The following is a 72,089-nucleotide window of genomic DNA, read 5'->3' on the forward strand; positions in this document are numbered from 1 at the left end:
TATATTTCCAAAAAATAGACCTCTTATCGGTTCTAATGGTATGCGTAACATTTTTCTACTATTAACACAAGCCGCGCAATTTGAATTTTAAAAATCTACGCATTTTTTTGCTCACCCTTTAATTGATTTGGGTGCTAGATCTATTCCTAGTTTTTCAAGTTTTCATGGTTTTTTTCAACCCCTGTTCAAGATAAACAGCTTGAATTATTAGGGATTTATTAAGCCAACATTCTACATATTCTCAACAAGTTTAATACAGACTTGCTATTGGTTGAGATGCTAGATCGATTACTAGATTTTACGTTTTTCTTCTTAGCTTAATGATTCAAAAGACTTTCGTGAATTATTCCATTCCTGTCTTTTTAACACACTCAAAAGATTATTTTTTTTCCAGATGTCTATCAATAAATTTTGAGCTTCGCTACTTATGGATGTTGTCATCCTTGTTTTAATATCATTTCTTTATATACTTATACCTATTAAATAGAATTGCTTAGTTTTTAAAAGTTTTAAGTTTCAATGACATTGTAGATATTTGTCCTTGTTTCTATTCATGCATTATTTCTCCTTTCCTCAGTGTAAAACCTGCAATCAATCAAAGCCATTCATCCAGGAAAACAGCACATTTTTTCAGGTAGGATGCTGTACAGTACAGCTTAGTTTTTAGTTTATGCAGGGGAGGTTGGGGACATTGGACTGTAAATTATACTGGACCCCAAAGTTTTGTAAAGATGTTCTCTTAATCTTTAGCTACATAACTTTTAGGAATTTTATCAAATCTTGATTAGTTGGTACAAAGTAATAGTGTTTAATCTTCTCCAATGATTTTTTGAATATAATGAAGGTGCAATTTTTTCTATTATACTTGGGATTCAAGGGTGTACATCAATTAGTTTTGACATTCCTAGTTTGTAATAAATAAATATTATTTAATAGAAGTACCTAATGTTTTAAAGCAAACAAATGAGAGACATATTTTATGAAGCTTTTTGGGTACCAGTATACTTTAACATTTTAATATCCACTCTATCTTACAACTAATACACTAAGAAAAGTTTTTAGGATCTAGGAGCTTATATGTCCTAACTTTACTAGATAACAGAGATTTTTACTGTTAATGAGTCAAGACTTTTCTTGGATCTACTGCAGTTCACGGTAAAATATTGCTGGTAACACAATTTTCCAAAAATCTATGAATTTTAAAGGCTGCTAGCTGCCAAACGGCTGAACGTACAGATCATACACGCACACCATTTTAAGCGGCGTAAGAAGGCCTACAAATTATCTGAAATAGCCAAGATCCAATGATGCACAGGGAAAGCTTCACCGAAGAAAAAACGTGTAAAATAGGTCTGCACTGCAAGATAATTATGCATTATTGATTTATGGCTATTCCAGATTATTTGTAGGCCTTCTTATGCCGCTTAAAACAGTGTGCGGGCATGATCTGTACGTTCAGCCGTTAGCCGTTTGGCAGCTAGCAGCCTTTAAAATTCATAGATTTTTGGAAAATTGCCTTACCAGCAATATTTTACCGTGAACTGCAGTTGATCCCTTTTCTTTACTAAAACCTAAATCATTCATCTTAGTAATACCTCTTCTAAATTTATATCAAATCAACAACATTTATCATTTTCTCACTGTAATAATTATTGACATTAATAATCAATTTGATTCTTTATGCCAACTAAATAGCTTTTATTTTGTCTATGTTCTCCTTTTATCTAATAAAGCTTACATGAAAAGTAAAACCAGTTAGAGCCAGCATTTCCAAGATCTTTAGCTTCAGACAAAACAACTTACTCCCTTTTAAAAGCGAATCTTTTCTATGATTCAACCTGACTTTATTTTCTGTAATTCTATGTGCAAATTAATTATGACTAAACAATCTAAATATTAGTTGCTATTAAGCTATCCATCTGCTACCAAGATATCTAAATGAAATCTACCTGACTTTCTATCTATTTGACTATCAAGTTATTTAATATATATCTGCTGACTAGCTATCCATCTGCAATCTATTTATATATCAGTTGTCTGTTTGCTATCTAGCTATTTATCTGCTATCTTCCTGCGATCTAATATACTATATATCTATTTTTAGCTATCCATCTGTTTTTAAGCCATTCATCTGTCTTATAGCTAGCTTCCTTACTATACCTCACTTATCAGATATTTATCTATGAAGCTATATAAATTTATCTAGCTGACTATCTGTATCTGCTTCTATCCTTTCTTTATCTATCTAACCACTATCTATCTGTCTATTTACTCTATGTTGCTGTATATGCAAATGCAAACACATTTTTGAGATGAAATTTAAGACTTTGTAAAATTGTGAAACTTCATCTCAAGATATTAACTTTGAAATATTAACCTTTTTGGTGGTGGTCAAACTTTTTAGCCAAATAAACTGGTGTTCTCATTTAAAACACGAGGGCGTTGGTTTCATTAAATCTCCTGTATGTTCTCAAACCATCTCCCTCCGAAAAATGCCTCTACATGAAGTAAACGCAAAAAATACATATAAAAACGTTCAATTCAATTTAAAATCTATGTTTTAAGATTAACAATAATCAGGGCCAAAAAGTCATAAATTATTTTTAAAAAAATTTTAAAGCTTCAAATTGATTGAATTTTCTTATTTTTAATTGAACAAATAATGCATTTTCTTATAATCCATAAATATTTTAGACATTTTATTGAAGCACTTTGTTTTAATCTGATTAAAACTGTTCTTTTTTCTTAAAGTGGCTGTGAATTTGCAAATAACATTATAAATATAGGTAGATAACTGACAATTGAAGATAAATCTTTAAAAATATTGCCTAAAAAAATGATAAATATTTAATTAGATGAAAAAGAATTTTCAAATTTTCTAAACAGAACGATACCGCGCCTATCATTATTATGAAAACTGAATAATAAATGCATTAAATACAAACAATCCCAGTGATTTATAGGGAATTGTATTCAAAATAGATAAAGCATTGTGTATTTTTTAAAATGTCATTTAAAAGTAACACAACATGATTATCATTTTAATGATAAAAAATGCAAAAAAAAAAAATAGTCGAAGTTCGAAAAATAAAATGTTTTTTACCGGCACGACATTTTATTACCTCTCTCTCTCTCTCTCTCTCTCTCTCTCTCTCTCCTCTCTCTCTCTCTCTCTCTCTCTCTCTCTCTCCTTCTCTCTCTCTCTCTCTCTCTCTCTCTCTCTCTCTCTCTCTCCCTCTCTCTCTCCCTCTCTCTTTCTCTCTGTTTCTCTTCTTTCACTTTGCTATTTCTACCTCTAGGTTAGTTGTTAATTAAATATTATTTAAAGTGTAAAAAGATTAAACCATTCAAATCTATAAAAAGTCATTCTAATCTAAATTTATATTTTCTAATTTCTATTTAATCCACAAGCAACTGTGTCTCTAGTATCTAAGGATATTCAAAGGGATATAAAAGGGCAGAAAAATAGCTTAAAACCAACAAACGACTTTTTTAATAAAAATAAAATAGCCTAAGACCTTTCCCAAAAACTATAAGAAGCTTCATTGTAAAAGTGAACCATATCGTTTCAGCGGTTAGCGAGATCCTTCTCTACAGATAAAAAAAGCTTACAACTTTATAAAATCTTTTCATTTAAAACTCACCCTTCAGTAAGTAATTGTATGCAGGGAGGAAATGGATATTTGGATTTTTATTACATTAGTTCCCAAAGTTAATGACATTTTGTTAGTTGGCTTTGGGGACTTTCATAGAATTTTATTTGGTTGGTTTATTACTTTGAGTGTCCAAATGTTTAAACCACTAAATATTGTTTACAAAATGGGTAATTTTGTGTATATTTTCATTGTGAATATCCATTAATTTATAGGCCATTGTCTTATGCCTCTAGTTCCCTGGTTAATTAGGTAGCAATGGGTGTGCAGGTGGATGCGTTAAGTGTGTGTGTGTGTTTTAGTGTTATACTACGATAGTGTGTGTGTGTGTGTGTGTGTGACGAATTACAATAACTATTCATTTTGGAATAAAAAAAACAATGTTTATTTTTATGGTAAAACTTTAATAAAATGATTGAATTTTTTGCTGAAGTATATAGCAAATATAATAAATTTTTACTTTTTAAACAATTTAATTCTTAAATATCATTCTTTCTATAGATTTAAACAATTTTTCTATTGTCTTTATACCGGCTCAAATATACCAAAATTTAGTTAATGATTTTATAAAATAAACCAAACTTTTTCATTACATTTTAAAGAAAGTTCGAAGACAAATATTAATAGACATGTACTACAAAAATATTTCCTAAGTATTGATTTTTTTGTTTTTGTCTGTAAGCGAAGAAATGGCTTATTTTCTTATAGTTTAATTGTTGCACAGATTTTAATCTGAACTTTAGGTGGAAATAAGCTCAGCATTTTTTTTCTAACTTAATTGAACTTTTAAGGCATTATTCTATGGAAATTACTTAAAAACTAAGAAAAGATAAACGAAAATGCATTTTGAAAAAATAAATTCTTGATCACTTTAACTCGCCATTTTAGCCCAACCTTTGTATTTGCATTTATTTTAGGGATTCCAAGCAATGATGATAATCAATGAAATTAAATAATATGACACATCATTTGAGCTGTAGTTACCAAGTGTCTGGCATCTGTTAAATATATCTAATTAAGTTTGGGACCTTTTATTCTTTAATCTTTTGGATTACATACTTTAATCCTTAACCTTGTGAGTTTTATTGTTACCTCATCCTTGCAGGCACATGATGCCAACAGGGATACTTTTAAATCTTTACTAATGGATTTCGTCTAAAAAGGCTTGATGTGAATTTTGTAGGACAGCCTAATATCTATTGTAAATTTTGTAAAGTAAATCTTTAAAAAAAAATGTAAGTATGATTTATTTATAAAAGATAAAACATTTAGAAATGTTAAATTTTGTAGAACATTTCATAAAATCAAAAAACAAATAGAACATTGTAATCAAAATGTACAAGTTTCTGTTTCATCTTGATTCACTTTCCACCTCTACATAACCTTGCCACCAGATACCTAAAGAGTTCCACAACCAAATCAAAGATACCAATGAAAGAAAGGTTGAGCCACAGACTAAGACTGCCTCCAAGTGTGCTGACAAAGTCAAGGAACATGTATTTAATAGTTTGAATTCCATGGTGTACCTCTTTGTTAAAGTAAATCCTTAATTAACTTAATGTATATCTATGATTACATTTATCTATTTGTTAACTTTCATATTTATAACTACTTTTTTTATAGTCCAGTTTCAAATAATCTCAAACTGTGTCTGATACTTATCTTAAAATGGTACTGCTCCATTAATTCAGATGCAAGAATGTTATTAAGAATGGGGATAGATATTTGATAAGCAATGTCATTAACAAGGTAGTATATATAAATGTTAGTATTCCTGATTTTCAGACTTGTTTATAAAATTCAACTCATAAGGAAGCTATGCTCCGTTTTGTGTATTTAAAAAGCGCGGCGTCACTATAAGCGTCTGTGTTTGCAACAACATATGTATATGAAATAAATTTAAATTGATGGGAAGGGTATAAACTCGAATCCATGTCACATCAAAATTATTTTAGATGGTATAAATAGACATGTGACATAAAAAAAAGTTTGAGTAGGGGGAATGCATTGGCTCTAAACAGGCGCAACTCATTACTCTGCACATTATAAGGATCTCAATACAAAGATCGTGCAATCAAAGGGTTGCTATGTACTGTTCCATGGGTATGAGGTGAAGGACCAAGAGTTTAGCCTTGAGTTGACAAGTTGACTGTTAAGTCCTGGTACAACACACCCATATGATATCATCCTCATACTATGTCTTCACTATAATTTACTTACACTATTTGTGACTTAAGGGATTGACTATGTGAAATTCTATTTTTCATTTAGATGAAAAGTCATTTCTAAAAGTAGATGAGAGCCTCTTTAGTATTGTTAGGGTTTGATATAAAGATCATCCTTTTTTTCCTTCTCAGTCCCTTTAATGCTAATTTTTAGTAGCGAAGCTACTCTATAATTCACTTTGTCCGTCCGTCCGTCCGTCAGTCAGTCAGTCAGTAGCGCTATTAGAGATAGGCAGCTAAAAGTTTTAGAGAAGATTACTATGACATATACGCATCTAATCTATACATTGTTTTGTCCGTCTGTCTATCAATTAGGGTGCTAGATCGATTCCTAGATTTTTAGGTTTTCATGATTTTTTCGATCCCTATACAAGATAGACAGCTGAAATTACTTTATATAACGTATAACGTAAAAAATTATTTTATACTAAATTAGATATAATTTAGTTTGTTACATAACACTTTTCATTAGTAATATACTTGGTTTTTAAGAGTTATGTAATAATTTTAATGCTGAATTTGATATGTGTGTATATTTGTATGTTTAATTTATTTTCAGTTTGTCATCTTCACTATAAGTGTTTGACTATCTATAATACAAAGTAGCTTTATGTCTGTCCATCTGTCAGTCTGTCCCTTGATTTCTTGGTAACCACTGAACCGTTTGGATTCTACACTTCAGAAAATATACCTACTGTTCCTTTGGTGGGTTTAAGCTATTTTCTTGGGGGTGGGACACGCCCAACCTACCCCCCCCCAAAAAAAAAAAAATAACAATGCTTATACATAAAATTAATTTAACTCCCTATTATTTAAAATGTTGCAGTTTCAAAAAATTTTAAAGAATTTAAATATATCTTTCTTTTACACACATTCCATACTTCAACATGAAACATAAACATAAGGGCATAAAAATCTCTATGCCTCCTTTTTTATTTTGTCCACTTTTCATTTTAGTCTTAAAAGAAAAAGTAACCGAACCTATGACCTTCACTATAAAGACAAAGCATATTGGTCGAGTGGTTACCAAGATCTTAAGCTACTCCACATCAAAATCATGTTACTTTCATATAATGATTTTAAAGGTATACTGATACTATCACGGGTCAATCTAGTGTCTTTTATTAATTACCATATCTTAAGAAATAAAGTTGGATTAAATTTATTCTGAAAAGATAAACATTTAGAAAATTTAAATTTTTAGTGATATTTAAATCAAAACAATAACAAAATTATTAAAATCTACAGAGAATTGTTCAACCACGATTCACTTTTCCACCTCTACATAACCTTGCCACCAGATACCTACAGAGTTCCACAACCAAATCAAAGATACCAATGAAAGAAAGGTTGAGCCACAGACTAAGACTGCCTCCCAGTGTGCTGACAAAGTCAAGAGATGTGTATTTTAGGGTCTCAATTTCATGTTGTACTTCTTTGTCAAAATAAATCCTTAATCAATTAATTACATACTTTATATTTTCAACAAGGATGACAACATCCATAAAAGCAAAGCTCTGAAACGTTAGTACAATCGAACATTAACGCTTGTATAGTGTCAGAACTGAATGATCAAAATATAAATGTATAAAAGTCGAACGAAACAAAATTGTTAGTAAATCTGATGAAAAACTGCTTAAATACAGGATATTGTTTAAGGACATACTTACATTTGTAGGACTTGACAAAAGAGATGATTCTCTTATAACAATGTACTTTGTTTTCCTAGGAATCAGTTTTCCAAAAATCAGACCAATCGGATAATTGTATCACATAAAAAATTGGGGGGAGGGTACCACCACCATCTCAACAGAAATAGCCCCAAGAAAAAATTAATTAAATTTTTTTAAAAACTAAAATTAAAAATGGAGTTAGGAAAGGCGTTCCACCCCCCCCCCCCCAAAAAAAAAATTCACTTTTAAAAAAATCTAAATTAAAAAAATGTGTATTGGGATTCAATTCCCACCCTCCTTAAGTGCTCCTAGAGGCCTCTATGGGCGTAGCCGCTAGTATTAACAAAAGTATTAATTTCCTGATCCAATGATAGTCTTGGTAGGCTGCAAAATCTCCGAGTAAGTTGACACTATACTGATTCGTTAGACAGGGATGCTTGCAGGTTGTAAAATCAAATCTTTAAAAATTGCACAGAATTTAATTTTCTATCATTTTTTCTTTAAAGATTTAAATGTAAGATGAAAAATTATTTCTAACTTGAAAGAAGGTGTCCTGACTTTTTTATTTTTATTTAAAATAGCTAGTCGGTGTTTTAGTCAGTAGTAGATTTAAAATGGTTCATAGAATTTAGATATGCAATCATTTTTTTGTAGACCTCTTATTTTTGAAGTAATTTAAGTATTCTGAAAAAAGAATTAAGTTGGTTTTAAGATACTGAAACACAACAGAAAAAAAGAAGAAAATTGCCATTATGAACAAAAATAGTAAGATCTTTAATTTGACACCTTACTTTTTGAATTCTGTTGGGTTATTATTAAAAAAATCGATTTTTTCGAACCTTGTTTTAATTAAAACTTTGCACTTAAATATACCCTAACACAGGCATAAAAAATATGTGTTTATATATACCTTTAGAAAGAGAAAAATATTACAATCAATTTTAAGCAAAATTGAAAAAGTTTTACAAAACTATAATAAGAAATATAAGTTAATTTAAAATTGTAACTAAAGGTAATTATAAACACATATTTTTTATGCCTATGTTAGGATATATTTAAGTTGAAAGTTTTAATTAAACCGAGGTTAAAAGAAATTGATTTTTTCAATAATTACCCAACAGAATTCAAAAAGTAAGTTGTCAAATTAAAGATCTTACTATTTTTGTTCATAATGTCATCTTAATCTTTATTTTTTGATGTGTTTTAGTACCTTAAAACCGACTTAATTGTTTTCAAAAAACCTAAATTACTTCAAAAATAAGAGGTATATGAAAAAAAACGATTGCATATCTAAATTCTATGGACCATTTTACAACTAACTACTTCTAAAAACACCGACTAGCTATTTTAAATAAAAATCAAAAAAGTTAGGACACCTTCTTTAAAGAAATAATTATATAAGATTTACATACTTGTTGTTAGTATACTCTCTAAATATGTTAAACAAACTCTCAAATCCGATTCTTGAGACATTTTCCATTCTTACTGGACACTTTTTAGTGCTATTATCAAATTGATAAACCCAAGGAAAAACACAATCAAGTTTGTTCATCATTATATCTAAAAAGAATATTATGTTTAAAATTCTAGAAAAAATAAATCATCAATTTAAATGGAGTGTAAGGTAATTTTTGGGTTTTTTTTAATATCTTCGAAATACTTTTTTTTAATAGAAAAACTGTTGTACCTCAAACTGCTAAAAGGCAAAATAAAATAAAAATTAGATTTTCTTATTTATCAAATCTTATTGTTTCCAAATTTTATAAAAATTTTATAAATACAGGTTTTAAACTTTGGTATATCATATCCATAGTTTTTTTTACAAACCACCATGACCTCCAAACACTGATCAAAATAAGTACTTTTACAAACCTTTGAAATCATTCAAAATGCAATGGTCATGTGTTGTTGTTTCATATTCCATACATGTTTCCTTTTTCAGAATTTGTTTTTCAGTTATTGTAACCTGATAAGATCTAAACAAAATATGAATTAATTGTACAGTTGTACGTCTTAATGTGGCTCTGACTCATTACATAACATACAGAAAAGGTAACCTAATCTTACATGATAAGTGTCTAGAAAAATTAAAAAATATCTTTTAAACACATCACCTGGATGTAAATTCTCCTTTGCCATATATTTGGTCACCAGTTTGAATCATCAAGCTGATTTTTCCCACTACAGGATCCACTACATACACTCTGAAGTCAATATTAATGTTGATAGTTATTTCTTTTGTACAATTAGTAATGATAGCACATGTTCCAGTACTTAATTGAAACTCCTCCATAAAGTTACTTTTATCAACAGGTTTGCCACAAGAATCTATTTTCAGAACAGTAGAGTTATCCTGTAATCTGTGTAAGAAGTGCCTAACTAATGTCAATTGTCTTTGTTAAAAAACTTCCTTTGAATGATAAATTTTTTTTTCTCATAAGAATAATGTTTTTTTAACCTGATTGAAGTATTTACAATACAAATAAATCTTTAAATGCTAGAATAACATATTGCTATTGCATTTGACATGTGAAATTAATAAAAAAATGAAAATATTTGGTATGTAAGTCAAAAGGAAACTTCTGCTTTGTCTTCTAAGTTAAAACTTTAAATGGTAGAGATAAACATGATTAAAATATCAAAAAGTATTGAACACATGGAAACATCTGTTCAAGCTAATGTAAATAGTATTGAAACAACCTGTGGCATTAGCATAATTGGTAATGTGTTGGCTACATTCTGCTGCTCATGACATCAAAAGTAAGAGTAGGAGGAATGTCTTTGCCCATTACCTTGTACAGTTAGGACTTACAGACAAAGGTTGTGAAATCAAAGGTTTGGTAGTCTATCAAATGGACGCTTTACACCGCAATTATAAGATGTGGAGCATCTTTTAAGGAGCATAGAGAGGTTTAGAACCCAAAGGGACACCATGCCCCCCAGAGATCAACTAGCATTGAAAATATGTATTAGTTTAGCATAATATTCCTGTTTATGTAGAGTTGTTCAAGAGTTTCTTCCCATGTAAGTGAATCATTTAGTTGCCAGGAAAATTCACTCTGCATGTCATTTTTCCACCCCATCATCAAGTTTGAAATGCCACTAAATCCACATTCAAGTGCCTTTGTGTAGTTGAACTGGTTATAAGGGCAGATGAATATCTAGAAATTTGAATTTCTTGAGCAAATATTATTACTAAAAGAAAAAGGACATTTTCATTAGAACTATTTGGACACTTAGAATCATTAAATCTACTTGTTTGAAAGATAAGGTTACAACATTTTCTGACTATTCAAATTGCACAAATATGAAAGTTTTTTTAATTTTTAAAATATTAATCCTGGCTGTCATAGAAGCCATCCAAAATCCAGGTTTATTTTTAAAGGTGCTTAATCAATACTAAATCACATTCTTTATGCCATTTTTCGCCGCACCTAACACATTGATAATACGCTTACTATAGCCTTTTTACCTCAGAAAGTCATATGACAGGTATACCTGGAACAATAAGTACCCGCTAACTTTAAATGGCCATAAAATCCACAATTGTAAATGAAATTAATAAAACTTTAAAGAAATGATCACTTCTATATATTTACCACATATTTTTTATGTTAATCTTGATCTTAAACCATTTTGAAAAATGACCATTTTTTACCACCAAATTTCCTCTATTGACGCAGACAAACTACCGTTTTTATTATGAATTGTTTGCCCCCTGCCCCCCGAAAGAGAGATTGTATATTGGGCCTCCGGATTAGGTTTAAGAAAATTAATGTTACCATGGGTTGTCTTTTGACATCTTCTAGCTGTTTCGTTTCTTTAACAACAATAATACTGTTCTGAAAGAGGCCTTTTAAATTCTCATGGATATTGTAGGCAAACATAATTGTACAGAAAAGCATCAAAGACCATTTTGTAAACTTGACAATGTTATTCATAATTGAAAAACTTTGAATAACTGATATATAATGGGTTGGCTTAAAGGTACATTTCTTTATTTTTCTTATAATGCAAAATTCTTTTTTTATAAAATGTAAAAAATGAATTTTAAAGATATAAGAAAATACTGTGTCATCAGTACAAAACAATCATTAGAAAAGTAATATTAGTTATTAATTATGCACATTTCTTAACCCTCAACACTAGTAATTATCCGGCCGTGGGCTCAATCTTTTAGGATTAAGCAGGCTGATAAATTAATGTGCATTCCAAATTATGATAAACAAAATTTTCCCTTTTCTAGATTTGCGGTTAAAACTGATTAAACACTGAACTCATCAACCAACCAATCAAAACTCAATAAAAGTACTCAAAGTTTTTAAGCTAATGATTAACAGAACGTTAATATAAAACTTTGGTATCTAATGTAATAAACAGCCCACTGTCCTATCCTACCATTGGATTCAGTAAACACTGGACATAAAAAAGACTACTTAATAAAGAGCGAAATAACAAAATGTAATTGAAATTTTTTTTTTAATAGGAAGTTCAAAGAAAACCTTTTACAACAACAAATAAATCAGACTGTCCTATAAACCAATGGACATAGAATAATAAGTGTGACAGAAAATTTGTTCCGTCAATTTAGGTTGCCTAAATAGTTCTCAATTAGTTTTTCCATGGTCTGGGGAGAGGATGGGATGTAGACTCCGCTGTAGAGGCTAGAGAGAAACATTTTATTAATGTATGCCTGAAACTCTCACAATATCCAAGTATTATATATCAATTTATATACCATGTTTACCATTTTTGTAAATTTATATCATTTTTGTTTGTAATTCATATCATTATTATCATTAAAACTTTTTAGCAAATATAATTAAATGCAAAAAAATGTAATTTAGTTCATTAGAGCAATTTTAGATTTGATAATTCGTTTATTAAAAATCATGTAAAATAAGTGAATATCCTTATAATAAAGTAACAGGATGGCTGTTTACTTTATTCTTAAAATGCTATTCCTAGGACAAAAAGGTATAATACATGTAAAACAAGTATTACACTTAATTTATATTTTAGTTTTAAAATTCAATTAACATATTTTATAGAAGATTTAATCAAAATCTTTTCTACACTTTTTATATTTTTTCTCAATCTGTCTTGGGTGAGACCTTTTCTTCGTTTCATATAATTGAAATGATTAATTCAAAAGAAAAATTACCTTCCTGTCTTATGAGATATCATACATAAGGTTGAGTTTTATATAAGTTGAAGATTTTTTATGATTATACATTGTAATATCTATTAATGGCTTAATTAATTTGGTCATTTTTTTTTTGGGTAGGGGGAAATCGGATTTTCTCGGTTGTTATTTAAGATCGACTGCTGGATTTTTATAAAGATTTTTCTGACCAATCTAAATTATAAAACTTTATCAAAAGTTTTTATTATCTTTTATGTAAATGAACCCTGAAAATCTTTATAAATTTTAATTGAAGCTAGAAGAACACGGATGAAAAATCTCTTTTTTTCTATTTGTAGTGTCCATTCTCAACAAGTATGTTATGTTGGTAGGTCTTGTTTTTGGCGAGATATTTTATGGATCTTCTATGGGCACCTAAACGTTAAGCCCAACTGAGGTCAAATCTTAGGGAGGTAATTTCTGCCCCTCTCTTGAAAACAAACTATTCTCTTTACACGATTCCATTTTTTTCTGAGTTGGGGTTGTCAGTTGATTTAGGTTCTGATTTTAAACATATGAGATTTTTAATAAAATATCAAATATAATTTTGAAAATAAACCTTATTTTTTAGGCCTAAGATTTCATAAAATATAGACACTTTCCTAGAACCAACCTCAATAAATTAAACTATCATACTATATTAAAATAATACTATCATATCAAAATTGTATGTTAAAAAGGCCAAAGAGATGAATGTTATACCTAAATTGTTGCAGGAATACTCATAAATGATTTAAAGCAAAGGGACGATTCTTTGGGTATTACTAACCTTGTTTGAAATTAGTCTTTTCATTCAGATTTTTAAATCAAATTTAATTTAAACCAAGAGGAAATTTCTTAAATTAGGTCTTTTCTGTCAAAAGATAATCTTTTTACTTTGTTGTTAGAAACGTGACAAAGAGTGTCATTTTTTTGTGTATTTTCCATAAAGTTTTGTGTTAGCGTTCATGTCAAACTGTTCCTATTTGTGACCAAACGCATAGTATAATTAAGCGCATAATTAAGAACAATTTGATCTATTAAGCGCATTTGACTAAACGCTAACACACAACTTTACGGAAAATACGCAAAAAAATTACCTTCTTTGTACTCTTTTAATATGTTTTGTGATTATAGAGACCACGTAGACCAAACGTACACAATTCTAAAATTAAAATAGTCTGTATACCGATGCTATACATGATTTCTTTTGCTGTGGATATTAATCGGTTTCGAAGCCATACTGGAAAAGTAATTAACAGTAAAATGTTACTTCTATTAGAGGAATTATATTTAGCTTTAAAAATATCTTTTAATCTAATTAATATAGTAAATGGGATTTCTATCATTAATTTGTAATGCTAATTCTATAATACTTTTCATTAATCATTTATTGTATAGTAATCGAGGACATAATTTGTTTTGATTAACCTTTAAAAACATAATTTATATTTTAGAAACTTTAATAAATCCCATCCTTGTTTTATCTCCGTAAACTACTGTTTGAATAAATTTTTTCCCTACGGCTTAGCTTTGTTTTAGGGCAGGTTTTAGGCTGTATTTCCTGTTTTGTCCCATCCCTGTATCTCTGGTTCTAAATGCAACGTTGCAGGTAGTTATAGTTGAAAGATGAAATTACAAGGGTTCGTTCACCTCCGCTCAATACAAGGATAACAACATAAAAAAAATCTGCAAAAACCTAACAGGAAAAATAAGCAACGGAAAGAATAAACAGCCGACAATACCAAGTTCTCTGACCGTCTGAAGCTTAAGATCTTGGCAACACATGAACCGGTTGGGCGCTACTCTTTAGGGAATATAGCCAGTGGTCCTGCGGTGGTTTTAAGCTATTTTTTGAGTGATGGTACAGTCCATTTTAAAAAAATTAAGAACGATTCTATGCAGGAGGGGGGACTCTAAGGACGAACCCACTAGTGCGTTTATAAAGATTTATTAATGTAAAACATGTAGGGAAATGCGTGCATAACGAAATTGTATACTTAATTCCATACTTATGCTCCATGCTGCATATTTGGGATGTTTATTTATAGCAACGCAAATACATATTTTAGTCTTTTGTTAACTTTTTGGAACCTAGATACAAAGGCTTTACAATCAAATGAATTATATTCTGTTAGTTATTACCTTGATTAAGAAAAGAAGATAGATTCTAGGGTTTCTTGAGTTCTGTGTTCGCTAGTCACTTTTCGAGAAGGCCCAATTCATGTTTTTTTCCTCAAAATTATATTTAAAATTCGTCATATATTTCATATATGACGTCATAAAAGTATGTCTAGAAACGAAGGATGAAAGGAAAAGAAGGGAAGAAAACCCATAAAAAATAGATGGATAATAGTCCTTTTTATGACGTCACACATGACACGTTCCAGCGTTTCATTCGACGTTACCTAAGAAAAAATTTGTTGCATAATAAGAACTTCTATTTTGTACATATCTAATGGACAATTAAACCTAAAGTTTAGTCATATCAAACATTAGGAGCAGGAAAAGGAATAAAGGTGTGCACAATATCATATTGTTCAGATAGATAGATAGATAGATCAATAGATAGCTAGCTAGATAGATAAATATAGAGAATAGATAATAATATTTTTTTTATACCCTAAAAAATTACAATACGTAATACAGATAATTTAAAAATGGATGGAGAGATGAATAGGTAGACAATTAGATAAATAGATAGATAGAAAGTTAGATGGTGGATGATTAGATTTAGAAATAGAGAATTAGATAGATGAATAGATAAATGGGTTGATACATAGATTAATAGGTAACTGGAGAAAGAGATAAACAATATTTATCTTTTTATCTAACCTTAATTTTGTTTTTAAATCCTCTAAAAAATCAAAACATGCAATTGATAAATAAATCCTTATACTAAAGTAACAGGATGTTTGTATGTGTGTCTGTGTGTGTATCTGTGTGTCTGTACCGAAGGATCTCGGTAACCGCTGAACCGATTGGGTTCTCCTTAACAGGGTAGATTCTCATTTGTCCCGGGAAGGTTTTTAACTATTTTGGGGGAGGGTACCACCACCCTCCCACACCGTGTTCCAGAAAAGCCAAAAAATCACAAAAAAATCATAGAGAGTGTATATTTTAAAATTTTGATAAAATTTTATTTAAATAGCAATAAGTATCTAAATATCTTTCAATATAATGGCGAAATTTTAAATATCTCCATCCTGGCTGGCACAGGATGCCAGCAAACCTGGCAGGGTCATACAGGTAAAGAGCAGAAATATTTTGTTCGCTTTAAACTAAGCATTTTAAGTTACCAAATACTAAAATATACTATACCAGTACATACCAATATCAAATTTAAGTGTTTAAGTCAATTTCAGGGTCCAGGTATGATCCTGCAGGTCCTGATCCCTCAGAAATCTTTAAACAGCTCTTGAGACCGCAATTTTTGACCTATAGACTTCAAATTTTAAACATAAGCTTTTCTAACAAGTATGTATGACCTACTGAAATCATATGAAAATCTGCCACCGTTTTCCCGCCGACCACCGCCGCCGAAATTTATATTTTGAGAATTCTAATCTAAAGTTGACATACAGATGAGCCTATTTCTTATTTATTTTCTGTGTGTATATGTAGGGAGGGAGGAGACAATGGGCTGTTTATCAAAATAGTCACCAAATTCACCAAATAGCGTTTTCTTATTTGTAGGCATAACAATTTGCTGGACTTTTATTGAATTTTGATTAGTTGGTTTATTAGTTGAGTGTCCAAACGTTTCAATTACTAATTTATAGAATGGGCAATTTTGTGTATTAGCATTGGGAATGTACATTAATTTCTCGGCCATTGTCTAATCCCTATAAATCTCTGATATGTAAGACTTTTCATTTTATTTTCAATTTACTTGAAAGGAAGCATCTTCTATCTAGCATTTTCTATCTTCTAACAATACAAATTCTACTTGTCTTTTTTTAGTAAGTATGAAAGCACCTTCGGAAAAAGGTTGCTTAATAAAAGGGTGAAGGGAGTAAATAATGCTAACGAATTAAATAAGAATATATATTTGAACTAGGAAACGACATAAAATTTTTTAAACTTCTAGCTTTAATGGGTTCAGATGTGGATATAAGTAGGGCATTCCTCCCCCCCCCCCCCCCCCCCCCAATAAAAAGGTAAAATGGTTCAGATAAGAGCCTAGACATTTAGGGATAATCTTTATTTAAAACTTTTCTTTACTTTTAGTTTAAATGAATATGTGTTTAAAATAAGTAGAAAATAAATTACTTTTATATCTTAAAAAATTGTTATTTTTTGATAGACCCAGTATCTTTAGGGCTTAAAAAAACAAACTTCGCATAGCTTCGCATACACAGGGTAAAGTTCTCTGATATTATACATACATCTAATATCACCATGTAAGAGGATTTGCTTGGACTTTTTTGGTCTTAAAAGATCTTGAACTAAACGTAAAATTTTCATTAGAAGAAAATTGTCTATTTTACAGAAATCGGGTATGCTAAGAAAACCATCTACAATTACAACAAAAAATGGAGATTTGACTTCTTTTAAAGGCTAAACGTATAAATTATTACATACTGATTCCAAAAATATATAATACTTAAAAATAGCTTTAGAAATAAAGGGCCCACGATGATTTGAAATGTAGTTTAGTTGACCTTAAAAATAGTTGTTTACAATGATGAAAAGGAACTTAATTCCATACCTCTGGTATAATTACACATAAAATTCTTATTTTTCATAGTAAAGAGCTAATTCTTTCGGCTTTATTTCCAAAAACTTGTGTATATTACTAAACAATTGTTTAAAAGTGTATTTTCCAAAATATAAAAAAACGGTTTTTTGTCACCCGTGGAACATAGTGTCCCGAGAGAAATCACAATAAAATCAAAAATACTAAATATTTCCGCCGCATAGTGTCGCTAGCATAGTCGCCCTACGTAGTCGCGCTGCGTAGACGCATGAATTTAACAATTAATGATAACATAGACAAGTTATTTCTCAAATTAGATATTTAGAATAAAAAAAACATTTAAAGGCCACTAGAGGCCTCTAGGGGCGTAGTCGCTAGTGTAGATATATGGACAGATAAAAGTATATAAAGATGGATAAATCCAATGCAACCCTAATCTTATTTGTTTGTTAATCCCTAAAAATAGGTTAATGTTTGAAAAGTGTTACCCTAGTCGCCAAGATAATCTTAATTGGTTGTTGCAAGATGTGCATACCACTAACAAGGATAACAATGACCATAACTAGCGCTGCGAAGCTTTTCATAGTGCCTATCAAAATAACAACATACTGCCCTACTTACGTTCAATTAAAATGTAAACAGGTAATTTATTCCATGTATTGGCCTTCAATTAGTATTTAGTATTGTAAGATGATTTTTTATAGGCACTATAGAGAACCTTTAGCGCAATAACTAAGCTAAAAAACAAACTAAATTAAAGAAAGCTTGTTATGTAGTTAGAAAAAGTAATACTTAAAAAAGAACATGACAAAAAGTCAAATATTTAAAATAAAAAAACTCTTTCTTTGATTGCACGACCTTTGTCTGGAAGTCATAATTGTTCATAGTAATCAGTTGCACTTGTATATATCCATCTACTCTTACTTTTGATATCACGCGTTTGACAAAACAGCAGTAGATACCATTTAGAGCGTGACTATCTCAGTTGGTTGTGGATTAGCTTTGCTTCTGTGAGGACAAGAGAAATGATAATGTTGAAAAAGTAAGGGTAAAATTGCATCCAAAAAGAGATTCACATTTTCAAACTTACTGTAGGAAAAACTTGATACAAAATCAATAAAAGCCAAGCTTAGCAAATCAACTATTCCCAGGGAGTTGGGGGATATTTGGCTGTTATTGCACTGGTCCTCAAGATATTATAAATTATAATCCCGTTTTCTTATTCGTTAACTCAACAACTTTGGGGACTTTTATTATAGAATTTTGATTGGTTGGTTCATAAAGTTAATTGTTTAACCAGTAATTGTAATCTACAGAAGAGGTAATTTTGTGTAACTCATCGGGGATGTACATCTAATTATCAGCCATTGTCTTATCCCTTTAAATCCTTGCACTCTTACAAACACAAAAACATATTGTATATGGAGACGATAAATCTGATTGGTTGGTTCAAACTAGCAGTGTCCAAACATCCTTGGGGGAGTAAATGATTTTAAAAGTTTATTGTCTTATCCCTTAAGATCCCTGTTCATTTCATTTTAAGATATTGTAAAAAATACTGAAATACTGTCCATTTAAGATAAGTAACCGAGATTTTGTAGGATATTATTTTTATCAAACAAAGGAGGGTTTTGTAAGAGCAGGCATATTGCACCCTAAAAAACTATGCATAGGACTAACACAGAAAAATATTTTGCCTACAAATTTTATTGATGGTTTTTCTCATGTTGTACTTGGAAGCCAAACGAACTTTGTTTATTTAAAGTTAGGTGAAGTAAAAGTTAGAATAGTCCCGCTAGAAAAGTACTCATTATGATAAGAACAATCACCAATGCACTATGCACTAAATTATATTTTATATTTAGTTTTTACAATGTCAAGTATTCCTATTCCTATTGTTAGTATTAAATAGTTTTGATTTATGTAAAAATATTTGAATCTGGTTCAGTTCACGGCAAATGTTCCTGGGATTGATTATATAAAAAAATCTATAAACATTAAACGCCGCTAGCTGCCAAAAGTCTGTACGAGCATGTTATGTGCGCATATTGATATAAGAATGCCTATTGATAATCATGAATTCTGAAGACCTATTATCAGTTACAATGATTAAATATTTATATTAAATGCTCTGCTAAATTCAAAGTGCTATAAATAAGAATATAATACACAGTGATCTTCAGGGAAAAGACACAGTATATCTTGTCTAGAAAGTCCAACTGACCATATTTTTGTTAAAATTTAAAATAGAATTTTTGCAGACAGAACTGTTATTTACATTTTTTTTAATACTAGATATATACTTGCGAAGAAATTTGAGACAAATTTATACGACGATATAATTTTTAGAAAGCTAACTTTATTATAGAATTTAGTAACTAACTTAATATATGTTTTGCCGTATGTTTCACATTATATGAGGGAATAATTTTTTAAACAAATTGATTTACACAGAAAAAGCTTAATTTTAGAATATGCTACAATTTATAGATGACTCATAATACAAATGAAATGAAAAAAAAATTGGGTGTAGTCACTTTCGTGGCAACGCACCTTAAGGGGCAATTCTTCGTATTTTTCACAGTAGCTTTTCTCCTATTTCTAGCCCCTGCGGGGGGCTCTAACCCTGCGGGGCCAATTGCCTAACCCCTACTTTGGAGGTGCCGTAGGCACCCCCAACCATTTAGGACGGGGTACTTACCCCCCCAAAACAATTTGGGGGGGTAAATACCCCCCCCAAAACAATTTTGGGGGGGTAAATACCCCCCCCAAAATAAAAAATCTCTAATAAAAAAAATTTTGCGCGCATCGCGCGCATTTTTAATACTGTATATTTAATAAAATTTAAATTACCCCCCCCCAAAAATTTTACCCCGGGGGTAAATTTTGGGGGGGGTAAACTAAATTTACCCCTGCCAACAGATTTCAGGGGGGTAATTACCCCCCCCCCCCCCCAAGCAAATTTTACCCCTGGGGTAAAAATTTTGGGGGGGGGAAAAAAATTTTACCCCCCCAAACACGAATTACCCCCCCCTAAAAAATGTTTACCCCCCCCCCCCAAAATAAAAAGCTTGGACGCCCCTGAACCAATGAGATCTCTTGTATGTTAATTCGTATTCTCCTATTGGTGGAATCAGACAGTATGTCTCTTTAGTAACTCTATTCTTAAGGGATAAGACAATGAATATAATAAGTGAATTTCTTTTTATCAAATAGAAGACTTGGTTTATTTCGTTGTCAAAATTTAAATAAGGTATATCTAAAAAGCAATAAAAGTGGTAAATTTGAAGTGATTGAAAAAGAATTGCAAAAGGTGTTTTGAGTTTTATTCTTGTAAAATATTTGATTCTATCTTTATTTGTGTGTGTGTGTGTGTGTGTGTGTGTGTGTGTAGCCATTGTTTCTTGGTGTTTGCACCTAAGTAGTAAAAATATTTTTGCTCTTTACCTGGATGACCCTGCCAGGTTTGCTGGCATCCTTTGCCCGCCAGGATGGAGATATTCAAAAAATTCCAACTCTCATTTATGTGTCAAACCTATACTTAAAAAGTCCAGCTGTTTGGGCTCTTTATCTTTCACACACAGAAAATGAGATAGAAAAAACCGGATGAAGTGGGGGGGGGGGCGTTCAACGCCCCCCCCCCCCCGACCGTTAAGGGTTAAGTCACTGTAATGAATAACGCTCTCCGAATGGGAAATTGAACTCGAACTCTCACCACCGTAACTCAGTGCGTTACCACTGAGCTACGACGACCCTTTATATCATAAGCTTTGAACTTTTATTTTGTATGAATGTTAGACAGAACGAAACATTTAATTTAGTGCAATGGTTTATATAACTAAATAAATTTAACCTGACATCATATCTAAGTAAAATATTATCTTTTCCTTGTATAAAATGTTAAAATAACATTTCATTTTTTATAAAAACATAGAATTTTTTCATTTTATTACTTTTAAAAGCAAATATTTTCTTTCATTAGTTTATGTCTGTACGTTTGACCGCCCATAAAGGATCAAATTGAGGGATGTTGGAATTAAAAAAACCGTGTAGATATTCGTATTTTTTCAAACCCGTAAATAAAATACATGTTAAGTAAGTTGTTTTAGAACTTACCAACGGAAACGTAAAAATCCCAGGCTTTTATTCTTTTCTTTATGTTCTGCCAAAATGATTAATTTTACATTGTTTACGACGTACCTGTGGTCAACTTTAAATTCTTATTTAAAAGTAACAGGATGTGTATCTGTTCGGTAGGATATCGCTAAAAGCTGAACCGATACGTCTATGTAGATTCAAAAGTGTTTTGGGAATGTTTATTTCTATTTTGCTGAAGGTTATTCATATTAGATTTTTTTAGGCTAAGGATCAAAAGATACTTCTAATGTTTTTACTATCCATAAAAAATTAATTAGATTATCAAATAAGTTCCGGTATTTTTACAATGTCACAGAAATAAATGAAACAGTGCATGTTTTTTTTAAGCAGCAAGTGTCTCCCCTTCAGAAAGCTTGGACTTGTGTTTTGACGAGTAAGTGCTGAAAAGCTAAACTAAGATTAATCTATCGGTTACCAAGATATAAAAATTTAGAGTGATAGACGGACTTACATAATTCTACATTGTATGATACATATCTTTACCACCCTATTATTTTGGCTTGTTATTGCTGCGCTATTTATTACCATAACTGTCTTTGTATGTATAGTACACATATTTTACCACTCTCTTACATCTTATCATATAGGCATAAAAATAAAACTTTTCTAAGAGCAAAAACAAGGTTGTCCTACATAACAGCATAAAAATATCTACAAATTATATTTCATTTTGATCACCATTTAAGGTATTAGAATTTATTTGAAGATGATTAAAGTCCCTCCACAGATAATGACATCATACGATAGAATAGCCAATGAGAGGCCAGTATAAACTGTAACAGACCAATAGTAAAATTTATGCTGGCCTCTTATTGGTTATTCTATCGTATGATGTCATTACTCTGGAGGGACTTTAATCTTCAATTTATTTTATAGATAATCACACATAAGAGGAGAGGGAAGTGTTATGAACACATTCTTTCATTTGTTGACTTGCAAACTTAGAAGACTTTTATTAATGTTAATTCGTTGATAGTTACACCAATTATTTTTATCTACAAAAGCGTCATTTTGTATATCATTAATTTGTATTGTACATCAATCTATCGTCACTTGTCTTATCCATTAAGATCTTATCTAAATGTTATAAAATTTTGTCTACTGATCTAAATAAAATCTAAAAAAAATTGGATTTACTAAGATCCATAGATCTACATAATATTTAAGTTTGCGTGCTTATCCTATTCCTAAACTTGATATTGTACAAAAATAAATATGGAGTACCTGAGAGCCATAAATCTGCCCTAAACCAATACTAAACTTCCCGGATAATTGTAGAGAAATTGGTCGAACCGTTCACGAGATATTTGGGTACCTATAGACAAGTAGCTTCCAAAAAAGGGATCTAGTGCAGTTCATGGTGAAATGTTTCTGGCAACGATTATCTCCAAAAATATATTTAGTTGTTTTAAAAGAAATCCATCTAAAAACAATCCTTTTTTGCTCAAAACTTTGATTCAAAAGTTTTCATAACTTAGATTGTTTGTTGGTTATGGTAATGTTCACACACTACACACTTAAAAACAATATTCAGACGACCGTCTGGTAATTGTCAGGGATATAAAGGGAAAAGACAATGGTCGATAAATTGATGTACATCCCCAATGATGATACACAAAATTACCCCTTCTCTAGATTACAATTAGTAGTTGATACGTTTGGCAACTCAACCTAATGAGCCAACTAATTAAATTCAGTCAAAGTCCCCAATGTTTCAAGCTAACGAATAAGAAAATGTCATTATAGTACTTTGAGGACTAGTGAAATAAATAACCTAATGTCCCCTACCCTTAGTAATTGCTCTTTAAACAGGATTGATAACGTCCAAAAGAAGCGAAAATTTTTAAACTACAATTTAAATATCAGAATAAATAATTAATCAGAAACCTTATGGGATAGGGCAATGGATGATAAAATTGTTACCATCCAATTCCTTTCTACCAATAATGAAAAGCAAAGTTACCCCTGTTTATTGTAGATGAATGTAATTGGTGGAAAAGCATGAACCCCTTAATTTGTACAACCAACCAGAAACAGTAATACTTTGGGTACAGGTACAATTTACAATAAATTGTCCCCGCTCTATAACTAATATACTTCATTGAATGAACACTGCGTTTATCAGATTTGTAAAATTGTCTAGCCACATACTTTAAGACTTTTTTTTAGTAGCGAGGCAACTATACAATTCTTAGATGTTCAACAATTTGTCGTAAAAACGTCTTTGTTAGAAACAAAGATGACAACATCCATAACAGTGTGACTCTGAAACGGTAGGAAAAACGAACATTAACACTTTTAGAGTGTCAGAACTGAAAAAACAGAATATAAATGTATAAAAGTCGAAATGAAATTGTAAGTAGATTTGTAGAAAAAATGCTTTAATACAGTATAATGTTTAAGGAAATACTTACATTTTTAGGACTTGACTATAGAGATGCTTCGCTTATAACATTGTACTTTGAATCCTAGGAATCAGTATTCAAAAAATCAGATCCATCGGATAGTTATATCACATAAAAATTTGTTGTTAAAGAAGTTAAAAGTCCACATGCTTAAAAGGGACGTAAGACACTCTGGTAACGTTTATAGAGATACAATTTAAATCATACCTAACTACCTGATCGTACCTAACTCCTACAGGAATCACCTTGCAAAGTTTGAAATCGATAGGACAATTCTACTATGCCTAAATTAACGAAAAAAGCTATCTGTTCCTGACGGACAAACCGATCCTAACTATAGAAAAGCTTTGAAATGAAAAAAAACTGTAGCTGTTTCGACCATACCTAAACAAAGAAAAAGAAGAAGGTATTATAGTCTAACAGAAGAACATATAATAAATATGTACATTACATTATCATATGCAAAATATGGCTTGTCATATCTCATTTAACACACATTTACTGAGCGAGTCATCATTATATAAGGGTAGGGTAGAATGATGTAATTTTCTCCATTTCTTCAATTGTTTATATGTTTAAAATAAAAAATTGAAGACAGACAGAATGGGTTTGATCATGATTCAAATGTTTTCTAATATTTTTTTTCCACAAAAAAATTCCTTAGATGATATTTTAAGAAGAGAAACATTGATATTTTGAAAGAGGAGAGATTGATTGATTACCAATATTACAGAGTCCATCTCTCATTTTTTGTCCCAGTACATATTAATCCAACCATTTCATCTTTTTTAAACAGAAACTAAGGCCAAATTTAGTTAAACAAATATGATTTAGATCAACGTATTTATAGCCAATCTAAACCTAATAAAGTGTCTCATCCACCATTTTTTCTGTATACCGATTTATCAACCTCAATTCATCTTTTTATTCAAACAGAAATCTGAAACCAAATATGAAGGTAAATATGTTCCCTATAACCAACGGAGCTTGTTATATATTTTCCTACATAAATTTTCTGTAAATGATAAAATAAAAAGTAAAATTTTGTCACGACTTTAGGTAAATGTTTTATTTTTTTCATATTCTTAATCAAATAAATTTTCCATAAAAAGAAAATTCTTGCTTTTCATAAATTTATTTTGAAAAAAATTTTTTTTGATCAGTTATGAATTTCTCTGAAAGTCTTAAATATGTATATTAATTTCTTTTCTGCTTATTACTCATATTTGTTAAAAAAAAGTAAGAAGCAATTTATGTTTTACCTTAAAAGCCTAATCGAACACAGGCCCCTTCCTCATCATTTTGAAAAGTTTTTCTTCTGTTTGGTTTTTACCTTGTGTCTTTTATAGGTAGGTTATATTGGGTTGTATTCTGAAGCAACTGCCTACTGGTAAGGTATTAAGGTTTATTAGCATAGACATAGCAAATATGTTGGATCAAAGGAACACTGTACAAAATGATCAATCAATTGGTCTTGAAAAGATATTTACATACTTCAATATCAGAACATTTTGGGCAGATTTTAAAGTATTTCTTCATTTTTGCATAATATCACATACACTTAGCCAATATAATTAAATGGGGTGTATAAATGCGGGAGAAAACCCGCGACTGTTTTGTAACACCCATTTTCAGGAAGGTGATGGCTCAAACATCATCCAAATACAACGTCATATCTAAAGACGTTAAAAATGTTTACTGCCAGGATGTGCGACATAAAATAGTTAGAGTAGAGGGAATTCCTTGGCCAAAATTAAGCACAACTCATTGCCATGCCCGGTAAGGCCAAATAAATGGAATCATTATATTCGGATTTGTTGCAGTTCACAGTAAAATATTCCTGGTAACAAATATTTCCAAAAAAAACTATGAATTTTAAAGTCTGCTAGCTGCCAAACGGCTGAACGTACAGATCATGCCCACACACTGTTTTAAGCGGTATACAAATAATCTGGAATAGCCATAAATCATTAATGCATAATTAACTCGCAGTGCAGAGATATGCGCAAAAAAGACCTATTTTACGCGTTTTTTCATCAGTAAAGCTTTCCCGGTGCATCATTGGATCTTTACTATTCCAGATTATTTGTAGACCTTCTTATGCCGCTTAAAATGGTGTGCGAGTATGATCTGTACGTTCAGCCGTTTGGCAGGTAGCAGCCTTTAGAATTCATAGATTTTTGGAAATATTCGTTACCAGGAATATTTTACCGTGAACTGCAATAGATCCTTATATTCAAAATATTTGTCTGAGACTGATAAATACCTAATTAATCAATAATACCATGGAATAAAGAAGAATATACCCATATATTTTTATTAGCTTTTCTTACACTCTGAAAAATGCAGAACTTTGAATGCTGTGCTGCTAATGTATTGGCTATCTTAATAATGTAATAAGCTACATTACCTTTCCTCAGCTTATTTATCAATTTATCTTTGAATAATTTGATAATATTTCATTCACATATTTGATAGTTCATTAAACCCTTCATAACATTATCAATATCAATAAATAAATGATGTAAAACAAGGATGACAATATTTATGAAGATATAGTTTTGATTGTTGATTATTGTATATTACTTTATATTATAGGATATAACCATTAAGGTATATAAGTTAGAAAGAACTTTAATGTTAGAGGTAGATATGAAATCTGCATGAAATTTTAAGGATTTTTTTTTATAAAATTCGGTTTTGTATAATTCTTTTTCTAAAAGCAGAAATACAATTTATTTAAGTTAACTAATTTTGACATTTGTGATTGGTGGATTGAAAACTATCTGCGCTCTGATTGGAGAAGCTTAAGTGTCGTACATCATTCAACCAATTAGAGCGCAGGTAGTTTTCAATCCACCTATAACAGATGTCAAAATTAATAAACTTAAATTGTATTTGCGCTTTTAAATAAAGAATTTACAAAAAAACGAATATTATGAAAAATCCTTAAAATTCGATGTAGATTTCAAACTTGTATATCTTCATAACCATGACTATAGAGACAATACCTTATCTACTTTAATCAGGGGTAAAAGGAAAGGTAATTTCTAACTATAAAATAAGGAATAGGTCAATATGAATTAAGGATAAAGTGATAGGATAAAAAGGAAAGGGTTAATAATTATCATAAATAAAGGAATATGTCAATGTGTATCAGGGGAAAAGGAATAGGTCAGTGTAAATCATGGATAAAGGACCAGGTTAATAATATGAGATAAAAAGGAATAGGTCATTATTAATCAGGGTCAAAGAAATATTTCAATAATAATAAGGGATAAAGGAATAATTCAATAACAATCAGGGATAAAGTTTTAGGTCAATAACAATCAGGGATGAAGAAATAGGTCAGTAATAATCAGGGATAAAGTAATAGGTCAGTAATAATCAGGGATAAAGAAATAGATCAGTAATAATCAGGGATAAAGTAATAGGTCAGTAATAAACAGGGAGATCAGTAATAATCAGGGATAAAGTAATAGATCAGTAATAATCAGGGATAAAGAAATAGATCAGTAATAATCAGGGATAAAGTAATAGGTCAGTAATAATCAGGGATAAAGTTTTAGGTTAATAACAATCAGGGATGAAGAAATAGGTCAGTAATAATCAGGGATAAAGAAATAAGTCAGTAATAACCAGGGATAAAGAAATAGGTCAGTAATAATCAGGGATAAAGTAATAGGTCAGTAATAATTAGGGATAAAGAAATAGGTCAGTAATAATCAGGGATAAAGAAATAGGTCAGTAATAACCAGGGATAAAGAAATAGATCAGTAATAATCAGGGATAAACTAATAGGTCAGTAATAATCAGGGATAAAGTTTTAGGTCATTAACAATCAGGGATGAAGAAATAGGTCAGTAATAATCAGGGATAAAGAAATAGGTCAGTAATAATCAGGGATAAAGAAATAGGTCAGTAATAATCAGGGATAAAGAAATAGGTCAGTAATAATCAGGGATAAAGAAATAGGTCAGTAATAATCAGGGATAAAGGAATAAGTCAGTAATAATCAGGGATAAAGGAAAGAGTCAGTAATAATTAGGATTAAAAGAATAGGTCAAATACAATCAGGGATAAAGGAATAGTTCAATATTATTCAGGAATAAAGGATTAGGTGGATATTAATGAGGGACAAAGGAATAGGCAAATAACCATCAGGGATAAAGGAATAAGTCATTATGAATCACGGATAAATGAATAGAACATTATTAATTAGGGATAAAGTAATATGTCGATATTAATCATTAAGGAATAAGTCATTATGAACCAAGGTTAAAGGAATAGGTCAATAACAATCAGGGATAAAGGAATAGGTATTATGAATCAGGGATAAAGTAATAGTTCAGAATTAGTCAGAAATAGGTGGTTTTTAATGAGGGAGAAAGGAATATTCCAATAACCATCAGGGATAAAGGAGTAGGTCATTATGAATCAGGGATAAAGAAATATGTCGATATTAATCAATAAGAAGAAGTCATTATGAACCAGGGGTAAAGGAATAGGTTAATAACAATCTGGGATAAGGGAATAGGTCAATAATATGTCAATAATAATCAGGGATAAATAAATAAGTTAATTTCAATAAGAAATAAGTTAATACTAATTAGGGATATAGGGATAGGTATATAGAATAGTATAGATGATTGATAATAAAGCAGTGTCTACTCTAGACATGCATATTAAATAACCATGACTATAGAGACACTACCTTATCTATAGTTATATAGTGTAGATGGTTGATAATGTATATTATATAACCATGACTATAAAGACACCACCTTATCTATAGTTATATAGAATATATAGTGTAGATGGTTGATAAAGCAGTGTCTACTCTAGTCATGTATATTGTATAACCATGACTATAGAGACACCACCTTATCTATAGTTATATAGAATATATAGTGTAGATGGTTGATAATAAAGCAGAGTCTACTCTAGTCGTGTATAATATATAACCATGACTATAGAGACACCACCTTATCTATATTTATATAGAATATTTAGTGCAGATGGTTGATAATAAAGCAGTGTCTACTCTAGCCATGTATATTGTATAACCATGACTATAGAGACACTATCTTATCTATAGTTATATAGAATATATAGTGTAGATGGTTGATAATAAAGCAGTGTCTACTCTAGTCATGTATATTATATAACCATGACTATAGAGACACTACCTTATCTATAGATATAGAATATATAGTGTAGATAGTTGATAATAAAGCAGTGTCTACTCTAGTCATGTATATCATATAACCATGACTATAGAGACACTACCTTATCTATAGTTATATAGAATATATAGTGTAGATGGTTGATAATAAAGCAGTGTCTACTCTAGTCATGTATATCATATAACCATGACTATAGAGACACTACCTTATCTATAGTTATATAGAATATATAGTGTAGATGGTTGATAATAAAGCAGTGTCTACTCTAGTCATGTATATCATATAACCATGACTATAGAGACACTACCTTATCTATAGTTATATAGAATATATAGTGTAGATGGTTGATAATAAAGCAGTGTCTACTCTAGTCATGTACATATATCATATAACCATGACTATAGTGACACCACCTTATCTATAATGAGTAGTCACAAACATTTTTTAACAATTAGGAATTCAGGATAACAGTCGAACAATGAAATGGAAGATCATTTGGCTACAAATCAAAGAACATTAACCAGTGATTAACGAATCAACAACCACTTGCTTTTGTCCTTTGATTTGGAGCAAATATGTAAAGCACTCTGATGCAGAAGATCTCGGAATCTGTTAAAGTTCAAGGAATATTAATTGATGAATTGAAATAATCCATAAAGGTCATTCGACTGTGATATAATGTTGAATTAAACTATATCACTTCCAAATAACCTTAGTGGAAATAACTGACAACAATGTAATTATCCTTCTATGATAATTAATTTAATATTTTTCCTTATATACCCAAATTTGCAGATATATTTGATGAAAGCGTGTTAGCACGGGCGGTTAAATAGTACTACGTGCGCTTGTTTGGCGGTCAAATATTCCTTAAACTAAACCACGTATCTTAGTTTGAGGTGCATGCGAGAGCAGAGCGGTCAAACTGGACACCAAAAACCAAAGATTACTAGGGCGCGGGGGCAATAACGATGGGTGACCCCAAGAGAGGGAGGGGACATTAGACTGTTTATTTCACTAGTCCTAAAAGTTTTATAATGAATTTTCTCGTATTCATTTGAATCCGGTGGTTAGGAACCGGTTCTCATGAATACGAAAAAACTATGTCTAGCATCGTATTATATCCAATTTTCTACGAATATAGAAATGTACAATCATAAGATTAAAACCAGTTTTTTTAGCCGGTTCCTCCGGCACCTCGGGGCTAAAAAAAACTAGTTTTAATCTTATAATTGTACATTCTATATCCGCGGAAAGCCGTTTATAATACGATACGAGAAATAACTATTCTTGAATTTTGATTGGTTAGTATTTTAAGTTTAGTGTCCAAATGTTTCAACCACTAATTGATAGAAGATGTAATTTTGTATGTCATCATTGGGGATGTACTTAAATTGGGCAATTCCTGTAGTTATTATGTAAAAATCATGTAATTCTTAACTTAAGATTCATAAATATAATAATCCTACGTGTTTTTACATATTATATAAAAGTTTATGGTTCATTTTTTCCCTCTATTACTTTATGTGAAAATCCGCATTAGGAATATTATGATTATTAGGAGGATGAATAAGGTGTAGATTATTTCTTTGCCGCTTATATCTTTATTATTTGTAGACTCGGCTGTCAATGAAATCTTATATACAAGCTAATTTGACACCAGCCTTTTACATGATAAGACTATTCTATTTTAAAGCTAAGCGTTTCTATGATTAGGATCTGTCTGTGCGTACGTCCGGAACGGTTAGCTCTATTCGTTAATTTAAACATGTTAGAATTGTCCTACCTATTTGACTTGATGTAAAAGACATAATCAAGTTGATGGAGCGAAGCTTTTTAAATATATTTTTAAAACTCGAGATAAACCCATATTGCAAAATATGTGCAGTGTAAAATATAAAATTGTATGAAATTATAGGTGTAAAAGTTTGGACACCGAATCAACATCTTTTAAGAGTTAATAAAAGTATGATAATTTTTGCTTGGTCAACTTTTGGGCTATCTTAACTATAACATTTTTTAGTAAATGTATGATGGGGTTCCAGGACAAACGCAGGAGTACCAAACGTCGGAGTGGACAAATGCAGGAGTGTTAAAATATTAATTTAAGACACGTATTTCTATACAGATTAGGTTAGGTTAAGATATGAATATACAAATAAGCCCCCCTCAGGGGTTAGGCATTTAAAAAAGCTAAAATATGGCTTAAATCAGGTTAGGTTAGGTTAAGTGTCCACTCCTGCGTTTGTCCTAGGACCGTTTGATGTGGTAAATAGAAGTGTCCAAAAGTTTCAACCAATGATTTTAATATAAAGCTAATCTTGTTTATCATCATTAGGAATGTATATCATCCTCTGTCCTATCCCTTAAACTGTTTTTAACCTATTTTTGAATGGGGGGTCAAAAATATACTAGGACACCTATAGAATCAGACTGCAGGGCCCAAATTTGAATTAAGTCCCCAATAAACTTTTTTTGGGGGATTTAAAAATTAATTTTTAGTGTTGCTGTAATCATTTTGACCGAAGCAAAAGCTCTTTTTTTACTTCGGGTAATATTGTGGCTTACAGAACATTTTTATATAATTCACTTTATATTGATACAATAAAAAAAACATTACTCTGTTCATTGGAAATAATTTTTTTTCCCAAAACAATTAATTTCATTGAAAAATCTAACATTTACAATAAAACAAATAATTCTGAAATCTAACCAATAAGAAGTCTTGTTTTATATAATTCTTTACAATTCAAAAAAAGAGTGTTTTCACAAAGTGACGTATTTCCAATGTAGTTAAATATTTTTTATTTAATTAAAATGAAAAGAATGAAAACCATACACATAAAAGATACATACTTTTTAAAATTATTTTAAAAGATAAGTTTGAATAATCTTATTTTATAACACATTTGTATATGTGACAAAAATAAATTTGTTGTATTGCATAAACATTTGTTGTCATTTAACCCTTTACAGCCATTTTTTATGTTTTTAAAATAAGTGAGAGAACACAAACATGTTAATGTTAATTCGTTGATATATTATAAAAAATTAACTTTTTAGTGAACTTTTATAATAAAATCATAAGGCCTAATTTTACTCTATACCAGAATACAATATTTATGAAGCAAAACACTCTAAAAGCTACGAATTTTACCCAAATAAAAAAAAGACCTTTTGCTTCGGTCAAAATGATCACGGCAACAGTAAAAATTAATATTTAAATCCCCCCAAAAAAGTTTATTGGGGACTTAATTCAAATTTAGGCTCTGCAGTCTGATTCTACTGGTGTCATAGTATATTTTTTATATACGTTTTAAAAATAGGTTAAAAACAGTTTAATATCCAAGATTTTAATAGTTATTTGCTCTTTTACCTTGTAAACCTATCTTGAATCATGTAGCAGGTATTTCAAAGGATCTAAATGGATAAGACAATGACATATAACTTAATTTACATCCCAATTCATGATACACATAATTACCAACATCTGTAGATTACAATTGGTGGTTGAAACGTTTGGCCACTCAATCAACGATTAAAAAACGATATAATTGAATATTAGAGACTAGTGTAATAAACAGCCCAATATCGCCTCCCTCTCTTAGTTATTTGTAATATGGTTGGAAAATAGTATATTGCCAGTGCCTGGAGTAAGATGTCTCTTACTGTAATATTAGATTTTAAATTCTTTAGACACCAGTTTTAGTTTGTAAATGGATGTAGAATATACGTGGATATTATGACAGGGGAAAAATTGTCGTCAATATAGCTTTCTCACATGAAACTTGGTCAGTTCATTTATCCAGTAGAAGGAGGGTGGATGGTGTAAATAGAGGTATCGTTACTTTAAACCGCCTTGATTTTCTTTTGAAAATCTGGCGTATGATCCAAATAATATTATATCCATTAGTTTGTAGGTATCATAGTAACAAGATTTGGAACAAACTTTTCAATATTTGGTGAACAATTTTTATTCAAAATTATGTACAGTTTGTATGGAAAAGGGAAATCGATAATGTATATTGAGAAAAGACGTTTTCCAATTTTTTTGACAAAAAATGAGGCTGAGGGGGGAGGCTGATTTCGACCACCCATTATTTTTTTTGTGCTGGAGGTGAATTTTTCTTGGGGCCATTTCTCTTCGGAGGGTGGTGGTACCCTCCCCGAAAATATCTATCAACCTTTCTTGGACCTATGAGAAGATAACCTGTAAAGGAGAATCAAGTCGGTTCAGCGGTTAACAGATAGACATCCTGTTATTTTATTATAAGGATTTATTACTTGGATGTTGCACCAAGTACTATAATAGATTGATACTTCCAGGTGGCTAAAATATCAATTCACCCCATTTACCCCATCACCTCCCATCCTACTGGATGAACGAACTGAATAATAAATGGAAGACGATTTTTTTTAATATATCCATGTATTCTATATCCATTCCAGTTACTTATTGGAATGGTCCTAAATTACAGAATAAAGTGTAGAATTGGCCTGTCTCAAAATAATTTTAAAAATGAACAGAATAATTAATAAAAAAAGCTTAATAACGATGTTAAAACCTAGTTTTATGATACAAAAGAGAAATTGTACAAAACTTGATAATAAATTATGTCTATCTCCCAATACCTATATATTGTATAAGTATTCTATAGGTACTTACTTTGTAATTGTACTAGTCGCTTAGCATCCAGTCTCTAGTGGATTCTCAATAAGAGTGAGAGAGAGAGATGGCAATTTCCCTCAAAAGTAGTGGAGATTCTTCCAGACAGATGGATGTAAAAACAGAAAAAAAAACATTTGTAAGTTTATTGTATTTTAGTTTTTAATAGACAGCTTTCCGCGGATAAAAATATATGTTTTAGCCCAGTTTTGTTAGACCCGAGGCATTACGGCCTGGGCTAACAAATTGGTATTAATTTCATGATTTTTACTTTAAAATTCGCTGGAAATTGTCCGAAATGCAATGCTATAATTAATTTTAAGTATGTCTCAGAACCGGTTCTAATCCAGCGGATATTATTCGGCAACCTGCCTAAAAATAGTTACATACCTTCCCTAGACCAAAACGAAACATCCATGTACCGAAGAACCATGTCAGTAAAGAGGTTAGCGAGGCCTTACAAAACATACAGGCACCCAGAAAGACATCCTGTTACATAATAAAAGAGTTTATTTTGAGGGGAATATTAAAAGATCCAATTATTACATCACATCCAATGACTGTATCACATCACTATGACCTATTGGGGACTCAGTGACAACTTGGAAACCTTTTTTAACGTTTTAAGTTATGATGTGGTGTCAGGCTGGGATTCAAACCAAGCACCCTCCCGACCACGAGCGCTTTGTGTTACGCCGTAGTCGTGGGGGTTATCTCATCCCTATACATGAGAATATTGTACACAACAACCTCAAATATAACCAAAATCTAATTTTAGATTGCATTATAGTTTTGAGGTGAACGCTCCAATATTTAAGAATATCAATACAAATATTGTTTACACAATATTTTGTCATTTTCAAAAGGAAAATCCTGGTTTTAAGGATATGCTTCGTAACTGATTGATATCTAGTGGATTAGAACCGGCTCTAAGCTATACTGAAAAATTTTAAGATAGAAATATTGAATGTCATGTCCTGAGCGTGAGAAGGCGTTGATGGCTGACTCCATCAACATATAAAATATAAATGATCACTTAAAAGTCGCTCTGTGATCTCCTAGATGGACCCTGACATCGGCTGAGTGGTTAAATTTATATCTTTGTTGTATACTAGTCATACGCTAAACAATTTCAAATACTGGCAGCTTTACAAGCGCTTATCTACACTTTGTAGAAAAATAGCCTCTAGGGGCTTCGCCCTATAAAGTAATGGGAAGTCAACCATCCTAAATAGAGATATTCAAAAAAGTTATTCTTTGTTTAATTACTCACACATAACCTGCCAAGGAGCAGCTGCAGAGTGTCTTTACAAACATGTGTGTTATGTAGTCTATAATTTGGCCACTAGGTGTCTAATTTTTTTCAATAGAAGACCTCCAACTGGAGGTTACATCAACAAAGTATGTCACCAACTATTTGAAAAAGTATAAAGATAGCATTTCTTAGGCCACACAGCAACTAAATCAAGCTGTTTGTGGAGGTCTACAGCTGGTCAGCAACCTATCTATAGTCTTTTCAAAATTTATCCCAAAAATATCAGTGTAAAGTAAAATTATACTTCACAGAATCATTTCTGTAGTATATATCCTTTGTTTCTTTTCGAAACTTAAAGATAGATAAGCCATGATGATGAGTTGAATGTCATGTCCTGAGCGTGAGGAGGTGGTGATGGTTGAATCCATCAACATATCAATGATTGCTTGGAGGTCACTCTGTGATCTCCTAGATGGACCATGATATCGGCTGAATGGTTAAATTTATATCTCTGTTGTATGCTAGTCATACGCTAAACAATTTCAAATACTGGCAGCTTTACAAGCGCTTATCTACACATTGTAGAAAACAGCGGATTCGCCCTTAGCCTTTAGGGGCTTCGCCCTATGAAGTAATGGGAAGTCAACCCTCATAAATAGAAATATTCAAAAAAGTTATTCTTTGTTTAATTACTCACAAATAACCTGCCAAGGAGCAGCTGCAGAGTTTCTCTACAAACACGTGTGTTATGTAGTCAATAATTTGGCCATTAGGTGTCTAATTTTTTCCAATAGAAGACCTCCAACCGGAGGTTACATCAACAAAGTATGTCACCAACTATTTGAAAAAGTATAAAGATAGCATTTCTGAGGCGACACAGCAACTGAATCAAGCTGTTTGTGGAGGTCTACAGCTGGTCAGCAACCTATCTATAGTCTTTTCAAAATTTATCCCAAAAAGATCAGTATACAGTAAGATTTTACTTCACAGAATCATTTCTTTAGTATATATCCTTTGTTTCTTTTCAAAACTTAATGATAGCTAAGCCATGATGATGAGTTGAATGTCATGTCTTGAGCGTGAGGAGGTGGCGATGGTTGACTCCATCAACATATCAATGAACGCTTGGAGGTCACTCTAGATTGACCATGACATCGGCTGAGTGGTTAAATATATATGTCTGCTGTATGCTAGTCATACGCTAAACAATTTCAAATACTGGTAGCTTTATAAGCGCTTATCTACACTTTGTAGAAAATTAGAGGATTCGCCCCTAGCCTCTAGGGGCTTCGCCCTATGAAGTAATGGGAAGTCAACCCTCCTAAATAGAAATATTCAAAAAAGTTATTCTTTTTGAGAATATCTATGTGAACCGGTTCTAATCTACTAGATATAGGTTTCGAAAAATACGAGAAATAACTGTTATTGAACTTCACTTCTATCTTCAATAGCATTTAAAAATATTTAATTAAGAGAGGGAGAGGAAATTATCTATAATACAAAGTAGAACGATGTCTGTCTGTTTGTGTGTTTGTCTGTTTGTAGCGAAGGATCTCGCTAACCGCTCAGCCGATCGGGTTCTCCTTTACAGGGTAGCTTCTCATAGTTCCCGGGAAGGTTTATAACTATTTTCTTGGGGGGTGGGACACCCCTAACCCCCCCAAAAATGAAAAATACCCCCCCCCAAAAAATTAAAATTTTTTTTTTCTTTTTAAAACTAAAATTAAAATAGTGGGTCGACTACCCCCCCCCCCCCACAAAAAAAATCCCCCCCCCAAAAATTTTTTTTTTCTTTTTCTTTTAAATCTAAAATATGAAACATTGGTTTGATCAAACCTCTTGGGGCAAAGCCCCTAGAGGCTAGGGGCGAAGCTGCTAGTTTATCATAATTGAGGAAGAACATTAATTGATCGTGTATTGCCCTATTCCTCAAGATACCTAATTATCAACAAAGTAGAGACATAACATTAAAGTAAAACACTACAGAGGAAGGTGTTAAAAACTGCATGTTCTCTTTCCGAGGAATCTGTGCAGACTTTCAATTGGGTCTTTGAAAATCAACCAATTGAATCGGAAATATTAAAGTAGCCAAGTCGCTACAAAAGAGCAGAAATCAATTTGCTAGCAGACAAAAAAGGCTATAAATCTATACTATACATTTATTGATATGACTTTTATATATCCCTTGAACCATGATTATAAATAGATTGCTTGTATCCTATATTTCAAATAAATTTGCACCTATCATAAAATATTTTTATTTTCTCAATTGTCATAGCTTTAAAATACCAAAACGTTTTAGAGATAGTTTTTATCATATTCCTCTGATTTTTTAAATGTTTATTTGTAGAACAATGAATTTTAAAGTTTTTAGCAAAGTAGCGCTATAATCAAGTCTATAAAAAATGTAGATAAGTCCTTGAATAGTCCTCTGTATTTAAGCAGCTTTATAGCTTTGCTTTTATGGATGTTGGCATCCTTATTTGACAATACAAATATATGCAAAAATAGGGAAAATTAATCACATATTTCATGGAAAGAGTTATTCAAACTAAAAAAAATATGAAAATTTATAGTATGAACATACATTAAACCCCATGTCGAAGATATGCAAACAATTATTATTTTTGTATAAACAAGAAATAAAACATCCATAAGTAGCAAAGTACTTAAAAGTATTGGAATGGACATTGACAAACGGACAAAGTGAGTTATTGAGCAAAAAAAATGAAAAAGAGAAAAAAGGGTTATGTCTTTGTAGCAGGCCTTACAGACTGACGAACAAAAAATTATAAACTAGATATGATTGTGCATAAGTCAAAGGAATCTTCACTGAAAATTTCAGCATTCTATTTTTAATATTAACTGAGAAAATTTCATATCCCCTAAAGTGTTACACACTGACTGAAAGAAAGATTAAGTGAATTTTATAGTAGATTTGCTACTGAACAATTATAATAAAAAGATAAACCAATGATATTACAAAGTTATGTTTTTTTAAGCCCTTCTTCAACCTAAAACCTATAAGGGAAACATACAATAGAAAACCAACCCTTTGACCGCACGGACTTAAATTCCAAACACGGAATGTGTACCTAATATTTTTCAAACAGCTGTATGTAAGTCTCTAGTTTGACACAGTTAATTTATAAAATAAAGCAAGATTTACTCTCTCCTTGAAATTATTTAGCGCAGCTAACCAAATTAAAACTTTCCGATTAGGGGAAATAAAATTTAAAAATGAAATTTGATCTAAAAGAAGAAAGTTAAACATTATTAAATTTTTCTCAAATTTCCTCCAGGCTTGCATTCGATCCATTGGAGAGGCTACAAAATGTTGAAAAACAAACAGTAAAATAAGTAGTACAACAAAACTATAATTTGGATCCGTCCGTTCATAGTATTGACCATCTAACTGCCACTAATAGTAAGTTAGAAGTATTTATGATTCGATTGAAATCTCATCATACAATATAATATTTTAGACGGGAGTAAGTCTTGATGTGATATGTTGAGCCTTGAAACATAATTTCGATATTAAGGACAATCATTTTTTTAAAAAAAATCAACAACTATCTAACATTAAATCCATAGTCTATTGCACCAAATGTACCTATGATTTTTTGTAATCATGTTTTTTGAGCAATATGATTAAAATTTGAACTTTTAAGACTTTTAGTATAGAACTGTTGCAACTAACAAACTGACATTAATATCGGAGTTATGAGTATAGAGTGATCTTTATTTACCTATTTACAGTGCTTTTACAACATCATTAAAAGACTAATCCTATGATATAAATATGTAAGGTTTTTGTTTGTCAAAATTTCGCTGATAAATGAACTAATTGCTTATTCCAATTTAGTCTTGGGATGGGATGGTTTTAAACTATTTCTCTGCCCTTGCTCTAAGTCCATTACATAGCCTCTAGATGCTGGAGGTGACGCAGCTAGAATTATACAAAGTAGTAAATGTTTTTATCCTTCCGTCTACTTTACTAAAAGAGTTAAATGATTTAATGAATGCGCTAGGTAAGGTTTTATGTATCTTAATTCTCTTTAAGAGAGAAAAGGAAAAGTTATTTCTGATATGCCAAAGTTTTAAAAAAGGAGGGAGTGTTTTAATTGTCCTTTTTATTTTTCTATTTGATTGCTAAAAGTAGGATTTTAAAAAGGTTTCCAATCAATCTTAATGAGCAACTTTGCTTTCGCAAAAAATCAATTTAAAGCACATATTTTCTCCTTCATTATTTTTGGTTTATCTAATTAAGGTTTACATTGCTGGGTCTAATATTTGTCTACTAGACCTACCCTCTTTAGAGGTTTATTAAATTTCAATATTCCTCCCCCTCTATTCTTTTTAAATATCAACATATTAAACATTGCTAAAACAATATCGTTTCAATATGTTGCAAATTTCATTTATTAATCTTTTTCCTATTTAGAAATAAATGGAAGTTGACCCTCCATTTGACATTAACTTTTTCTGGTTGCTGATTTTTCTCTTAAAACAGTTATAAACCTTCCAAGGACCTATGAGATGCTTTACTGTTAAGAAAAACCATTGGGCCAGAGGTTATAATATGCAGATAGGCCCAAGAAGAAAACAGATGGTAACATCTATAAGTAGCGAAGCACAATTTTAATATGACCAACAGACTGATGGTCCAAGTAAGTTGCATACTGAATACTATTTGAAAAGGTTTATCTTAACCAAAAAAATCTGTAGTTTATCTTAAATAGCAGTCGAGAAAATCAAATTTAACCCATTGCTTTTAGGGTTGACGGATGAACGGACAGACAAAGTGAATTATAAACTACCTTCTTTACTAAAAATGTTCTAAGACATATAATAGATGCCTAATACGACAGGTATGGCTAGTGAGGGAGGAAGTTGGGACTGGAAACTATACTGACATTAAAGTTTTGTAATCAATAAGTTCTCTCAATCTTTTTCTTTAAAAAATGCTGTTTTATGCTTGGGTATGCTTGGATAGTACAAACTAACAATGACTAAAATAAAAGAATTATTTTGTTTAGCATAATTAGTGGTGAACAATGTCTTACAATGTCGTTCATTAATAGCTCATTTGTTAAACGCTATTTTGAAGTCAAACTAACATAAATTATCCATCTATTTACCAAATCAATTTTTACTTAACATATTGTCTGTCTGTATATTTGTATGTTATTGTTTATATCTATCCTTCTATTTATCTATCTATCTATCTATCTATCTATCTATCTATCTATCTATCTATCTATCTATCTATCTATCTATCTATCTATCTATCTATCTATCTATCTATCTATCTATCTATCTATCTATCTATCTATCTATCTATCTATCTATCTATCTATCTATCTATCTATCTATCTATCTATCTATCTATCTATCTATCTATCTATCTATCTATCTATCTATCTATCTATCTATCTATCTATCTATCTATCTATCTATCTATCTATCTATCTATCTATCTATCTATCTATCTATCTATCTATCTATCTATCTATCTATCTATCTATCTATCTATCTATCTATCTATCTATCTATCTATCTATCTATCTATCTATCTATCTATCTATCTATCTATCTATCTATCTATCTATCTATCTATCTATCTATCTATCTATCTATATATCGTTCTATTTACCTATATCCTTAAAGAGTATCTCTCTAGCTAAATCTTTTTTGTGTATTGATTAATCCAAACTATCTCCACAGTTTCTTTTTTGTTCCAGCTAAAAAAGTAAATATATCAAAGTATAAAAATTCTTGTCTTTTTTCTAACCACTTACAATATACAAGCATAAAAATACTTATATAAAAGTAACAGGATGTTTGTCTGTATCTATGTGTGTTACTGTTTGTACTTGTGTACCGCAGGATCTTGTAACCTCTGAACCGATGTGGTTCTCCTTTGTAATGTAGCTTCTCGTGTGTCCTTGGAAGGTTTATAACTATTTTGGGAGAGGGTACCACCTCTCCCAAGACAAATAACCCCAAGAAAAAAGAAGAAAAAAATAAGGGGAGGGGGTCGGCAATGTCTAGTGGCTAAGGCATTCTCCCGTTTATAGCTTTTTAAGTTGTGCACCTAACATAGAATCAGTAGGAACTATTTTTAATGTCTTTAGTTATGACGGGGTGTTAAGCCGAGATTTGAACTCATCACCTACCCGAAAACGAGCGTATGTGCTACGTGTTATGCCACATTTACGGGAATCTATGCATATTAACTTTGGCTAATCATTGATTTGATACAAAAAAGTTTTCTTTATTTTTGGATCATTAGATAACTAGCACTAATACTTTATATATATTGGATAAATTGTAAATTTGTTCTTAGTCTTGTACTGTTATCAAAAAGTTTGAGTGGAGAGGATGAATGGGCTCTAAACAGGCACAACTCTTTGCCATGTACAGTGAAGATCTCCAGACAAAGATCGTGCAACTAAAAGGTTGGTCGTCTGTTATGTACTGTCCATGGGTATGATTTGAAGGACCAAGAGTCTGGCCTTGAGTTCAGTCAAGGTGCATCTCACCCACAAGACATACTATGAAATAAAGATGACAGCATACATAAATGCAAAGCTCAGGCAAACTAACATTTAATATCTAATTCTCCTAAAACTTTAAACGAAAAAGCTGCATATCTTTTAATAATATATATACAAAAACTACTTACATTCAGGTTGTTTTACATTAACATTCTTACATTTCAAAGCTTAAATTAGGATATCATTTGCTTTATTACCCTAAGAACAATTTCTAAAAAGTATTAAAGAAAAAAAACTGTATACAATTAATTATTTTTGCAAAAATAATTCACGTTTAACAAATTGAGGGAAATTTGTATTTTACTGTCTTTGTCTTCTCGCTAATTGTCCTTTTTTCTTGCTTTACCTAATTTTTAGACCTAGACCTTTATTGGAAAAATGATTAAGCTGTCAACTCTGACTCCAATCAATACCCATCGCAAAAAAACAATAACTTTCTGTCTTGGGTTTCCTATAATACCAAAAAGATACACATATAAAAACACAAAAAAAACAAGAATGACAACATCCATAAAAGCGAAGCTCTGAAACGGCAGGACAAACGGACAAACACTTGTAGAGTGTCAGACCTGAATAATCAGAAAATAAATGTGAATAAAAGAGTCGAAGCAAAATTGTAAGTAAATTTGTTGAAGAACTGCTTGATACAGGATAATTTTTATGGACATACTCACATTTTTAGGACTAGATTATAGAGTTGCTTTGCTAATAATATTGTCCCAGAATCAATATACCAAAAATCAGATCAATCGGATTACTAGATCACATAAAAATTTGTTAAAAAAGTAAAAATCAACTTGTTTAAATGGACGAACGGACATGCTGGTAACGATTATAGAGTTGCTACGCCTTCTTAATCATACCTAATCACCATACAAAGTTTAAAATCGGTAGGACAATTCTAACATGCCTAAATTAACGAAAAAAGCTATCTGTTCTGGACCTACGGACCTACCCTAATTTTAGAAAAGCTTCGCTTTTAAAAACATTTTGACATATTGAAAATTTGCTGATTGTAGTTTTGATGCAATATGTTTAAAGTTAAAATAAAAAGTCAAGAAAAATATAGAGTACAGTAGTAAAAAAGTATATATTGATAGAAACTTCAATATTCCCAGGATTACACAGGGATAAGGTATAGACAACAAGCGAATAAATATAAAGGGGCATTAAAAAGGTCGTCAATTATACCAAACGTTGCCCCTCCCCCCCCCCCCCCCAACTACAACTACAAATCATGCATAGGTTTAATTTTGTTATTGGTATAAACTGTGAATACAGGGATAAATAATTGATTGTACTCAAAGGCCATTTTAAAACTGCCATCGTAAAAAAGCCATTTTATACTATCACCAAAAAACTCCACAGAACGAATTTACCATATCAAAGTTGATATTAGAATAAAAATATGTCGATATTATGTCATTTAGTCAACATGAACAATGCCCACATGTCGTAAATATGTTAGTAAATTAAAACTAGTGGATATAAAGTTTTTACAATACTAGTTTGTACCGATCAATTAAGATTTAGACCAACGAATGTGTGAACATATTCATAAAAAAAATTCGGAAAAATTTACCGTTCCTAACTGTTTTATTTATAAAGTTAAATTAAAACATCCCTAGCTAACAGAGAGAGAGGGAAAAATGGGCTGTTCATAACACTAGTCCCCAAAGTCTGGTAATATTGTTTTATTTTCAGTTGGTTTTCACAACTTTGGGGACTTTAGTGAATTTAGGTTGGTTTGTTCATTAAGTTATGTGTTCAAACATTTCAATTTTAATCTATATAAGGGGTAATTATGTGTATCATCATTGGGGATGTACATCAATTTATCGGCTATTGTCTTATCCCTTTAGATCCCTGCCTTGCTTGTCTGACGGAGAATGTAAGGTTCACAACAATAGATATTCATAGCATACAATTTGAATTTTTATAGTGCCACATGCATGCTAAAGAGCGTAAAGTGTAACAGTTCCGCTAGTTGTGGGGATAGTAATCGATATAGTATTACTTGGATGCTGCATCTGACTTTAATGTACTCTAATAAAGTATTACTCACAACTGGCTAAAATAACGATACCCCAACCCCTTTACCACATCCCCCTACTGGATGAACAAAAATGTTCTGTAAAGAATTTTATGGACATATACCTACGTATTAAAACTTAATTTTAGAGATTCTTTGCTTATAACATTATATCTAATCATAGGAATCAATATTCAGAAAACCGAGCAATCATGATAATTACTTATGACATAAAATATACTTAAATATTATGTTTAAAAAAAATAAACTGACCTATGGTAATGATTATAGAGTCACTATGCTTGTTGTGTATCGAAACTAACACGAATCATCATCAAACTATTATAATAGGACGTACGGACTGACTATCATTTTAGAAAAGCTTTACTTTTCAAAGCATGCATGTCTAACTAATAAAAAAACTGGACCAACCAAGTTCTGTTACAAGTATGAGAAATTTGTGTCACAAACTTTTTAGATAAATCTTTCAAAACAGTTTTTACCTTTTTTTCATTTGTAAACAGAAATAAGTTTTCTATAAAAAGTTTTGGATTCGATACTTTAAACTTAAAAAGAAGACCAAACTGCATTACTTTTGATTCCTGTGACGTCATAAAATAAGGAAGATGAGAGGAGAAGTGGGAAAGAAAGCCCCTAAAAAAGAGATGGAGAATATGACGTCAAAAGTAATGCAAAAGAAATGCAGTTTGGTCTTCGTCAAAAATGCTGCAACTAGCACTCAATAAAAATGACTAACTACTAATGACTAGTTGACTAATACATTTGGAAAGAAGTGGGGTATATCTATTCCCATTGTTAAATTTGTGGGGGGAGGTAGAAAAACCCTCTATACTCCTACAATACAATCCCTTGATACACCCTCTAATACAGCACAGGAGGGGTGTCAAGTTAAAAAAGGCACACCTCCCCTTAAATTTAGGTGATGTGTTTAAAAATTACCCCCTCTATTTTGGTTTCAATCGGGGCGTGTCAAAATTTTATACCGGGCATTGCTCACCACACTAACAAAACCCTGTGCATGCCACTGCATTTGGACATAATTAATTAGCCTTCTTGTTTTTATATATAATTGTCACTTCTTCTGTTTGTAGGTATTCCATCATTTACAAGCTACAAACTTTTGTTTTACATGGATTTAAAATACTTTCAATTATGGCTTCAAAACCGATTCATTTCCGATGAATTAACTTATTAAAGACGTATTGCCATCGTATTTTAGATAGTTTTTTCTAGAAAAAAATAAAATAAAAAACATAGATTTAAAATTAAGTTCTAAAATTATCATCTAGAGAAGTAGAAAAATGTTTCATCTTATGAAACTTATTGAAATGTGTGTATGTATTTGTCTTTGTGTGTGTGTGTATCTATGTTTGTGTGAGAGTGTGTGCGTGTGAAAACGTGTGAGTTACCAATTTGAATGGGAAAAGCTAGGCATGAAAATTACATCTTTAAATTGAAAATATTGGTAGTCAAGTCAAAGTTATTAAAGTCAATTTTATGTAGCAATTGTACTCTAAGTTTATCCTTGTAATACAAGGATAGGTGCATGGAATGCATTTTAAATCTAGTGAAGCTGTTTTGTTTGGTATTTTTCAATTTTGATACACAAGACTACATGAGACATGCATTATTTTCTCTTTTTTCAAAACCGAAGCTTTTTTATAATTAGAGCAGGTCTGTCTATTCGTACGTCCATAACAGATTGCACTTTTCGTTAATTTAGAAATGTTAGAGTTTTCCTGTCCATTTGCATTATGATTCCTATAATAGTTATGTACGATTTAGAAAGCGTAGTAAATCTATAAACGTTACAAGAAAATCAGTACGTCAATGCTGATTTTTTAACTTTTTTTACAACAACATTTTGAATGATATAATTATCCTATTCATCTGATTTTTGGAATATTGCTTCATAGAACAACAAGGAACAATATTATAAGAGGCATCTATATAATCAAATCCTAAAAATATAAGTATGTTCTTTTACTGTATTCTGTATTTACACAATTTTGCAACAAATCTAAATATATACAATTAGACTTTATTTGGTTCTGACACTCTATAAGAGTTGTTGTTTGTTTGTCCTTCATTCTGATCTTCGCTTTTATGAATGTTGTCTTGTCATCCTTGTTGACATTAATTCATAAGTAACAACCTCCGTAGCATTACCGACAGACAGAATGACAGACACAAACTTTTACAGAGTGGCTTCACTACTAATAAATCAGAGAAAGTCTCCTATAGGAAATATTAACAAAAAAGAAATGCATATTTTGGAATTTAACAACTTATATATCAATTTTATTTCTATAAATTTCTTTAATTGTTTATCGATAGCCGGTTGCAGGCGGTTTAATGCCTATACTTTGATTCTACAATAAATATTGATTTAAACAATTAATTGATTTACTTAAATATAAAACTTATGTTTAACCACTTATATTAATAAAAGAATGTATACTTTGTATTATGAAATAAAAAATAAACCTAGTAAGACTATTTTGAACTAAATTTGGTTATTATTCAAATAGTAAAATATTTAAGGTACAAGTGTTTCTTTTCTAAAGAGAAATGTGTTTCATAAATTCCACTTAAATATCAATAGATATTTTAACCGCTACACTATGCATTTAGATTCAAACTATTACTAAGTAGCGAAGCACAATAAAACATGGAATGGACAGAAGAAAAAAGTAAAAGTGAGTTATAGACCAGATTTAAAAAAAGTTTAAATATGCTGAAACTTAGAAACAATCAAGAAACCTTGAGATTTTTTAGCGGTCTATCTTCAATAGCATCTGAAAATAGCTTTAGTATACTGAAACATATTATTCTAATTTTTGCGAAACAAATGGCACACTAAATTATTATTATCATAATATATAAATATGTTTTCTTTAGCAAGTGTTATTTTCACGTGTCATAAATAAATAAAATGAGTCAAACTAATTATAATACAAACTATTTTTGGTTAAATTCAGCTAAACATTATATAGCAAGAAAAAAAAACATTATTTACACTCCCTGAAATGTTTATGGTGGTTTTTTCCATCCAACCAGAAATCAACCTGGGAAGAAAATTGCCATCTTTTCCCCCCCTTTAACTCATAAATCCAAGGTGGTTGGTTACCATCTCCCATCGCCCCCTTCCCCCCCACCACCCTCGCCGCTAAGAAGACCTTAGGAGCCTCTGGCGGTTGGAAAGCCGCTGTAATATCATGATCTAATAATCTATTCAATTTACCCAAATTAATTTTATATTCTGTATTCAGTCGATACTTACAAATTTGGGACTAGGGATTTCTTTCTTGATATTTCATTCGACACACAGAAAACTGTCCCGAATTTGTATTAATTTTGAGGAACAAGACTCCAGTTACGTCATATTTTTCTTTCCCGAAAAAGGGAAGGGGGAAAGAAAAAAAGGGGAAGGGGGGAAGAAAAAAGAGATGGGAGAAAAGGGAGTTTTCCCCATCTCTTTTGAAGAGATTTTCTTCCCCCCTTCCCTTTTTCGGGAAAGAAAAATATGACGTCACTGGAGTCTTGTTCCTCAAAATTAATACAAATTCGGGACAGTTTTCTGTGTGTCATTTCATTCAAGGTAGGGGAAGAAAGTCACTCAAAAATCAGCCACGTGACGTCATAAACATGAATGATTATCAATATCTTTTTAGGAGTTTTTTTTCCTAATTCTCCTCTCATCTCCCTCATTTTTATGACGTCACATGTCTGATTTTTTAGTTTTGATTTCTACCCCTACCATTCAAGTTATATATATTCAGTTTTTACTTACAAATTTGGGACTAGAAGATAGCTGCCTTGATAATTTATTTAAGTATTTAATCTGTTTTTCTCAATTTTACTGTTTAGCTATTAATATATCAATCCAAAGTTCCTGAAAAATTGCATTCAGACATAAACGACCCCTTAAATAGTGGATGTAAATATCCTTTTTTTCTCCATGAGGTAGTAATTTTTTGCCCTGAGGTAGTAATTTTTTTTCCCGAGCATGGCAACCAATGAACAGAATCTCAGTTCTGCACCACAAGCCTCGCACATGGCAACCGGTAAATAGAATCTCAGTTCTGCACCACAAGCCTCGCACGACTGAAGTTCCCATGTCTATACAGTCATATTTATATGAAAATCTGAGAAAATATTTTTAGAAGATTTTTGAATTTTTTTTTTGAAGATTTTCAATTTTTTTTTGGAAGATTTTAGAATTTTTATTAATTACTAAAATAAAGCATAATTACCTCAGGGAAATAAATGACTACCTTAGGGAGAAAAATGAAAATTAAACCACATTTTAGCATAAAAATGAGTTTTTGTTTAAATGAGAATGATATTCCTATCCAGTTTTTTTTGTTTAGGAATACCCCATTCAGACAGAGAAGTTATGAACATTATTAACCAATATTCTATATCTCAATAATGTTAAATAATATACATATATGCATTTTTTTACTTGCGGGATCTCTTGCTTTTTTTTATATAAAATAACACGATCATAATTTTTTGGCTTTCTAATGATATACTTTTAAAATACCAACAATGCATTCAAATTCATGTCTTTGTAGAAATTTGTTCTTGATTACTACAGTTAAAAACTTCCCAGAAGTTGAAACTCAATAAATAAGATGATCAGACAAACAAACATTAAAAATATGGAGTATCAACGTATTCATAATAGACATTATTTAGAAGTATGAAGACAAATTCTGTCTAAATACATTAAAAATAATATTTTATCATTAAATGCTTGATTATATAGATGCTTCACTTATAATGATAGCGAAGCAGCAAAAAATGACGTCATACAATACAAATGACCAATGATAGGCCAGTATACATTTTACCATTGATCAATTACAACGTATATTGGCCTATCATTGGTCATTTGTTTTGTATGACGTCATTTTTTATCTAAGCTGCTTCATGATATGCCTGCTCATACCAGGAATCAATTTTCTAAACATAAGCATGGAGGGACACACCCTAATTTTTGAAAGTTTTACGTAAGTCAATGTTGAAATTTTGTACTGATCTTCAATATTAAGGACAATGAATATCTAGTCGTGTAAAATTTATAAATTTATGATCTTAAGGGATAGGACCATACAATAATTAACAACCCCACTGATGACAAACATAGGTTAGTAGTTGTCTAACTAAACTATTGGTTGAAAAGTTCGGATATTACGAGTTTGAGACGTCACCGAAACTGTCCCAATTTTGTATAACTTTTGCGGAACAAGTTCCAATTACGTCATATTTTTCTTTCCCGAAAAAGGGAGGGGGGGAAGAAAATCTCTTCAAAAGAGATGGGGAAAACCCCCTTTTCTCCCATCTCTTTTTTCTTTCCCCCTTCCCTTTTTTTCTTTCCCACTTCCCTTTTTTTTCTTTCCCTCTTGTCTTTTTCGGGAAAGAAAAATATGACGTAATTGGAACTTGTTCCGCAAAAGTTATACAAAATTGGGACAGTTTCGGTGACGTCCGAGTTTGATCCTACCAATCAAAATAAAATATGTACCCAAAATTGTAAGACAACGAATTATATAAGATTTATACAATAGGATTATAAAACTTTGGGGTACTAGCGGAATTTCCAGTCCAATGTCTCCTTCCTCCCTGGTTAAAAATACACAACTACACATGTTTCTGGTTTGCCTACTTTTGCTCAAGGAGGTTTTGCTGGGTTTTTGAGACACACTCTTACTGTTGAGTAACAGAGCATTATACTGTTTAGTTTAGTGTATAAAAGATCTATTACCCTAGGTGGTATATCAGATAAAAAAAAATCCGCCCAACGTAAATGTAAATTTCTAGTCGAAGATTTTTTTATATTTAGTCACAATGATTTCATCCCAAAATACAAGTGACGAAATTTTTTCAAAGTATAACTCTCCACTTGTGAGAGGTCAGGTGACTTATTTTACTGATGAAATGAATAAAATAACCAACCAAGAATGGGTTGGAAGGGATTATTCCTAAACTGTGGTATAATTGTTTTTTTAACGAGATTGATTATCTTTTCCATATCCTATAATATAAAGTAGTAAGTAATAAACTTATTGGGTTCTCCAGCTGGGGTTCTCCTTTTCAAGCAAGCTTCACATAGGTCCTGTGATGATTTTAGCTATTTCATTTTCAGATTTAAGTCATGGTATGGTTTTAAGCTACTTTTTTAGCCTCTTTTTACCCGTTCTTGGGCGCAGTATTATAAAATATCAAAACACCTGTCATTTATACTGTTCTTCACAGATTTGGAATAACTATAGAAACGTATGAAAGTGAAAGTATTTGCATTACAATTCTTTCATATTTGAAACATCTCAAACTTCAGGGAGGGATGTTACAATAGTATGAAAATTATTCTACAGCTAAACTTCCCTCTATATTTTTAAGAAATTAATTAAACAAGGGTGATTTGTCATGAATTAAACTTCCTATCTATATCTTCATGTGAAGGTTAGAGGATTAGATACAGGGATCTTAAGGGATAAGACAATGACCAATGAATTGTTATCCATCCCCAAAAATGATAAACAATATTAACAATTTTGTAGATTAAATAATTGGTTAAAAATGTTAATACCCATAGTTTTTTAATCGAAAAAAATGATAAGGTAGTTTTAAAACTTTGGGTACCAGTGTAATTTTCATAATGCTCCCTCAGCAGCAAACATTAGACTGTAGATTTTACTGGTACCTAAAATGACATAAATTTGTTTTCTTATTCGTTAACTGAAAAAAGCCCCCCAAAAGTTTATTTGATTAGATTTTAGCTATTTTCTTTCTGCTCACTGCGCTATTATTATCTAAACTTCACGACTGTCCAAAAATGTAAGTAAAAATACCAATATTAAGGATGAAAAACGTTTGTAATGTTATACATGCATATAAACTAATCATAAAAAAAACAAATATGCATTTGAGGAAGTATAATTCAAGGCATTTCATATTACTTGAAATTGCCAGTACATACTTGAAACATTCAGTTTGTGGTATTTCTATGCCAGCACAGATTAAGATATTTTGTATCGTTTCAGCTGAGCTACTCTATAACTCACCTTATTTGCCTGTCTATCCGCACGGCTAAGGGGAAAGTGTGATTTAATAAGCTTCTATTAAAGATATAATGCTGAAATTTTTTTTTGAAGATTCCTATGACGTATATTTTTAACATTGTTTTGTCCGTTAAAATTAAAAATATTTAGAAAACCTAAATAATACACGTAGTCGCATGAATGCCTCAAGAAAATCCTCCTTTTTCATTTGAAATTTTCAAAAAAGTCTCAACATGAACCAAAAATTGAAATCCCTTATATTTAAGAAAAGAATTTTCAAATCATACAAATGGGTTTAAATTGAGGCTTAAACTTTTTAAAACTTGTAACCGTAGATTGCACAGGACCCCTTAAAACCTTAATCTGTAATTGTTGAATGAAGGCTAATTATGTTACTGTAGGTTGTTTCTTCAGTTATAGATATATAGCTGTGACAGTTAAAGTTTATCTTTATTCCACCTGTTATTCTACTATTATAGAAGAGTAATTGGCGTCTTTAGTAACCACTTTATGTATAATTTGAAGAGGAATGCACCTTTCATCCTAATTATACGGGCAAACCAAGATATAAAGGCATATTTGGATAGATAGATAGATAGATAGACGGATTGTTGAGTAGATAGATATTTTATAAACTGCATAGTGGCAAAACGTGATCGTGAGTTATTTAATACTATCGGCTACGCCCCTGGAGACCTATAGGGACACTTTAGGGTTGGGAATAAGTTGGAAAGGGCCGGGTGGCTGGGGGTAGTGGGGAAAAGGTTCACCCTCCATTTTTATTAGCTTAGCTACTCTATAATTTGAAATGTCCGTCTGTCCGTCTGAAACGTTTTGAGGGAAACGTGATTTTCTCGGCTTCTTTTTAAGATAAACTCCTGAAAATTTCAGGGTTTAAATAAGTTCACATTCTTCATATTTTCACTAAATTTTATTAGATTCGTTAATTTCGTGGGGTGCAAGAATAAAGGTACTAAGAAAGAGAGGGAATGTCTGATTGAGCCAATAGGAGAATCGCATCGGAATTTACATTGGATCTCATTGGTTGAAATTATGTACACATTTTCCGACGAAGGCATGTTTTTTTTCATTTCATACATACATAAAAGTCAGCTGTTAACAGTATATTTTCTTAGTAGAAAGCTTTGCGGAATCAGAATTAATTGCCCAAAAATTTCGTTTACAATTTGAAAGCTTGAAACAAAGTTGGATTCTTAAAAAAAAAGTTAGGCTGGCAACTTGCTGGTGAGGCAAAATTATTTTTGTGAAAAATCCTCCAAAATCGAATAAAAAAATTTACAAAAATGAAATAAAATCTTAAGAGGGTTATTAACATATGATTTTGTTTAATTTTTGTAGATTTTTAATGTGCTTTTGGATGATTTTTCACAAAAATAATTTTGCCTCACTATCGAATAGCGAGTCTATCATTTTTTAAGAATCCACATCAGCTTGAGTCGAAAGTAAACAATACTTTTGTCTGCTAGGAATGTTCTCTCTTAGATTTGACGAAAAAAGGGTTCAGAATATTCTTCTACTCTTCTATTTCTATTGGTGCAAGATCGATTCCTAGATTTTTGAGTTTATTTCATAAATAACTTTGACTCCTATTCAAGATATACGGCTGAAATTTTTAGGGATTGAATAAGTTCCCATTCTGCATACTTCTATCAAATTTCATCGAGCTTTGCAAATTGGTTGGGGTGCTAGTTCGATTACTAGATTTTTAAGTTTTCAAGATTTTCTAGACTTCTATTCAAGATATACGACTGAAATAAATTCAGGGATTAAACGAGTTTACATTTTACATATTCCCACAAAGTTTCATTAAGATTTGCTTATTCGTTGGGTTGCTAGATCGATTCCTAGATTGTCACATTATAAATTTTAAAATGTTTCGTGATTTATTTAAATTTTTTTATGGCACTTTTTTTCCGGAAGTCCATCCATAATTTTTTTAACTTTGCTACATATGGATGGTGTCATCCTTGTCAATGTTAGTTTTTAAATTTAAAAGTAAAAAAAATTATGGAGTTTTATTTTTTTTCTTGCGGGGGTTTCCTCTTGGAGGTTGAAGGTACCCTCACCCAAAATAATAATAAAGCTACTAGGAGCCAACGGTTAGGGAGATCCTAAGCAGGCATACTGTTTCTGAAAGGATAAGATAACTTGATTCAATATCAACCAATTTCGTGTAGAGTTATGAACTTTCTAACAATTTTGAATATTTTAATCATCTTCTTCTACGACAACTTAATTAATGAAAAACACAAGCTTTGCTTAGTGAAAATTCTTCCTTTCGCACAATTTTGAACAATGGTTACCCAACCAACCAACCCCCCCTCCTTTTTTTTTTATAATTTTTAAATAAAAAAACTAGGCGGTAGTAGTTCGTTTATTTGTTTATTACTTTAGGTCTTGTTACGATATGTTATATTGGTAGCAGGGTTGCCCTTCATGGTTAGGATTCCCCGCATGGGTTAGAAGAAAGTAACCCCTCATCCTCCTTTTTATAATTTATTAAATTGGGAGGGGGGGGGGGAGATGGGGGGCTTACAAGTCCTCAACACGCATTTTGTGTGTTAGCACCAGATTTATGCCTAAAATCCATAAAATGTAATATCATTAGCATATGAATAAAACACATAAACCTTATGGGTTAATATTAAATCTGGAATCAAATGATATATAAAATGAACATAAAATAACCTTCCTCCCAATGTACAAACTACGAACCTGAAATTTAAGGGAAGGCAATTTAAATAGCCCTATCTTTTTACATAGACATAATGCTATTTTATTCTTAGGAACAGATTTAGACCTCGATCTTAATTTTTTGAAACTTTGCTTTCCTTGAGGCTTAGAAATGGATGTCAAGCTTTGATTATTTCTCTTAAATATTTATCCTGTATCTCAGATTATAGATAAAACAAATTCGATTTTCTTTTTTTTACATTTAGTTTAGGTTAGTTTATAGGCTAGGGAGGCGAGCGCTCGCGGCTAGGTAGGCTTTAGGCCAAGCGATGCGGCTAGTTAGGCCAGGGGCACTGCGGATTCACTAAAACTTGCTGGGCAGTTGTGACTACGGCTGCGGATCTTAGTAATAATCTCCTCATGAAAGTATATTAATAATAATATGTATACTATTTTAGAATTAACATAAGATAATGTAACATTATACTAGGTGGTAATAGGATCATAGATACTATATTTGGAGCACAGTTACTCTACAACTATGGTATATATGACCTACTGTCTCAATATAGAAATTTCCTTTAATATATGTATTTGGTGAAATATAAAAAAATTATACCTTATATTTCATTTATAAATAGTTCAGTGAAATTTTTTTAACTATTTTGTGATTATCAACCGTTAGATTTTCCTCTATTTCAGAACTAACGGCTTCGCCCCAAGGAAAAGGTGGCAGTAAAATAGCCTAAAACATGAATAAATTTGCATATTAAATGAGTAGAACATTAGTCTATTCCCCACCTTCATTTCTCCATTCCATATAAAATTATTAGTAAGTGTCTGTGTGTCTGTCTGTACCGATATGGTTCTCCTTTACACATGGGTCCTGAAAATGTTTATAACATTTTCATTATAAAAACTGAAATTAAAAAAGATCTCGTAGCCGCTAGTATAGTGTTATATAAAGGTGTAACTTGATAATTTAATACATTTATACACCAATCTATATTAAGAGTATATAACAAGGATGACAACATCCATAAGTAGCGAAGCTAAAAAAATATGAATGGATATCAGGAATAAATTTACTATAGAGCAGTGTAATCCAATATATTTGATAAAATACTGAAATGACGAAAACTTCAAAATCACGCAACCTTAAATCACGAAAAATTTTAAGTCTAGGAATCGATCTAGCACCACAATTAATAGACAAATCTTTAATTAATCCCTAAATATTTTAGCCCTCTATCTTGGAAAGGTATTGAGAAAATCACGAAAACTTGAAAATCTAGAAATCGATCTAGCACCCCAAACAACAGACAGATGGACAAAACAATGCATAGATTTGATGGGCATACGTCACAGGAATCTACACAGCTATCTATCTTGAATAAAAGCCGAGAAAATTACGTTTCCCCCAAACAGACAGACGGACATTTCATAGAGTAGCTTCGCTACTAAAAACTATACCCTGTCTTTTATATCAAACAGTATATCAACTTCTTTACATATTTATAATTTTTAAAACTATAAGCGTATTACTTATAGAAGAGCTAGTCTTCATTCAAGGTACATCCGTTCATATGATATAAAGTATTAATATTTCTTTTTTATTCTTATAAATGAAGTATTTTATATACAATTTGGGGTCAGTCCGTCGGTCAGTAACGCATAGCTCTAATTGATAATTTATGCATGTTAAGCACAATTAAGAAATCTGTCCAAAAAAGTATATATGTCCATTTTTAAGATGCTGATTTTTAAATGTTTTAACACCAATTTTTTACATAATGCAGTAGTTCTATAACCATGATTTTTGTTTTGGTGATTCATAAAACGTTTAGGCATCATGTAATAAGTCCAATTTCGTAAGTGATTTTTTCCTGCAATGTTTTTTTTTTGATTTAAAAAAAGCTATATCACTCGTTAATTTTCGTTTGTCCGCTTTTATGGGTGCTGTCAATGTCATGATTATTATATTCCATGAAACCACATTCTTAGACTTAATGTCACACGCTTACCAAAGCAGCATAGGGTAACAATCTGTCTGACTTATGTTGGATGTGTTATATTTAACTTTTGTAAGATCATGTCATTGTACGATTATATGAACATATTTATTTAAGATGTCAACGTCTTGTAGAATTACGTCATACAAAATTTATGAATGAGGTTATAAAATATAATTTTCAATAAGGTTAAATAGATGTGCTTCTTATCTTTTACATATTACACAATACAAAAACAATTATGCTAATAAGTAGCGCAACAACAATTATTAAAAAATGTAACTTATAAATGTAGTTTTATAGGGAGCTGAAAATAAGGCAATATTATTTTCCAAATTAATGCCAGTTTGACTTTAGTAAAGCTTTTAACATTAATCATAAAGTAGTAAGTCACTAATGGATATAGAATAGGTGGATATTAAGACAGGGTAATTTTTGTCTTTAATTTAGGTTGCTAATATCCACCTCTGTCAATACTTTCCTCCATGGTAAAGGATAGTGATAGGGGGAAATTCATAAAAAGGGGGTGGGGGGTAAAAGTTACATTAGCCAGCTGAGAGGAAAAATACATTAGGGTATTAGAAAATGTTTCACAATATCCACGAATTCAATATCCATTATTAAATTACTGCACTACTAAAAAGTAGGCAATGTGTTTTTCTATATTAATGCCAATTCGACTATAGTAAAGCTGTTGAATAATTTTTTTACAATAATTATGAAGCCGTGATTTATCAATTCAATTCAACTTAAAATTGATAAATTAAGATAATTTGTCGAGGAAATCTCAGGGTAGAACTAATTTAGAGGATATAGCCTACTGTAAGTGGGCATGAAGAGATCTATAACCAATTATTTGATGGTATGACATTTGTCTTAATTGTCTATATCTATAATTTAAACCTGTTTGATAGCAGAGGAATTGTCCCATCATTATTGGGAATGTAACTGTACACCAATTTAACATTGTCTTATCCCCTCATTGCTTGCTTTCTAGGGAAAAATAAAAGGATAGGGCTGAAGCCACTGCCATATATGCTGATAATAAATGCGTAATTTGAAATTGATATGATTGCCCATTAACCCTTACAGATCGGGCCCCTATTCCCACCTTAATAGATCGGGGGGGGGGGGGTCATATTGACCCCCCCTCTATCTCGGCTTCTGTTACAGATAAAGACGTAAAATTTTTTTCTGGTGGTTCATGTGTATTTTTAGAGAAAATTACTTTTTCTAGTCATAGCGGTCAGGCCGCTCCTTAGCCGCTTTTTAGCGGCCAGCCGCTAAATTTTAAAACAGCTGTAGAGCGGCCAATTTTGCAGCTAGGATGACCAAATTTTAGGACGAACTCTTATTTTTCATAACAAAAAAATTACTTTTTCTGATCATCGCCGAAAAACGGCAAATAACGGAAACCGCCATTTTCGGCGGTTACGGCGGTAAAACGGCGGTTGGCGGCGCCAATTATTATTTTTATCTGTTTATTGTTGCTCAAGGATTTACCAAAAAAAATTTTAGGTCTCTAGCTGTAATAGAAGCCACGATATTCATAATATATGTCTGTAGTAAAAGCCGGACAAAAATCGGTCATAAAGTCGGTCAGGGTGCGGTCAAACGGTCATAACACCACATTTCTCATAAGGTCATTGATATCTCAGTATTCACCAAAAAAATTTAGGTTTCTACCTTATACACAAAAGTCATAATGTAGAAATTAAGATTTATTTAGAATATTTTTTTTAATTTTGGTGCTACCCAACCGACTTTGACCGGACACCACGACCGACACAGACCAGATATCCTAATAAAATCAACTCTTGCCGACGTATAATTACTAAACTTAAAAAGTCATGAAGTCACAGCTCTCCATCTTACCTACAAAAAAAATGACATTGAAAAAACTAGAGGGGGGGGGGTCAATATGACCCCCCCCCCCCGATCTGTAAGGGTTAAGCAATATTATGCCAGGGAAATGGAAGTCTAATTCAATTTACACCAAAGATCTCATCATCTTAAATATTATGCATAGTCATAGTGTAGATAGATAGATACAGAATTTGGATTATTGAGACCAAGTAGGCCAAGAATGTACACAAGTTAATAAAGTACAAGGGCAAACAAACACTTAAAGTTGAATTATTATTAAGATTTAAGTTTGTTTTTTATGTGTTTTAGTGAAAATAGATAAGTATGTTTACATATATAGTTTAATTATTTATTTGGTTTTATAATTTTTTAAAGACAACATATACATTTAAAATACGATGTATACAATTATAACAGTTACAAAAAAAATACAATATTAATGTCAAAGTATGACATACAAATAGCGCCTGAAAAAAAAATAGAAACAAATATCAATTATGACCAGAAATAACATGATGATAATATTAAGGAATTACAAATATTATAACAAGAAAAAGAAAAATTTACAACCATAAAAAAACGAAGATTGTAATTTCTGTCGGAATTGTATTTAAGGACTTAACTTCCATAAAGTGAAATAACACATTAAAGAATGAAATATTAGTAAAGAAGGTGTCCTTCCTTTAAAATAATGTCGGATACAAAGAAGGTGTCTTAACTTTTTTGAAATAAACATTTCCAATATTAGATAAAAAAAATATTGTGCAGAATAAATCATATCTTCTTTAGCCGTGTGTTGAATAATTGCTTTGTGGTCTATTTTCAGGAATAATCTTCTAGAGCTTGCAAATTTTAGTAGGGCGACACTACAAGGTTTTCCTGTTTATGTTTACATTACTGCTTAAAATTTGTATTATAAAAAATATAAATAATGAAACAGAAAAATATTCTTTTTAAATATTTATTTTGTATGATTTATTAAAAAGTTATAATGTGTATTTCTCCAATTAAATTTTCCAAAATTTTTTTAATTTAACATATAAACTTCTTAAATTTACATCATACAATATGCAATTTTTCTCTCCAAAAAAGTACAATTACATAAGCATATAGAAATATGCAGTTAGCCCGATAGGAACAAGGTCAACTCCAATTAATAGTAGCTTAATAAAGGATGAAACTTCCCCCAAGAAAGTCAACTTTGAAAAAGCCTATATTATATCTCAGCTTAATACAACCAATATTTAGCTAACATATACTCAAGCACTTTTGGGGATGTTACAGGATAAGACAATTTGCAATAAATTGATGTCCACACCCAATTATTATAACCCATTCCGTTGATTAAAATCCCATTAGTATGAGTTTGAACAATGCTAATTTGTACCAAGATTCCAAAATCATATACAGTCAAATATTTTCTTTCTTTATTGGGTAGTTGCAGGGATCTAAAGAGATAAGACAATGGCCGATAAATTGAAGTACATCCCAATAATAATGCACAAAATTACCCCTTCCATGGACAAAAATTAGTGGTTGAAACGTTTCAACACTCAACTTAATGAACCAACCAATCAAAATTCGATTAAGTCCCGAAAGTTGTTAAGCCAACGAATAAGAAAACGTTATTATAAAACTTTGGAGACTAGTGTAATAAACAGCTCATTGTCCCCTCTCTCTCTGGGGTAGTTGTATTACAAAGGCGCATGAACGAACTTACACTAGTTGTAGAAAATATTTGCAACAAAAATAGTCAGTGTAAGTATAGAATATTATTAAGTTTTACAACACATATGGGTCTCTCAATAAAAACAAGGATAATACCTTTCTTAAACACTGTATCAAAACAAGTACTAATTATAAATAGCCATCAGTTTGATTAAAAAGTGAGTACGACTGACAAACAGTCATAAATACATAATAAGTGATAGATGCAAAAGTTTAGCAGTTGATCTTTGATAACAGCAAATAAACACATATTTTTGTATATAAACCGGTGGATAAAATGAATTATAGAGTAAATGTGTATTGATAAAGTTTTTTTTAAAATCTACTTTCTATGTTAAATGGTAGGAAAGAAAACACATTTTCCCTTATGAATTATAAATAGTAAAACTTACACATAAACCAATAATGATAGTAGATGCATAATATACAATACATACGGGGCTTAAAATAAGATATCAGATTTGTGTCAATTATGGGTGGATGTAGTTTTTTTTTCTGGAAGTTTATACAAAAAAGTTATAATTTTTAATTTTTAGAAATATGTAGACGATTGTGGTTAAAATATAATGGTTTAAAAAAACTTCTAGTCTCTCCGTCTAAAAGGGAAATATTATATGAAGAAATGTTTAATAGATATTTATCGCATCGGATGCTGTACGTATTGGTGCAAAAAATGGGGACAAATTTTAAATTGTTTTTACGTGTGACGTCATACCCCCATCTCTTTTCTGGGAGGTTTCTTTCCTCCTTCCCTTTTCTTTCCCCTCACTTGTGACGTAAATAAACAGCCCCGTCAAATCAATTTAAAAATTGTCCCCATTTTTTCACCAATACGTACAGCATCATCGCATCGTGTTAAAGACAGCGGATAAAAAATATAAGATTAAACCCAGTTTTGTTAGCTATGCATGATTTTTCAGTATGACTGAGAACCGGTTTTAATTCAGCAGATATTAATCATTTTCATTAAAGAAACGATATTAAATTCATTTTCTTTATTAATAACAATTATATCATGTTATCATACGATAAACAGCTCGAAAAATAATTAATTTGTCTAAATATAACAAACTGAAACAGATGAGAAAAAACTTTTATTATTGTCTTTTGCTTATTTTCTGCCAAGTTTGCTATTTTTAGTTTTTAACGTTATGTAAAAATCCCAATTGCAAAACCTACATTCCACCATATATGCATATGCTTTGGTGTTCCCTTATTCTTGCAAATTTTTAGATCAGTATTTCGTTAATCAAATTGTGAAATTAACTTTTCATATAAAGTATTTAGCATGGGTTGTATGTCTGTTTATGTGTATGTATATCTGTTTTAAGAAAAGTAACAGGATGTCTAACTGTATAATTAAGTTTTTGTAGCATAAGATTTCTTTTACTGCTGGACTGATTAAGATGATGTCTCTGTTTATATTTTTCTATCTGTACCGAAGGATCTTGCTAACCGTAGATCATATATGGTTCTCCTTTTGCAGCGAAGCTTCTGAAAAGGTCCAGAAAAGGCATTTAAACTATTTTTGGTGTGGGCCACTCCCTTATTAAAAGACCAAATAGTAAATGTTTTTGCTATTTTTAATATAGCTGATGGCGTATTTGGAATAACATATATGCTTGTTCGTTGTATGTACTATATGCATATACGATGTTGTACGTACATTGCATTTATTAAAAGGAAACTACATTTTTTGCATTGATGCTTTTTTTGGTTACTATTTGTCAATGTCCTCAATGAATTTAGTTGTATAAACTAATTCAATGATCTTAAAGGATAAGACAATAGACGAAAAAATTAATGTGCACTTCCATTGATATTAAACAGAATTAACCATTTTGCAGACTACAATTATTGGTTGAAAACTAAGAACACTGCTAAACTAAACAATCAATATCTAATTAAAGTACCGATAGCTTTTGAAGCCAACGAATGAGAGAATGAGTTTTAAACTATTGGTGCCAGTATAGTTTATAGCCCTTCCTATCCGATTATAAACTTTTAACAAACAGCTCTGTGCGTTTGCTATCGTAAAATTATTTTCAAGTGTGATTGAAATTCAGTTCTTATTCAGGGAGGTGATACATAATACTAGTTTTAAAGCACTTTCTTTTTATATTAAATAAAACTTTAATGATCACTTAATGGCAAACTTCTTATATAAAAAGACAATAGTTCCATCGTTATTTTTTGGGTGTTTAAATTGAATAACATGAAATACTTAATTAAATTAAATGTGCTATCCAGTTTTAATGTTTTTTTTTGTTGTCAAGTTAACTGAAATTAAAATGACAATTTTATTGAACTAAAAGAGACTATATTTAAATTGTAATATGTAGTGTATTTCTGCATTTAGTGCCTTTTATTAAACTTATAACTTTATTCATGTTATGTGTCTCCAGCAGGAGGACATTCATATGAAGTGTACAATCTAATTTAGAAATTTTAATATGTCAAGTTTCTTAATGATATTTTATAATTTACATATTTATATTATCATTATCATTAAAATGTTGTTTGACTGTATTTTTTATATATATTTTTTAAGACTCATTTTCAAGACCAACAGAGCTCTGATTTTGAGGAAGGTTATATTCATTTGTTTAAAAAATACATTGAGTCAAAGCCTAAGTGAAGGGTGGGGAGCTAAAACAGATTTTCAAATATTAAATCAGATGTGTGAAATTTCTGACTTTTTAATAACACAAACATATATTCATCTTATTTTTTCATTTTAATTAAAGATACTATAAAATAACTTGTGTTTAAATAAATTCTGGATTAAATTATTAAGCCCTTATGTAAAGCCTTTTTTTCCAGACAAAATATCTTATGGATATATGAATATATTTATTTGTTTTTGCATATTTTTTTTTAACTTACTATCCATATATTGTCAAAGCTGACAGAAAAAATCCTAAAACTGCAGTTGACCCTGAATTTTTCTTGACAAATTGGGTCCAAAGTCAAGTTGTAGCAGGAAAGACAAGGAATTTGGTCAATTTACAACTTTTGTCCCAACTTGTCTATTTTCATGCAATACCATCCTTCTACTTTAACTAATAGACACAATAATATTCCTAGATTTTCATTGCACTATGCCAATTTTTTCCTTCAAGATCTTACACACCAAAGGACCTTTACTGAAATCTTAAAGATGAAAAAATGGATGTCAACCCACAACCTTAATTTTTGTTTTATAAAAATAGAGTATAAAAAATAGGTGTAAGAATATTTTTTTTTCAGAACCATTCAAAATCTTCTTTTATGATCTTAAGATTGATGAAATTTTTTAGTATTAACAAATAGACAAACAAACATTTTGATTTTTTAACAAAAAAATTTAGTATTGTTTTTGATAAATTCTAGTATTTTGATAAGATAAACAATCTAGACATGCTAAAACGAGTATCCTGAAGTGCCTATGAGGGATGTACCATGAGATCTTATTTTGATCCATCTCTGAACCAAATCTTGCTTAATTGCTGTGCATGATGTATATGGCCAAACACCCATTAGACAACTAACCCTTTGAATGCACAACCTTTGTCTGGAAGTCCTAACTGTGCATGGAACTGAGTTGTGCCTGTTTTTGGGTAAGGTATTCACCATTCTCTACTTATTTATGTTGTGAACCTGCCATAGTAGAAGTAGGAACCATTTATGACATCTTTGGTTATGATTATGATGCAATGTTAGGCCAAGATTTTAACCAATCACCTTACTGACAACTAGTGTTATACTTTACAGTCATGGGTACTAAAAGGAGAAGTATGGCAGTACATTTGGTTCTTATTAAAAATGTTTCATATCATTCCATATACAGGGTGCATCACATAAATCTGGACATTTTGTAATTTTTAAAGAAATGAACATAAAATTGTCAATTTTAAAGATTTTATTGAATTTTAAAAATTGGGAAGCAAAATAAGTATATGACTAGTAGATTATTCAATAAAATTGCCGCCAGCCTCAATCACTGCCGCTACCTGCTTCCTCAATCGCCGGCAGAACCAGGTCAAAATGTACCTGTCCTAGCTGGCGTAGTTCTTCTTGTTAGTGGCAATGAGGAAGGTCTTTGTGGTATGGGCACGTCTATTGGTGCATGCTTCAAAATAGCCCTAGGCCCAAAAGTCAATTGAATTAAAATCGGGCTGCTGGGAGGCCACATTTCCTTAGGAACATGAGTTACCGCAGGATCCAAATTTGCCCAGCTTTCAAGATACCCTTAGACACGGAGGCTCTTATTTGGACCATAGTTGAGCTAGGACGACGTTCTTTACCTTTTTGGAAATGGCATAAAGTTTCAGCTAGGGTTGTCAGCACAACCCATAGTCTAAAATGAGTTTTAAAGTTTAATATGGGTCCCTGTAGTCAAGAACCGAGAAATTTTCACGAATTTTCATCATTTCAGAAAGAGAGCTCTAGTCTTTTCTAGTGTCTTACTTATGTATCTAACAGTATCCCCAGCAAGTTGCATAAATCTACCACACCTACAGATGGGCTGAGGTCAGATTTAGTGGGCCCTAGTCGAGAATCCAGATTAAACCACCAGCACAATTGGAATCTGCCTTGTTGAACATATGCATGGCCAGCTCGTTGTACACGTCCATCTTTATCCAAAGGTCGTTACCTAAGCTTTCTATAGTGAGGTCGAACATCCTGATTGGTCAAGAAGTTTTTGCGCAATGGCCATTTAAACAATGTCCTGGTTTATGTGATGCACCCTGTACATTCTATATCCATTCTGTCAATTAAAAGGTTATGTAATATATCAAAGTAAATTAATATGATTAACACATGCAGTCATAATGTCATTACATTGTTGTAATTGTAATATGTCAGTAATAACCACTTCTATTTAATAGTCAAAGTCCACAAAATATTATTATACAATTATAATAATTATACATTATTTTTAAAAAAGATGTTAGTACCTAAACAAAACTTTCTTTTTCGAAGATTATTACATTCATTAGATTTTTGCAAAAAACATATTACAAGATGTTTACTTGTATAACATGATTAAAAAGTGAAAGCATGTTTGTACCATATTATCTTTTTAGATTAATGTTTTTATGCCATAAACACTCTTAGTTAGAAAAATAAGGAAGATAAAATGTGTTAAAAGGTTAAATAATTTATTTACGTTGATAATATCAATTATTCATATTATTCTAATGAGTACAAATATTTACAAGATATGTTTTAAATATCTTCTTATGCTAAATTTTTAACAAAACTGAATAGTGTTAAGTATATTTAAACTTTGTAGGATGAAAACATTTTGCAACTTGGTACACAACATCTATTATGAAATTTGAAGACAAATTTCCTTTATCTTTAGAGGCTTGAGACTCATTAAAGTCCTTGAAAATTTCAAAATTAATGAAATTTATCTTAATTATTGTAGTGTCTGAGTAAAATTAGAAACATAAGCAAAATCCTTTTTATAACAGTGAACCACTTATGTCCAACCTTTTTTGTTCAATCATGTTTTTTTAATCCGCTGAAGTAGTGATCTACTAATAATAAAAGCCTTATGAATTATATTTAAATGATGATAAATTTAGTCTGAAATAAATTGTTATATTTTTCTTATTCTGTTGACTGAAGTCTACCTTCTTGTTTGGGGATTTTCCCCATATCTTACGAAGTTAATGAGTCTGGCTTATCTGTCTTTGTATAGTCTAACAAGCGATTACAAGTGTTTTGAATAATATTATTTCATTTATAATATAATCTTATACTCAATCAGTTTAATTTTATACTTTTTGCCTGGCTTAGTCAGTCAGATTTACTTTTTAAAAATGTCAGGAATAATTATATTACTACTTAAAAGTAGTACAGTTTTTTTGTTTGTCTGTAAAATTTTTGCTAACCACTGAATTGTTTCTTTTTTAGGGCAGCTTTACATATGTAACTAGATGCTATTTTAATTTTAAATTTAAAAGTTCTAATGTTTTTCAGGGCTCTCCCTCATTCTTTAAGTACAGAGTCCCTAAAAGCTAGAGGAAATATTAGGGAGCCTGTCAATCAATCATAATTTTCTGTATGTTCTCAAAGGGGATGAAAAAATTACAATTTATGAAAACAATTTGTTGCAATGTTTGGACAACAAGTGTTTGAACCAACCAATCATGATGGTTAAATAAAATAATTTTTTTGAAATACTTAGGTAAAAGTTTAATTTACAGCCCAATGTCTTTTCCCTTCATAAGAAAAGACATCCTTGATTTAAATTAAATTGAAAGTTTATTGTTGTTCATCATGTCTAGTATACAAATGCACCTCGACATATGTATAGGGTGTGTATGTGTGTGTGTATGACGTAAGTTTGTAAGAATATTTGTGTGTGTTTGAAGGTGTGGTATATATATATTTTTATCTATTTTTAAATTGAATTTTTATTTCGAATTCACATTCTAATTATTCTCAAATATTCTTTTTAATGGTTATAAAGCTCCTTATTCTTGTGTTATCTCTGAATGATATAATTGTCCTCATATATTCAAACTTGTAAAGATAAAACATAAACCATTTATTAATCATTTTAATTTAAATTTCTGTTCTTTTTGTAAAATTAAAGGGAAATGGGTTGCAGATATAAACGTCAATATAAAAAATGTCTGTTTATTTGTTTGTTTATTTGTGTTAGTTAGACTTCAGAGTAACGTTTAACAATTAATTTAAAAGAGTGTCAATACAAGCAATAAAATATAAATACAAATCACTACACAGTGTAAAATCATTTTCACTGTTTTATAGTTTAGATTCATTAACCTGTAGAATTTACTCTATCCGTTTGTATGAAAAAGTTTCAACAGCTTATACAGCATGACTCTCGAAAAAGTTTTTTTAAGCATCTGCAGCCCATATTTCTCAATGAATTATCAAAAAATGTATATGTCCTTGTTCTCTGTAGATTTTCACATAAGTAGATATAAAAATATTTTTTTTACATCAATTAACAGCTGAGATTTTTAGAGCCAAAGTTTTGAAAAAGTGGCTGAGGAAAAAGTAACTTTTCAAGAAAAATGTTTTTTTTAAAGTGAAATGCCGTGTTTTCCTCATAATTTCAATACTTTTCATAAAACTTATATAAAGATGTTTCCAAGAAATTTATTTCATGCTGAAAGCACTTTTTTCACTTGCTCTAAAAGGCATTTTCAGATAAGTGTAAATTGCAAAAACACCCTTACAGAAAGAAATCCTATAAAAAAATAGTAGCAAATTGAAAGTTTACATAAACAGAAATCAAACACTTTTTATTTTATCAAAATAAGTTAAAAAACAAAAAAGTTACAGCTACAAACTTTTATTAAACATTTAAGAATTTAAATGATTTTTATGTGTGTTTAAGTAATTTGTATGAGTGGGCGGGAATTTAAGCACTAATCTTTCCGGTCGTAAGCATTAATTGGGGAGGGGTTTATTTAAGGTCATATTAATAAAGAGGAGATATTATAAGATTTGAGGGTAAATGGTTATGAGAAAAATGCATTTGATGAAATTTTGAAAAGTAATTTTTTATATGTAAAACTATCTTTTTTTATGCAATAAAAAATGTAGCAAATTGTAAACTTGCTCTTCTTTCTTATTTGTTTTTTAACTGGTTGATAAAAAGTAATGTACTAATAAAAAACTAAGAAATATTCAGCAATATCAAGTTTCTCAAGCACTTTTTCCAAACTTTGGCTTTAAAAATCTCGGCTGTTAATTGATGTAAAAAAAAATATTTTGGTATATTTTGATGTAGAAAATTATAGAGAACAAGTACATATGAATCTTTTAATATTTCATTGAGAAATATAGGCTGCAGATGCTTAAAAAAACTTTTTCGAGGGTCATGCTGTAGAAATGAATTAGACCAAGCAACAATGAGATTTCTAGAGTAGATATGCATTGGTCTAATTTTAAAAAAGACAAAACTGCATTTTCATCTAGGGCATTTTAGACAGACGTATCAAGTAGGGTGTAGAGCATATTTGCAGTAATAAAAATCTTAACCCTAAAAAATTTGAATCTCTAAAATTTTCTAATATTAAAAAAACAGACATCAGAGCGCAGACCAAGTAATTTATATTCTGTTGCTCATTAGAATTTGGAATATTCACAAAAAAATCAACAATCTATATTGAATAGTAGCCAAGAAAATGATAAATAAATAATTGCATAATCAAAAATACTTAGAATGTGCACTAAAATCTGTACAGTTAATATAAAACACTAAATAAAGCCATTGAAAGTTATTTATCAATATAATATCCATTTCCGACATTTATCTATCTATCTACACTTATTTCCGATGGCTACTATCAAGAAATATTAATAAACATTTAGGGTTTTTTTTATCTATCCATCTACTTATAGTACTCGTTAATTCTTTATACTTTTACTTGCAGTTACGACCCTAGACGCCTCTAGGGGCACTTAAGGTGTTTTGGATGGAGAGGAGATGACTCCCCAACTTTCAATTTTAATTTTAAAAAAATTGGATTGGCATTTTTTCCAGGGTTGAATTTTTTTGGGAGGGTGGTACTCCCCCTCAAAATTTACCCTTCTAGAACCTATGAGAAGCTACACTGTAAAGGAGAAGCATATCGGTTCAGCGGTTAGTATAATCTAACTTTACTATCCAATTGACAATTTATATAGTACGTTATTTTATCCAAAATAACTTTCTTTTTGTACATAAAGGCCTAGCTCTCAATCTAAATATTTATCTATCTAGATATGTATCTAATTCTATTTCCGGCGTCAAGTATCAGAAAAAAGAGCATATTAATATGAATATCATCACCCCCCAAATTTACCCATTTCTCCCACTCTCCCATTAGAACCATTCCTCGTAAGGCCTATTGGTTCTTCCTATCAGTCCCCTCTCTCTCTCTCTCTCTCTCTCTCTCTCGGAATATATACTCTCTTGTATAGGACTTGGACTGGTTTAATTGTATTACAGTTGAGTGAAAGCCATGAAATACATTGTTACATCAATATTAAAGGCAACCAAGAAATCCGCGAAAATCTCCGCAGAAAGGGCTTTGGCAGAGTTTTGGCAATTCTTGTGTTTTCTGTCCGTCAGTCAGTGATTAAAGTGCCCATGCCACGGACCACGTTAAAATTGTATTTTTTCTCACATGTAATTTTTTATGTTTGTTATAGTGATTATTATGGTAGTATTTTTGGTATGTTTTTTTTACTTGTGGCTGCGCCCTTAGCATATAGTGGTTCTAAGATTTAAAAAAGCATAACTATAAAAATAAAATAGCCTCAAATCACCATAGGAGCTATGTTAATTCTTCCCTAAAATTGAGATTTCAATCGGTTAAGTGGTTATCGAATGCTGAAGCTTTAGACAAAGAACTTACTACTTTATATTACAGACTTATTATAAGAAATTTTTATATGTAAACTTCTTCGATTTTTCATCTGAACAGTCTTTTGCGCTTGACGGATAATGTTGACATCATATAAAAAGTTGTCAAAGGTGACACATGAACTACATGCTCTTTATAGAGCTACTAGCGGCTACGCCCCTAGAAGCTTCAAGGGGGCACTTAATGTAGGAAAGGGAAAAATCGACCTCGCTCCATTTTAAATTTGAATTTCAAAAGAGTAAAAAAATATTTTTTGGGGGGAGGGGGTGAAAACACCCTCCCCAAAAATAGTTTAAAACCTTCCCAGGACCTATAAAAAGCTTCACTATAAAGAAGAACAATATCGGTTCAGCGGTTATCGAGATACTTCGGGACAGACAAAAAACGCTTATTACTTTATATAATAGGATATTGTTGAAATTAGTTATTAAGAAACAGCGTATAGTGTAAAGAATGACGTCATACAATGCAAATAACCAATGACAGGTCAGTATACATTGAAATTGACCAATGTTAGATTGAATACTGGCCTCTCATTGGTCATTTGTATTGTATGATGTCATTTTTTATTGGACACTATACGCTGTTTCGTTATTAATCATAAATTCGATGGAATGATATTCTATTAATTTCCTTTTCATACTGAAATTATGATTCATAAAGAATCCTAAGAAAATATGATATCTATAATACAAAGTAGAACGATGTCTGTCTGTCCGTCTGCCTGTCTGTCTGTCCCTTAAGATCTCGGTAACCACTGAACCGATCGGATTCTACTGTTTAGGGTATATACCTATTGGTCCTGTGGTGGTTTTAAGCTATTTTCTTGGGGGGTGGGACACCCCCAACCCCCCCTAAACAAAGAAATCCCCCCCCCCATTTTTTTTTTTTTTTTTGCTTAAGATTTTCTTGGTCCTTTAACGAATTTCGCCTTAATTTTTTTTATCACCTCTTGGGGCAAAGCCCCTAGAGGCTAGGGGCGAAGCCGCTAGTATACAATAAACTAAGTAGGATTATTAAGGTTTCATAAGTTAGGTTAGGATAGTTTAACTCGGTAGTTAGGTTAGAATCAAGCTAACATTTAATATTTATCAATGTTACAAAAAGAAAACTTAAAATTTTTTAAAACTCATAATCTAATTGATATCATGCTTACAAATATTGGCACTCCATTGGTGTTTATGTTCGTTGGTTTTAGAGCTTCAATTTCATGAATGTTGTCATTCTTTTTTTTTTTTTGAAAGATTATGTAAGTCTTTTTTGCGTTTTTTAAAGTATTTAAACGTATTTACTTTGCTATATGCGATATATACTATATATCATTATGAATATAATGCACTATGGAAATATTAGCAAATATGGAACATAATTTACTTAAGTGACTTTTGGGTTTATATTAGACAGGTTCAAAATTGTTGTCTTTTCTTAGTTTATGTGCTTTTCAAGGAAAAAATTTAAATGTAAAGAGTACAATTTGCCTTTTTTTCTGCAAGCTCAGATTAATTATAGTAAAATACAAGATTATTATATACCAATTTGTTAAAGAAATCACCGTTTCATTAAAATTTGGCACCAAAAGCGAAAGGTTAAAACCTATAGGGCAATTCCACTTGCATAGAATAACAATAAGATTTATGCTAAGTCTTCAGTCAGACTTTTTAACTCGAATTAATTTTAGCACCGCTGATTCTTTTTAATTCTTAAATGTGCGTTTGTCTGACTATCTGATTATTTAAGCTTTGCTTTTGTAAATGTTGCCACCCTTGTTTAGAGTTAAAAACACAGAAGTGAAATACAAAAACAAAAATACGATAGTAGAAATATATCCATAGACACAGTGTTTCGCCTTTTTAGGGCTCATCAGTATGGCTCAATTCATCAGAGTTAATTTTGCACGTGGCGGGGCTTGAACCGGGAACCCTTAGATTACCAGGCCAACACCCTACCAATTGCGCCATTACCCCATGACGAGTAAGGAATGAAATTTCGACCAGAGAGCTCAACCAACTTAAGAAATATAGTATAAAATGAAATAATGAACAGATCTACTTTACATGTAATAAATTTTTATGCTATTTTATGCTAATTTATACATTACAAGAATGACAATAATCTTTAGAAGCAAAACAGATTGAAGTGCAAGGATGATGGTGTGTTAACTTCTAAAGCACAATAAAGATGACAACATCAAAAATGTAATAAAGATAAAAAAAACAGCAAAACAAACAAAGATTAATATATATAGAGTGGTCAAATTTAATTTTAAAATTCGATGATTACTTATATGTACAGGATACTTAATACGAACACACTTGTATTGAAAGACTTGATTATAAGGATTCTCTGCTTAAAAGAATTTGATTAATTAGTTATTAAATTATAATATTAAAAAAATCGAACTAATAAGTTAATTATATCATGTAAAATATTTACAAAAAAACTTAAAACATGTAAGAAAATAGAGAAAAAGATCAAATAAAAATGCGCTGTTATATTATTAATTTTTATATCATGTCAAACTAAAAAAGATAAGGGGTAAATTGTAGAAAAAAAACAAATTTAGCAAACTATGCAAATAAAATTTGTACGTGGTTCAAAATAATCATATTATTTTACTTTAATTAGCTGCTTTAATAAATTCAAGTTTCATACAAAATTTTGTATAGGTTTTAAAAAGAAAATTTAAAAAAAGATTTAGTATGGTAATAGTTATTTCTCGTATCGTATTATAAACGGCTTTCCGCGGATATAGAATGTACAATTATAAGATTAAAACTAGTTTTAATCTTATGATTGTTCATTTCTATATTCGTAGAAAACTGGATATAATACGATGCTAGACATAGTTTTTTCGTATTCATGAGAACCGGTTCCTATCCACCGGATTCAAATGAATACGAGAAAATAGGATATATCAATCATATAAAACTTGTTATTTCGAATAAAAGATGAGTTACTACTGTGTTGCATTTTCTCGTCATTTCAAAAACAAGTTGATGATCCAGGCACGTCCAAGCTTTTTATTTTAAGGGGGTAAAATGATGTTTTTTTTTTTAAAATCAATGAAGAATAATCTTGTTAAACCATATAATTTTATATAAAATATTTGCCCAATTTATGTTTTATTCATAAAATTTTAGCGACAAATATTAATTTTGGAAATCCACCTTTTATTCAAATATCATAGTATGAGACATTTGTAAATATGCATAAAATAGAACGATAATTTCAGAAGTAGTAGGGCTCATTAGACACCCAATTATGATAAACAAAATAACACTCAAAATCTTGATTTAAAAATACTGTGAAAAAGTTTAAGTAGCGAGACAAAGTGTCTCAAAAATCAGTCACGTGACGTCATAAAAATGAGTGATTATCCATATCTTTTTTTTGGAGCTTTTCTATTCCACTTCTCCTCTCATATCCCTCATTTTTATGACGTCACATGTTTGATTTTTGAGACACTTTGTCCCGCTACTAATTTACAGTGAAATGTCCCCTACCTCTCCAATAACATAAAAAAATGATAATGTAATTTACTAAAAGAGAGAACTATTATAAATAAATGAGAAAATAAACATTATACGAACAAAATCTAAAAGTGAATTAATGAGCAGCTACGGTTCAAAAGAAAATGTA

General features: G+C 30.8%; 2 non-coding genes across 2 annotated transcripts; both read left to right on the plus strand.

Moving 5' to 3' along the window:
* The first annotated feature begins 35,378 nt into the window (after positions 1-35,378).
* Positions 35,379-35,582, plus strand: LOC145332993 (small nucleolar RNA U3). The gene has a single exon (XR_013884402.1). It is a non-coding gene; the product is annotated as a small nucleolar RNA U3 (small nucleolar RNA).
* A 475-nt stretch (positions 35,583-36,057) lies between these two features.
* On the plus strand, positions 36,058-36,251 carry LOC145332985 (small nucleolar RNA U3). The gene has a single exon (XR_013884398.1). It is a non-coding gene; the product is annotated as a small nucleolar RNA U3 (small nucleolar RNA).
* Positions 36,252-72,089: the final 35,838 nt, after the last annotated feature.

The sequence above is a fragment of the Acartia tonsa genome, chromosome 11 (assembly GCF_053477335.1).
Source record: "Acartia tonsa isolate MP-2025a chromosome 11, ASM5347733v1, whole genome shotgun sequence".
Taxonomy (NCBI): Eukaryota; Metazoa; Arthropoda; class Copepoda; order Calanoida; family Acartiidae; genus Acartia; species Acartia tonsa.